Source organism: Emydura macquarii, unplaced genomic scaffold (assembly GCF_026122565.2).
Source record: "Emydura macquarii macquarii isolate MOO-44397 ecotype Brisbane River unplaced genomic scaffold, CSIRO-AGI_Emac_v2 contig_2890, whole genome shotgun sequence".
In the NCBI taxonomy this organism is placed as follows: Eukaryota; Metazoa; Chordata; order Testudines; family Chelidae; genus Emydura; species Emydura macquarii.
In genome coordinates, this window is record NW_027133027.1 from 1,837,346 (window position 1) to 1,906,270 (window position 68,925).

Consider the following 68,925-nt stretch of genomic DNA (forward strand, 5'->3'; position numbering starts at 1 on the left):
GATTCAGTGGAAGTACCTTCTCAACACATGTGGGCAAGATTTCCCCTTGAAAACCAACAAGGAAATAATTCAGTATCTGAAAAAATTTAAAGGGAAAAATATCACTCCTGGAGGTCTGCCTCCTGCCCATATTACAAGAAGGACCAAATATGTCCACAGGGAACAAGTATACAGTTTCTTTTCTTTCATGCTGTCGACTTTTAAACGAAAAGCACCACCTCCACACAATGTGACCATCTACTTTGGCTCTGCTTATATTGCTGTCACAAGGGAATTTACCAAGTTTGTTCTCAAAGACCAGCGTGCCATTGATTTACTTGCATGGTCCAAGGATACCTATAGTCCAGATGAACATTTCTGGGTGACACTCAATTCGATACCAGGTATGTATGATTTTTCTCCCAATAAGTGCTCTGTATTAACCGATATAATCCTTCTGCCTAACTGATCTGCTGTACTGCAAACGAAGTGAGTTGTTTTATTTTCTATTACTTAATTACAGATTGGGGGCAAGAACATTACTTTTAGGCAATCATAAATAGATGATTTATATAAAATTGTGTGTTAGGTCTAAAAAGACAGAAGTCGTGTTAACTGAGAGAGTTAGAGATGAAGCCAATATAAAACATATTTAATAAAGTACATATCCTAGTCACTTATCACACTAATCATAGCCGTTGCCCTCATCCTGCAGTTGTAGTAGTAGGCAGACCCCAATGGCTTTAATAGGGCCTCTATGCAGGCAATAAGGATCCTGCTATGCGTATCTGATAGCAAGTTAGTTGATTGTAACATCAGATTACCTAAACACAGCTTTGCAAAATGCTGCTCACTCTTTTTCTGGGGTAAGTAGGTGAAATGGGAGAAGCAGTTCTTTCTTCACTATCCTTCTCCTCAAGAATTATGAGATAACAGTAGACATCCTACAGCCTGAAGGATTATGGATCACCACTGTTGCATTCTGAATCAGAGAGTGAATGGAAAGGTTCTCATTGACTTCACTGCGCTTTGGATCAGGCCCTTAGGCAACAGTTCAATATCTTTTTGAAAGATGGATTATTTGGCTGGCCAGCTTCACTAAATCTTTTGACGATGTATATTATGTTAGATGACAATGGAAAGTTACAACTTTAATTTTCTCCTGCCTACAGACGGCTTGTCACCTAGAACAAACCTGCACAGGATCTAGCTAAAACAGCTGGGCCATGAAGTGAAAAGCAAACCCGTGAAACTGCAAGATTAAGAGACATTAGTTTTGTCCTTATATATGCTATTGATAGTGATAAGATCAAGAACAGCAGAGGTTGACACTTGAGCTGTGAGGACACCTGCAGAGACAAAGGGTGAAATCCTGGCCCCTCAGAAATCACTGGAAGTTTTGTTATTGACTTCAGTGGGCCCAGGATTTCCCCCAAAATGAGGATTGTACAGACTGAATCTAGGACAGAGCCAGACACCTGTAAACACAGGGCTGAGGTAATACAAAAGGTTATCCTACAGAATAAAGAGACTCCCCTGGGCACAGTTCTCATACATTGAAGACAATAACAGTGATACTAGAGTGGAACAACTCTAGCAAATAAGGTTAGCAGACTGACATAACAGGGTCTTTCACCAGAGCGACTCTAAACAGAAGCCCAGGAGACTGAGAGAGAGCCACAACCTATTCACCCTTCACTGAAGCCCAAATTAAAAATGGATTTAAGTAAGTGTTAATATTTTTCAGGTGACAAATAATTACTTTTTTAAAATTAAATTTCATATTTTTAAATAAAAAAAAAAGTTGATGCTAAAACTTTATACGTTTCCCTTTTCAGCAAGCTCACATTATATGCTGTAGGGGCCACCTACAACTATGTCATCACACTATATATGTTCAGCTTCCTGGGAAGAACAAATTCATGCTGATGTGAAATATTTCCCAGTTTATTCATATGTAAAGAATTCCTCTTATTTAACATGTTAATTGCCACATTAGATTGGACCATTTGTCCATCAAGTCTTGTATCCTATTAGGCCATGGCCTGATGATTCATAAACTTTCAATTGATTCTTATAGGCCCCAATCCTGCAAACTCTTACCCTGAGCCTGCATGTGCAGACACCTAACCATAGAGCCTGATTTGCTGACTTCAGTGGGCCATAGAAGCCCTTTTATTGATGTTAGTCAGGTTTAGGTCAACCCCATATAGTGCTTTTCACCTGTACAGCTCCAAGCATTTTTAAAAAGGAAATTAAGCATCATTACCCCCATTTTATTGTTGGAAATGGAAGCAAAAAGGAAACCCCACAACAATGCACCAGTTGTGTAATGCTGTGCATAGGGGGAGACATTATTTCCTGACTACTCTGTTATTCAGATGATACTAAAACGCAAAAGATTCCCTCTCAAAAAGACAAAACAAACAGATTTTTTGATGATGCAGTCAATGGCACTAGGTTCACCACTACTTGCTTTTCCCTCGAGTAGTCATTACCATTGTGAAAAGTGAATTCAAAATGTGTTGCTATTTAATCAGAATGGCAGTTTAACTCTCACTTTGCACAGGTGGAAGTGACTACACAAAATGCAAGGCAATGGAAAAATCAGATCTTAAAAAGTATCCATTGGATTTAATTTTTTTAAAAGGCTAAAGCAATTCAGCACAACGACACCATGTGGTTGTTTTATATTTTAATGTGAGTGACCTGTAGTGAAGGAATTTTGTGCATAAGTATTGGAGAATGGGAGCTAGGCCTTCTTGTAGTGAAATGAGTTGCTACATTAAAGAAACAGACCTGGCCAGATCTGGCTGTAAATTGCATTCAGCCTTTTTAGCTGCACAATCCTGTCCATTCCAAGCCGCAAACATTCCTCTTTGCTCAACTGCCCATATTACAGTTAGGCTCTTGGGAATGAGTCCATGGGAATTTCTTTTACCTGCTCCAGCCTAGTGGGATGGCTTTCCACAGCTGTATCAGTCAGCATAGGCAGCTGTAAGGGTAATCTTGTATGCCTCAAAAGAACATTATATTATGTCAACTGGATGGAACCCAGGATGGTCACCACCCATGTTCACAAATGCTTAGGGAGAGTGGAAAGCAGCGTGAAAGGAAATGGTCAGTAGCTTCAAATAGATGCATGTCAAAATATCATAGCTGGGCAATTTCATATGGAGAAGACTGTTCTGTTTGCTGAAACAGGGCTCTCATAAGCTCCTCTTCAAGGGCTATGGGGTACATTACTGCTTTGTTTCCCTCACTCTCTGCTACACTAAGGAACACTCATGAATAAGATGTGTAGAACCAGATTCTGGTCTCACACCAGTGTAAATAAGCAGTATCCCCTATGAGTTCAGTGGAATTCCTTTGGTTTAAAACTGGTAAGAGGTAATTAGACCTAGTCCAGAATTTTTTGACAATTTTTTTTGTCAGAAAATGTTCATTTGTCAAAACTGAAACTTTTCACAGTCGAATTTATGGATAGAGAGACAATTCCCACAATAACCAATAGGCTGGTGGTCAGGGGACTCACCTCATTGAGAACAGGGATATGAACCTGAGTTTCCCACATCCAAGGGGAGTGCCTTAACTAGAGAGCAATCTCTCTCAAAAATTTCAAAAGGTCTCATTCTGATGCAGAACAATAACGACAACAAAAATGAAACCTTAAAATTTTTCATGGAACAGAACTTTTTTTTCCAGCCAGCCCTAGAGATAATAATGACATCCACTTTCTTAATTTCCTCATATATAAAATACAATTAATGGCCAAAAGGTCAGATTCTCCACTGCTTCGTTCCTTGTGGAATCATTTACATCTGAACGATAACATTTTACATCCAGTTGGAATAGGTGCAAATGACTGCACGAGATGGAAAATAGTGCAACACCACGCCCTGCATTTTTAAACTTGGGCACCTAACTTTAGGGACTCACATTTTAAAAGTTTGGCCAGTAGTGCTTACCTGATTCATATGGTTGATGCAAAGTTAATTAGTTTGTTCATTTGCACATTTTAAGTGCCACGTAACATTAAATGAGATTTTGAAAAAGATCAGGCATACACAATGAATATCCTATTAGTTGAACTAGTTTAGTTTATTCTTTTTACCTGCCAAACAGCTCTTAAAAGTAAATATAATCTGTAATTTGTTTGCATAGAATAGAGATAGATTAGAAGGTTATCAATGCAGTTTGAAAAACTAAAAAAAAGTGAAAGCTGCTAATTCCAGGAGGGGGCACGTGCTACTTGATGGATGACATCCACTGTGTGGAACTCACAAATGCTTGAATATGTCTGATTTTATATCCAGAAGAGGGCAGTGTTACATAAAAACACAGAAGTCACCATATTCTTGGAGAACATACAGCATACTGTAAGAGCTGCTGTTCTAGTCGCTTCCTTTTGTTGCCATCTATGGATGCTTCTGTCAAGTCAACCCCTTGCTCTTCTACTGACTGGGCTGCTTTGAGACACCAGTTACATTAGACACCATTCACACAATCTTATTTTTCACTAGTTGCACCTTCTGGCCCATAATATTAATTGCTCTTGCCCAGAACTCATGCTCTGGTCCAACTTGAAACAGAGTTCTGCTAAACAGCAACCCTGAATGGACTTTTATAGATTCAAAACCACCTACAGATTCAATGCAGCAGGCTGTAGGGATATTATTGCATGATAATCTGGCTTCACCACAACTTTATTCTGAGCCACCCAAGGGAGCATTTCATTTGTCACTTTTTCAGCTCTAAGCCCCCTACTCCTGCAGGGCCAATACTTCCACCTACTCACATCCAGCAGGAGTAGAAATTGGTTCTATTAACCCTCCAAGGACTCTTGGGTGGCCCTCAGGTGAAATCCATCCCCAGTACAACAGCACTAGAAATTCTGGTCACCACAACAAAAATCCATGTAGTATGCAGAGGCCTCAATTTCAGAGGGATGTGGATTTCTCTTGTTGTCTGCAGTGAATGATGATTAATAGTCACCAACTGAACTGCTGCAGTACAGATTTTCTTCCCCTTCCACACTGGATATTCTCCATGGATCAGACTTTTCCAGCCACATTACCAGGTGTCTGGGCAACTCTTCACATGGGCCATTCTAATAGTTGCTGATGGTGAGCCTTCTGCATCAGCAACTTCTAGGTTCCCTTGTGTGGCTTCCTTCTGCTTGGACAATTCTGTCTCCAGCAGCCTTTGCATCTACATATGTCATCTGGCCTGGGACCCAGTCAAGAAACAATCTCGCTCATCTGACCTATGGGACACCTGAAAATAGCTTGGCCTGTACAATTTTTTAGCCGCTTCCCTAGCAATAATTTCTTGAAATGCCATACCTGATGTAAAAGAGTCACCCTGAGCCTGGGAATTAATACCTTTAAGGAAACCTTAATTTCTACTTTCACTTTTTAAACTCTGCCTAGTATATGTTCCATAGGTTTATCCAGTATGTTTTCCTCCTTCACCAGAAGGTTATGAAGTTCCTCTGTTCAACTATTTATAAACTGACTTTTCTACATGGGACTCTCTCATGGCTGCCCTGGACCGCTCTTTGCATGGTGAGTTCCAGATTTGACACAGCACATTCTGCTTCAGTCAAACCATCTCCTGACAGGGAAATAATCTCCTTAATGCACACAAGTAACTCTGTAGGGTTTCCCCTTTCTGCCACCTCCTGGCTTGCCATTCCTTCCAGTATTTCAAAAGGGCCAATCCTCTCCCCACCTCCCAGCCCCCCCAATAGTGGTCATATAAGTGTTTGCATAATTGCCTGCAATATCCACGATCCACGCTGGGAAGCTACTGGTAAAAGGCTTTGAAATTGCCATCTAAAAACATTGCTTTCTCAGCGGTCCATTCATTCGCAGACAGCCACAGCTCAAAGTATGTTACATACTCAGAGATTCCAGTCTCATCTGCATGACCTGTAAATTTCTTCTCAGGCAGAAGTGCTTTTGCCATCTTGAAGCCACAGCCACCAGTTGTAATACTTGCTTATAGAAATCAAAAAGTATATTGGGACACTGCAAGTAACAACTCCAGCACACACAGGCAGGACTAAACTTCCTTCTAGCCCCCCACAAACCAAGGGTATGTCTACACTGCAATTAGATAGTGGGACTGCAGCACATGTAGAAATACCTGAGTTAACTCTGATCTTGCTAGCTTGAGTAACAATAGCAGTGGAGCTATGACAGCATGGGCTGTCCCACCTGGGACCCTGGGTACATACTGAAGCAGCAAGTCCATGTATGTCATGAACAAGATGGCTATCCACAATCCTTCCAGATGCTCCTGAGCACACTCCATATTAGTCAGTATCTAAGTGCTGCCTAGACCCATCCTCAGGAAATGGACACAACACTTTTTCACATGCATCCTACGGCATTCTCAGAGAGACATGGACACCTTTGCAGAGATGCACAGTAATTAAATATTTTACAGATCACTTGTAATGGCCACATTCCACCAACCACCCTGACTGACATGTAGAGAGCATTAAAGTGACACCATTTGGCCGGTCACTATGCATCTTATGGTGGTTGTTTGTATTTATTTATAAGACATCATTGCCTTCTCTGCACATGAAAGCTGCCTCCATTTCCCACACAGGTATGTTAATTTAACCAAATCTCTGTCCCTGCCAGAGTCCAATAGAAATTCAAAAGAAATGAACTTCCAAAGTAATCTTCAGCCCATCTCCCGTAGGGCCGCCAGCTCAGCTGTCCAACATTTTTCCCCTTGCTGTTGGAAACAGAGACATTTCTCCCACCCTCTGCCAGAAGCCCTGTCCTTGAGCCCCCCCAAGAAAGGTATACAGACCACTGTTGGAAGACAGGCTATTAGGATAGATGGGCCATGGTGGCATGGCAATTCTTATGTTCTTAAGTGAGCAGCTTGATCTGGGTTGTCCAACCCATGGCCTGCGGGCCAGAGTCCAGCCTGCCAAAGGCTGCTATCTGGCCCACTGGGGTGGAGGAGCAGCTTCTCCCCTCCAATCCCATGCCGGCCAAGTGCCATAGCAGCCTCCCCACCCCCAAGCCAGCCGGAGCGGAGGAGCAGCCCCTTCCCTCCAGCCCACCAGCCTCCTGAGTGAAAAAATAATTTGCAATGTGGCCCCCCTCACACGAAAAGGTTGGACACCCCTGAGCTAGACCAATTCCCATCTATATCACCTTGCCCAAGGCCTCTCACCCACTTGCTTCTCCTTTCAGATTCTCTAATCAACAGTTCCACATAGTCCCTTCCCCAATATTCCTTTTCCCCCCACTGTCCACACAACTCCAACAGCCACAGTTAGCACACAGGGTCCTTCCATGCTCCTTACAAGGGGGACAGCTCATAACTCCAGTTCCTGCCATCATTTTCCACTGGAGACGCCATCAACAGCAGCTGTGCTCACCACAAAGCTGTCTATCTATGCCTCCTTTCCCAGTATACCTTGTTGTACCCGTAGGGTTGCCACGTCTGAGATGCAGAAAAACTAGCCGCTACCTCCCTGCCAGGGACCCCCACTAGCCTCTTCCTCTCTCAGGTGCCCTCTCAAGAAGCCTAACCTCACTCAGCCCCCTTCATGGCAGTGCAGGTGGTGGTTGGGGGCAATTCAAGGCCCTTTTCCCCCCTCTTACCATTCAATGACCCCTATACCTCCACCAGGAGCCTCAGCCCTCAAGAGAACCCCACTACTATTCTCTCTCAGGAGCCCCTGCCTCTCACGTCCCAGTCCCCGCTCCTTTCCCCCTTCTCACTGGTGAGCCTCAGGTCTGTTCTCCTTCTTAGCCCCCAGCGCCAAAAGGAGCCAGCACAGCTTCAGCAGTCTGAGGGCCTAGCCCACAGAGCAGAATCCAGGTGCCACGCTGGCCAGGCTTCTCTCCGAACCATGCATGCACCGGACGTTACACACTGCACGATTGCCACCGCATGGGCACACTGCAGTTCACAGGGGTAACATGGGTGTCATGAGGGGAAAAAAAGGCACATTTTCACCAGCAACCAGCAAGGCACTACAAAAAGGGCCAGGCTGGTTGAAAACGGGCCAGAGGCCAACTCTATTTGGGAACTACAACCCCCTTAGTTCTCAGCTGAAACAATAATAGGACAGTGGTATGTACAGCTTGTCCCCAAGAGGCCAGTTGTTACAAACACCACTTCCATACACGGTGGCTGCAATACCTCGAAACAGGCTGAGGAGCCCCCACGACACCAGCCAAGGAGAAGTGGGAATGGTGGGGGGAGCAGAGGGTTCTCAGCCAAGCCAGCAGGAGGAGGGGGACCTGCTATTTGAACCCCCGGCCACACAGCACAGATATCTTCCAAGTACAGTTTAATGTATTTATTGTCTTTCATCTTTTAATCCTCCCAACTCCGCTGTGAAGTAGGGAAGTCCTATTATCCAGCTATTACAAATGGGCACTGGAAGCACAGAGAGACTAAATGACTCGCCCACAGGTCACACAGGAAGTCCGACAGAGCAAGGGATTTGAATCCAAGTCTCCTAAGTTGAATGTGCTGAACCACCCAGTTTCCTTTCCACTCCGCCATGCCAAGCTGGGTGCCCACCATCATCTTAAGAATTCTAAATATGCTTGTGTATCACGTCTACATGGAGTGTGTAGTATTGGACTCACCCCTAATTTTCTCCAGTCCTCAGCTCATTGTGAAATCAGTGTAAACTTGCATCACGCCAACAGCTGAGGATTTGACCCAGTGCCTCTAGGAACAGGAAGGATCCAAAATATGGTAGCCACCATATAGTGTTAAACTACCAGAAAATGCTAGAGTATATATGACCATCCCATTTTGATGGCAATGGTCTGGCCGTAGGGCTGAATGGTGAAACAACAATCAGAGAAACAGCATGAATGCTGGATGTCTCAACCAAGAGAGGACAGATGAAAGCTTATGCTGTGGTCCAAAATGAATTTCCTCACCCAATAGGCAGAAATTCTCTCTATCAGCACTCCACTACAGTTTCCTTCCCTCCACATGACAGCATCACATCCAACTCATAGCCATGCTGCTATTGGCTCTGCAGTCATATCTTCTTCAGGATGTCTAAATTAGAACTGGAGATGTAATTCCCAGTTTGGGTAGACACACCTGTGCTAAATGGCGCAAGCAGTGGGATGGGCTGGCCACCTGAATACAATCCTATCTGAAACCCTAGTAACTAGCCCATGCTGCTCCCCACGATGCTCTGGCTACACTTCTGTTTTCATCACATGTGCTGAATCAGCGCTAGTGCAGGTCTGTCTGCATGACCTGCAAATTACACTTCCAGCTCCAGTGTAGACATACCCTCAGGTCGTGGGTCACAAGATACAGAGGAATATTGAGCAATTCTGAGGTGAATTAGCTAGTTACATGATATATTTTTACATGGATATTATCCCTGGAAGAGGAATATGATGTGGACATCAATTTTTTCTCAGAGCCTCCCCTACTCCAGTGGTCCCCACATGTAGCTACCCTGCATCATTTTTCATGCTTATATTCCCCCTCCATTATTGCAGAGAGAGGAAGCATAGAAGCTTTGGCAAAAAAGCCATGATGCAGCAAAGGATTTAAGCAAGTGCACAACTTTAAACACATGAATATCCCATTTACTTTAATGACATTACTGATGTACTCAAAATTACTCAAATAGTTAAGTACTTTGCTGAATTGAGGCCATATCTTTTATTATGTACCTGTCTCAAACCCCTTTCTACCTCATTTCACACAGCCATGTTTTTTTTTTTTTTTTTTTAATCACAACAGGAAAACCATATGCCAATAATTGCCAAATACTGCCATTTTTTGATGTTTCCTATTAATCCAGGTTTGGAGCTGTTTGTAATAATTATCTTGACCAGGTTATTGTGATGTTTACTTTATGCATATACTGAGTTAATTCAATAGCAGGATTGTAAAAAAAAGGAGCCCAGGAAAGGGAACGTAAATCCAGACATAAATTTTGCCACAAACACTTGAGAGAAAATGCATTTTGGAGCCCTGGCTCAGCCCTTTCATGGGCCTGTGACCCGTTCGTGCCTAGGGCAGATCACCTGAAAATGCCAAGGTCAGGGCAGACTGCAAAAGGAGAGCAGATTCTCCCAGCACTGGTGGATGACACTGACATCAGACTTCCCAACCAGCCACAAACAGTTCTTCTGATTCTTCACACTGGTTATCAAGAAGTTAAAACAAAAATATACACAGTCCCCTTTACTGCATTTCAGTCTCTGGCTCCCAATCAGCCACTAGGTCCAGTAAAGAGATAAGTTATTTAAAACTCTATGCTCTTTACCAAAAAGATTCTCCTGACCTCAAAGAGTCAGCCACATTACCAGATCAATATAAGTTTGGATCTTACCCAAAATACCATGCTGCTAGCCAGTCATTTAGTAGCTAAAACTAAAGGTTTATTATAAAAGGAAAGAAACAAACTATAAGAGAAGTGTTAAATGATTAAAGCAATCACATTCCAGTTATTTGTATGTAAGTCCATATATAACAGGTTTCCAGTAGAATTGGGGAGTTTGCAGGCTTGTATAATCCCTCTGGTGTACATCCAGTACCTGGATGGGTCTCAGTCCAGATCTTTGATTCACAGCTTAGTTGTAGATGAATTGATCCAGAGGAATGAAGACTAAATAATCCATGTGCAGAGTTTGTTCAAATTCTCCCATGAGAATTAGCAGGGGATTCCAGGCTGGTGCTGGGATTTCAATCTTGTGATCCAAACTTTCCCTGCCAAGTTTGGACAGATTTGAGATAAAAGGAATCAGTCCACTAGGGTCTTTTATAAATCCATGCTGGCTGACTGATATTTTCTTGAGGGCAGGTATCTTCTTGAACAATTAATAGATGATTACTGGGGACTCTGAAGTACCATCTTCTATGTCCTAAGCACACCGGTAACTAGCTACATTAGCACAAGGTAATTGGCCATTTACAACCATTCACAGGTGTTTACTAGTTAAACTTCAAAGAGAAATACAAACAATAGTATTGTTACATTCCAAGTTCCATCTAAATCTTCATATGTTCCTTTTGAACTCTTAAGCAATAGAACAGGGACAGACAGGAAAGCAGTTTATCTACCTTGCTAACCTCTAACAAGAGATACGTAAATAACTACCAACCATACACTTGCTTATCAAAGCTCTAATCTACTTATAAGGAATGACCCTCACTACCATTCTATTTTCCTATAATATATCTTGAAAGGTCAGAGTTGGGCCATGCAACTTGCAAAGTTGCTTGGCTTTTTGGGGCATAGCAGCACCGGCCTGCCAGACAGGTTTTCCCTGCTTGGTCCCTTGTAAAAGTATGTGCACACACATGTGCATGGTGGGGGATGGGGGAAAAAATCAAATGACTTGGCACCCCAACATCAAATGTAGTAGGGACATTTTTAGAGAACCTACCGGTATAATGGGCAAGAACCTCAGGTGATATAAATTCATGTGGTTCCATTGGTGTCATTTGACTGCCACCAATTTATACTAGATGTGGATGTGGCTATCATTTTAATCTCAACATTATTTCTTCTATTGCTTGACTTCAGTACTCGCTGAGAAATTGCCTTTCTGGCCTGTGTGGATTGAATCCAACCCTAAAAGCAAAAGTAACGTCCTTTCTGAAATGGAGCTGCTACCATAAAACCTGACCTAGGGCCCAATTCATTGCAATATGGCAAGTGTTTGGGCCAGATGTGTCCCTGAGTTGTAGTCACATTTATATAGCTGCGCAATTCTGCCCATTCCAAAGTGCAAGGATTCCCTTTTGCCCAGTTGCCTACATTGTAGTTGGGCTCTTGGGAATGAGCTCCTGCCTAGTGGGATGACTTTTTTGCTGCCAAGTCAGTATATGCAGCAGTTTGGGTCATCTTTTGTAACCCAGGAGAACATGAGTATTACATCAACTTGACAGAGTCCATGGTGGGCACCACTCATGTTCACAATTGGTAACGCTTGCAGAGAAAGGAAGCAGCGTTGAAGGAAATGGTCGATAACTTCAGACGGATGCATGTCAAAGTATTACAGCTAGGCAATTTCATACAGTGACAACTGTGATCTTCTGATAGCAGAAACAGGGCTCTCTTCAAGAGGGATAGGGGGACATTTTCACTTTATTTCCTTCATCGTTTGCGGCACTAAGAATCGCACAAGAATAAGTTATGTAGGGCCAGATTCTGATCTCACTTGCACCAGTGTAAGTAAGCACCATCCCCAATGAGTTCAACAGAGTTCATCTGGGGTTTAAAATTGGTGAGAGAATTAGAGCTGGTCAGGAATTTTTCAAGAAAACTTTATTTTGTCAGAAAATGACAATTAGTCAAAACTGAAACTTTTCTCAGAAATATACTGGTTTTGCTGAAAAGGTTTCTCATGTTTAGGAGGGAATCTCTAGTCAAAACTAGAGAGAGAGACTTCCTCGCCCAAGAACTTGGTGGTTAGGTCACATTCCTGGGGGACACAGATTCAAGTCCCTGCTCTGTCTGATTCAGAGGAGGGACTTGCTCCTGATGCTGCTCTAACCCAGGGAAGCTCCCCAACCACTAGACTGTCAAATCAGTTTCTATTTCTGCCCCTAATGTTGATACAAAGTGGCTCAGTTCCAAACAGAAGAGCTTAGGAGACTGACTCTATAGCCTCCTGATTAGGGTAGCGCTGGTTTCAGAGCAGGGATTTGAACCTGGGTCTCCTAAATGCCCAGCTGAAAGCCCTAGCAATGGGACAATTGGCCCCAGTCCCTGTGAGCGGTGGTAGCTATGTTGGCGGGAGAAGCTTTCCCATTGACATGGCACTGTGCACACCAGCACTTAGGTCAGTGTAACTTAAGTCATTCAGAGGGATGATTTAGGCCTTGTCTACACTACAGAGTTTTGTCAACACAAGTTATGCCGATGTACAGCCACCGCTGTAATTAAACCGCTGTTGCATGCCCTCCTGTGGCAATGGAGTGCATTCACACTACCAGCTCCTACATCGAGACAGGAAGCAGTGCACTGTGGGTAGCTACAGTGTGCTTTGGGAAGGGTTTGCAATGCAGGCATAGCATCACATGATGAAGGTTTCTGAATCCCCCTGTTCCCTGGGCATCCTACTAGAGCGACAGCTACTTTTAAACTGCCCTGTCAGCCAAGCTGACATTGCTGAACACAAACATTAAAAGCCCATAGAAGTGTGTGTATGTGTGGGGAGAGTGTGTGTGACAGGGAGTGCATGTGTATGTGTGTGTGAGAGAGGAAGAAGAGAGTGTGTGTGTGAGTGTTGGGGGACAGTGAGTGTGTCTGCACGCTGTCTCTAAGTTCAGCCAGCAGCTGGAAGCAATCAATCCTGAGGCAGAAGCTGGTACACAGGCAGTGGGTGTCCCCGTGTTCCCACCCTAGCTCAGTGGAGACCTGTACACCAGCGGGTGGGTGGGGGACACCCCGACATCAGCCCCCACCTACCTCCCTGGCTGTGCACAGCACATCAGGAGACTCTCCCCTCTCTTCCCCCAGCAGCAGTCCACGCTGCCTGCATGCCTGCCCTAGGAGTTCTCCCACAGCCTGGTCTCCCCATAGATCCAGGAGAACGATCCATCCCCCTCCCCCGCAGTCCAGGCAGGAGCCCATTTGCTGCCAGGAGCTGGCATGCTGAGCTGGGCAGTAGCTGTGTGAGCTCTCCACCTGCCTGAGCAATTTCAAAACTTCCTGGCGCTTTGAACGGGGAGGGGCACATGCCTGTGTAGATGGACTGCAGGGCAGAACAGCAGAGTTCAAAACAGGAAGCAGAGCGGTCAGGGTGGCCATTGTGGGATGTCTCCTAGAGCCCAGTTACAGCACACAGCACCTACACGGACACATTGTCGCTCTAGCTTTGCCGCAAAAAGCTCTACACCTCTCGTCGAGGTGGTTTTATTTTGTCACCAGAGCAGGGGAGTTTTGTCGGCGAGGGGAGCATTGTAGCGCGTAGATGACTTTTGTCGACAAAACTCTATAGTGTAGACCAGCCCTTATTCACATGCTGGAGCAGCATAAGTTATTCTGACATAAACTGTCGGGTAAACATTGCCTATCTCACAGAGCTGATGCAAGGTGAGTGAGAACATTCAAGGTACTGTACAAGGTACATTAACTAAATGCCAAATAAATATTAAGGGAAATTTTTAAAGGCTCAGGAGTATACTGTGAATTGCCTATTAGTGGAACTAGTTTATTTTATTCTATTTAAAACAAAATCTGTAATTTGTTTGTATAGAATAGGAACAGATTAAGAGGTTATCACTGCAGTTTGTGAGAGACATAAAAAAAATGTGAATACATAGGCAGATGTGCTATTTGCCATAACACACTTCCTGTGCAGAATTTATAAACAAACAGTTCTGATTTATATCCAGCAGAGGGCAATGTTTCATATCTATATGTATTCACACAACAGTTTATTACACTAAGATGAATGTGCAGGCATAGAGAGACAAATCCTGAAGTTGAAGACGGTATGTACATTTACACCAGCTGGAACTTTAGTTTAGAGGCTTCATATCCATCATCTACCTCTGAGTCATTTGTTTCACATGCTGAAAGAATGTACACACGTGGCACATTATGCAAGAATCGGGGGGATTTCAATCTGCAGGATTACCAGAAAACCAAAATCCCCCGCCCTCCCCGCCACCAGCGATAACATGACTGCACTCTGTGAAGCATAATCTACAGAGGTTGTACATCATGGGATGCTCTGCCTTGAATGATCTTTTTAACAGTTGTTTTAGCAATCCCTGATTGGCTCCTTGATCCTACATAAGACCCTAGGGAGTACCAGGAAGTGTCCAGGGTAATCATATGGATTCCTAACTAGCTGCCATGATTGCCCTGCTTCTGAACACTTGGTATTGACTGTGGCTTTGACTCTTCATTGATCCCCAGAACCCCATCATGGACCCTGGTATTGGCCCTTGGCCTGATTTCTGACTCTGTCTCTGATCCTCAGCTTGACTCTCAGCTGATCCTACCCGACCCCAGCTTCAGTTCAGTTCCTGGCTCCTGTGCGCCTGCTCTTAGACCTACCTGCCTTGGCCCAGGATCCTGACATGCTAACACCAGGACTGATAAGTACATGATCCTGCCTCTCCACCTCCCTGCCACGCTCCAGACTGGCAGAGAGAAAGTATGCTGCACCCTTTCAGAGGGTGCCGCAGTAGGTGTGCTCTCAGGCATCCCTCCAGGTTCTCAACAGCCATGCCCCTGGCTGATGAGTCATCAATGCCTACGCAAATTAAACAAGGCACTTAGATATCCATAGTTGAGGCACTGAAAGAACTGGCTTCAATTTCAGAGGGGCTAGACACTCACCGCACATGCCTTGCCACGCATTGATGTCAGTTGAAATACACATTTTAAAGCCATTATGCAGGGAAGAGTCCCATTTGAGGTATTATCCCATTTTGGGGGGAAGCCTTGTCTATTTACAGGCTGCAGGTTTAGCCGTCTGTGCTAAAGATTTTACCATCAGGAAATTCTCTTATGATATTAATCCTGATAAAACTAATGATTTATTGCCATTACAGATGGATTGTTTTTCTTTCAAGACTATGTTACTTGTCCTCACACTACTGAGCATGCTAGAAGGAAGTCAGCAAAGAGTATATCCTCAAAGCCAAAACAAATATTTTAATTAGAACAATTTATAGTTCTAAAGACCAAGTGCCACATCTGTGCCTAAGGTGTGGTTTTGCTTTGAGACATTACCTTATAAAAAAGGCATCTTTTAACTTAAATAGACATCCTATTCCATTTGTAGGCCACAGGTGAAAACCTGGCCCCACTGAAGGCAAGAGGAGTTTTACCATTTACTTCATGGGTTCAGGATTTCACATCTGGTGTCATGTCTGGTTATTTTGGTGACAAAAATAAGCTTTTTTCGTGTTGACACAACAGAGCCAACACAACTATGTGAGAGTGAGATGGATTCAATTCTGAAACCCACATTGGCCACAGAATTGATAACTAAATTCTAATTGCAGAATTTTTATTATTAGTGATAAGTGAGCCAGAAAAGGATGGAGCTTGACTTTCTGAATGCACCTTTTTACTTGTCCCTTGACTAAATCTGATCTGTAATCATTGAGACAATTATGGAGTGGGTCCATGATGATATTTTTTAAGAAGTCACTTTTCAGAGTAGAACCACACTTTAAATATTTGTAAATACTGGACACTGGAGACATCAAATCCAGACAGGTTAGCAAGTGTAAACTGTTGTATTCCATTGATATAAGGGCTTGTCTACATTAGAAAGTTGTGCCGCTTTAGCTATACTAGTATAGTTAGAGCAGTACAGACATCCTCCTCCCAAGTGCAGATGCAATTATAATGGTGCTTTATACCAGCATAGCTGCTCCCATGGAAGAAGGAGAATAAGCTGTACTCTATAAGGCGCCTTTATGCCCATATAACTGCATCCACGCTACAGGTTATGCTGGTATAACTATCAGTTAAAGTAAATCAGATACCTAAATGACATACAACTTTCACATGTAGACCAGTATAAAGTGTCAGTACTGCTATTTTATTGTTGCCTGGTGTATGTGAACTAACTTTGAAGAAACAGAATAAATTTGAAAGGCAAATTAGGGAATCTTTCTTCAGGTACATGATAGAAAACAAAGCTAAAGTTTTACAAATGAGTAACAGTACTGAAAAGCAGAAGACAGTTTTCAAGATGGGAAGGGTCCTTGTTTTGTATTTTGATCAGTGCTGATTAGAGTAATCCTAAATAACAAAGAGTGGAAAAAATGGAGCATTCCTCTTCCTGGGGAAACTAAAGTGACAGAAAGGCCTAAACTAGGAAAATCAAATAAAGTTCACACTGCCTTTTCCAGATTGCAGTGAAATGAAATTTTTGCCAGCTGCAGATGACATACCAATAGGCCAAACCTTAAAAAAACAAAAACCAACATTCTTCCTCCCACCTCAAGATAACATGTGCCTAATAAGCACAGCTGACATGAGTACGCTGTTTGTTCACATTGTTTCCAGGGGCTTTGATGCGTAGTCCCCAAAAGACAGTGTCTAGGTGCTGCCTATCCTCACCTCCCCTTAGGAAATGGGCACACAACACTCTTTCACATGCATCCTAAGATGTTTTCGGAGCAATATGGACACAGTTTTAAAAACCCTTTGCAGAAATGGCACAATAATTAAATATTTTACAGATCACTAGTAAAGGCCACATTCTACCAACCACCCTGATTTACATGTAGAGGGCATTAAAATGACAGCATTTGGCCTGTTACCATACGGTCTTACTGTAGTTGTTGATAGTACTATTGCTTTGTAAAGACATCGTTGCAGTGGCTTACCTTGTCTGTACATGAAAGCTGCCTCAGTTTCCCTCACTGATATGTTAATTTAATCCTCTGACTAAACCAAACATCTCCCCACCCCCATCCCTTCCAGGGTGCTGTAGAAAAGCATAACAAACAAACATCCAAAATAATCTTCATCCTATCTCTCTCAGGGCCACTAACTCATATATCCCTCAACCCTTCTCCCCTAGCCACAGGAAAGCAGAGAGAACTTCCTCCCCCCTCTGCTAGAAACTCCAGCTTTGAGGCTCCCACACCCCAACAAAGGAAGTGGGCATCAAGTCAAATTCCCATCTATACCACCAAGGCCTTGACCCTTTTTCTCAAAAGATCTCCTTCCACCCCCCTCCCACACACACCTTTAAGATTCCCTAATCAACAATTCCACACTGTCCCTTCCCAGATATTCTTTTTTTCCACATATCCACACAACTCCAATAGTCACAGTCACCACACTGGCTTCTTACCAGGGAGCTAGCTCATCATTCCTGCATCTGCATTAGGTTTCCACTGGAGATGTTATCTGGGGTTTCTCAGAACCCAAGGCAGTGGTAACTTAACTGTTTCTCTCCAGGAAGTGTCAGGAATAAATCAATGGAGGCACAGTTCATCCATCTGATAAATAATTAATACAAGCATGTGCTGTAATCTAACACTACTTTTTTATTAGCTCTCAAGAACACACACACACACACACACACACGCTGTCGCAGTAGGGTGAGAACATTCCAAAACACTTATTATTTACCTAAAAAATCAATAAATGGTTTTGAGGGATCAGCAGCCAGACTCCTGGCAGTGCCTGCGTTCCCATTAGCTGCTGCAGAACTTAGCCACGAGATCCTTGCCCAGAGAAAGCTTCCTCATACTGCTTCAAAGCAAATTCTTTCACCTGATCTTTTATAGCTAATTTCAAACAAAGCACAGGACCCACTAGGAGTCACTATAGGTTACCATAATAACCCCTACTGGATCACCAATTCTACTTTCAGCAAAACTAGTCATTATCTCTTATCAAAACATTTTTAGTCATAACAACAATGAAACTTACACGTTAATAATGTCAGAGGTGCTCAAGACTAAGGTTGGCCATCCAAACATTCCTACTATTCTCACAATATATTCACTTCTTATTCCATCCTCCCATTCTGATAAGCAAGCTGCAAGTATGCACCTGTCTGATCTCGCCTTAAAAGTCCTAAGATTATTCCTCTCTATGGGGTGTTTGGTTTTCAACTGGCCGTGATTGAACATACAAAATGACTGACTGCAGTATTGTCAAATTCATTCAGGAATGTCAAATTCTGGGGTAAGAGAGACACCACTCCCTTCCTCCACAAACAGCCCCGTTCAACCCAGACCTTTCCCTCCACTACCACCACTTCCTCCTGTTACAAGGAAAAAGAGTGAATTTATATTTCTGACTCCTTTCCCAGCATAGCCTTCTGTATCCTCAAATTCCCATTATCCCTATGGGAATTATAACCCCCAGAATACCTTGGTTCTGGACAGAAATAATAACAAGACAGTGCTGGAAGTGCAGCTTGTCCTTAAGAGGGCAACATTGTCACAAACACCAACACTACATATTGGTTACCATAGATTGAAACAGGATTCAGAGCTCTCACCACACCACCCAAAGAGAAGTGAGAACTGTGGGAGAGCACTTCTTACTCAGTCAGACCAGAAATAGAAGTAAGTCATGCTATTTTAACCCCCTCGCCACACTGTATAAATATGTCCTAAGCACAGTTTTGGAGATCCCAGATGCCAGGGTATGGTAACTAACTCTGGTACTCTTTTGGCCCCCATTACTGTAGTAGCTGAGTAATTTTAGTCTTTAACATATTTATCTTTCCTAACTCACAGAAGCGTTGTGAAGAACTATATCCCCATTTTACAGATGGTGACCTGAAGCATAAGTGAAAGTCATACAGGAAGTCTGTGGCACACCAAGGGCTTGAAACCAGGACTCCCAATAACCATTATTTGATCAGACTGCAGTTGGTGAAAACATGGCAAGGAAGGGGAGATAGGAGTTGCAAAACTTTTCACTAAAGTTTATTTCCACTTCTCCCGCATCAGCTTTTTCCAGCCAGATCTAGCAGCCACTTTATGTGTTTTTAAAAAAAGACGCAATCCCTCCTCCTAATGCTTCTGTCCTGACCTAGAAGTGAAAGGCTCTGTATCCCAACAGCAATGTGCTGAACCACCCAGTTACCTTTCCACCCTGCCAAACCAAGCTGTGTGCCCACCATCAGCTTAAAAATTCTATATATGATTGTGCATCATGTTTACAAAGATTTATCTTTGCATTTCCCAGGTCATCCGCCCATTGTGAAATCAATTATGGCAATTTACAGCAGTGGAGGGAGGATCTGGCCCAGTCTCTTTAGGAACAGGAAGGATCCAAATTAGCATTCACAGTGTTAAACCATCAAGAAACGCTAGTGGGTAGGCTAAATCCACTCACTTTAGGTGGGTGAATCCAATATGTATCTCCTTAAAACCCCTACCCAGCTGCCCTCTAACTCTGTAGGTGCCTAAATTTCTGCTGGTAAGGTCCTCCAGGTATGTAAAAATGAAAATGTATATAGCCACATCTGATTAGGTGCCCAAGCAGTTAGCTCACACCTCAGCCCAAGTGGGATCCTCAAACTAGGTGTTCCCCTACCTATCTCACTTGTGACTGATCTGGTAGGTGTTTTCAGAAGCCTCCTACTGGATTGGGTCTCATACAAAAGAACACCAAAGAAAGAGGAGGTGGGGTGATGATGGTGCATCCTCTTAAGTCTAACCTCCCCTCCTGCACACTGTGGTGCCTGGTTCTACAAGGGCTCCCTATGCACCAATGTGCTGTGAGGATTTGGAGATGGGTGGTGCAGGATGGGCAGGTCTGATTCTTTGCATACACATAGGTTGTATCCCTCCTGCCTACCCAAGCCCCCAGTGCCCTCCATTAGAAAGGCCAGATCCTCAGCTGGTGTAAGTCAGCAGAGATCCATTGACTTTCATCGGACTCCCATTTACACTAGTGGAGGGTCTGCCTAGTCAATGAGAGCACCAGGGCCACAGCAGTTACTGAAGTTGGAGCATGGTTCCATTATTACTCCACTTCCTTCCTCCTCCCCACTAGTTCCACAGAGCTTCTCAGCATCCATCCCAAATGTTCCAGCTAAGAGCTGAGCAGAGGGTTTGCCCCTGACTGGTGAAAACAGAGAATACAGCTAGGTCCAGTTTGTCAATGGAAGTTTTGCAATTGACTTCAGTGGATGCAGGATCCAACCATTCATAACTTAGAATGATGACAATCAGAACGGGTCAGAAGGTACGACCTTTTTCATGGAAAAAAATCAAACATGATTCTGCTGAGAACCTTAATATTTCAGTTCAAATGTGCTGATGGGATGCCTCAAGTGAGCGGTAGTTTTGGTGCTTCATGTTCCCATTGTCTGTAGAGGACAGGCTTCCTGGTCATACTACATCTCCCATAATGCAAAAGTGCTTCCCTGCAGGGTGAAAGGGGGTGGTTGCACCATGGAAAGTGAAGTTGGACTGGAAAACCCAGTCCATAGTGGAGATGTGTGTAGTAGGGCTTTTACATCGGCAGGAGAAAGGCTGTAGTGTAGACACTGGCATGATTAGGTCGACATAAGCTGCCTCATGTCAACCTTTCGGTGTAGTGTAAGCCAGCCCTTAGTAGCAGCCCCAAGGTCTCCAGCCGAGATGAAAAGAGAATATGCTTGTTCATCCAGAAAGGTCATGAGCCTGCAACCTTTACTCCCATGAAATGTTCTTGCTCACATGAGCAGTCCTACTGAAGTCCCTGGGACTCAAAGCAAGGACTATTTGTGTGAGTAAGACTGCAGGATCTGGGCCAAACTGTATGTTTTCCTGGAACATTTGAAACTAGGAAGCCTGCCTTTAGCGAGTTCTACTCTCAGAGATTGCTTTCCAATGTATTTTTCTCCCTCCTAGTTTTGGAAAGTCCACTCCTGAATAATGGGGTTGTCGTTTGTTTTCTGAGGTATGTGATTAAAGTGAAGGGGCAATTAGCCAAGTGAAGGGGCAACTGTAATGGGTGAAACACAGACAGAATGTAGAAAATTGGTGCGGAGACTGTCAGGCTTCCATCGTAAAAAAGGGCTTTTCTAAGGCAGGAGACATCCCTGTGGTAGCAGTGCACGGATGGAGCACTTATGAAATGTATAGCTGTTGCTGTGTTTGATCCTGTGTCTGAAATGGAGTCCAGCTGGCTAGCAGCCAATAACCTTTTGGTAACCCCCCCCCCTCCCACACACACACACACACACACACACACACACACACACACACACACACACACACACACACACACACACACACACACACACACACACACACACACACACACACACACACACACACCTCTGTCAGTACGAAGGGTCTAGTGAACCAATTCTTTACTAGCTTTGGGTTTCTTGGTGAGTTACACACTGAACAAAAGAAATGCTGTGGTAGACTCCTAAGATCTTAGCAACCTGCTTAAAAACTTTGAATCCAAACTCACACCGCAGCAGTACCCCTCACCATACGATGAAGTGGTAGAACAGCTCACCCGGCTATCTTCACACAACAACGAAAGGATTGGAACCAGTGTATTCCATTCCTTTGCAGGGTATTTAGGACAACAGTTTATGAGGGCACACAGTATACCCCAGTATTCCTAGTGTCTGGACAAACATGAGCTAAGGACTCCAACATGCAGTTTGTATGGAGTTCTGCAGGAGGAACAAAGGAATTTGGACTATTTTGGAGTATGTAGGAACTCTTTAATCCCAAATGGAAAAAGTTCACATATTTGCCACCTCTGATAAAGTGAGGCAGCTTCACAAAGAGGAAACTTAAAAGAAAAGGACCAAGTTTTGTTCTGTAAATATATGAGGAAGGAAGGGTTCGAGCTCTTAACTGGCTAACCCACACTTGATGGGAACCCCATCCTGAAAGAAATCTTTCTTGAACTCCCACTTCTGGCTTTCAAACAACCCCTCAAGCTCATCATCAAAAGCAAGCTTGCCAAAGATCAGGACACAGCAACTCAAAGCTGCACCAGATCCTGTGACAACAGGTACAAAACCTGCAGACAGTCAACGTCAACACCCCCACCCCCACCCCCTACACACCTTTCACAGTATTGCCAACCACAAATGTTCAGAAATCATGAGTCAGGCTTACCAAAAATTATGAGTTATGTAAAAGAATAGATGTGGTGTTCTTTTTATTTGCCTTCTGCTTTTTGAGCCTTTAGGGTGCACTGGAGCATTTTTTAAGCTTTCTCCACGGTCACGAGGGCTGGAAACTTACTTTTACTTTAAGAATGAAGGCTGAAATAATCACATATCTACTTGACTCCAGGAGCTGGGGCTTTTAAGGAAAGCAATTACCATGAGACTCATGCCAACTCTCATGATTTTTGTTAACACTGAAAGTTTTTCAAGATCCATGTATCCTACTGTGACAGAACAGACGGTAAAAACCCCCTCAACTGCCTCTGTTGGCCCTGGCCCAGGAAGCTATGATAGTACAGATAACAGCTGCAGAGTCAGGGCCCTGGCCTAACCAGAGAAAAAAGGAAACAGCTGGTGACCTGGCCCCCAGAGATAAATAGGCCAGTGCCGGAAACCACTAGGGAGGGTAGCGAAGCAGAGCAGAGGAAGACTGTGAGGCAGGCTGCCTGCTGGCTAGGACGACTGCAAAATCCCGAGCCCCTAGAGAGGGAAGTGGGAATGAGCTGTAAATAAAGAAGCAAGGTGACTGACTGCAAACAAGCAAGGTGTGGTGAATTCTTTGTGCTAGGGGAGTGAAGCCTGTGGAGGTGAACAGGAAGGAACTACCTGGTTTGCTACACCTACACATGCCTATCAACGTGGTGTACCACATTCAGTGCACTAAATGCCCCCATACCAACTATGCGGGTGAAACTAGGCAATTGCTACGCTCCTAATGAACTCAGACAGGAAAGTGATAAAAGACAGAAACGCCCTATCACTGGAGGGTGAACACTTTTCACAAAGCGATCACTTTATATCTGACCTATCAGTCCTCATCCACAAAGGAAACCTGCACAACAGTTTCAAAAGAGAAGACTGGGAGCTTAAATTCATTACTGTGCTAGACACTAAAAATTATGGACTGAACAGAGACACTGGATTTACGGTTTATTACAGCAATCTGTAACCCACTAACCCTGTTTTTTTGTCCTATGACTGCAGAGGTGTTAATGGGCCACTCCACCTTGAATTGTCCCTGACAATATGTGCTAACTACTTATGCTAAATAATCTGCTCCACCTTGCATTTTGCTGTGACCCTGAATGTACCTTTCCCAGCTGTGAAGAAGAGCTCTGAGTGGCTCAAAAGCTTGTCTCTCACCACAGATGTTGGTCCAATAAGAGATATTACTTCACCCACCTTATCTCTCCTGTACAGTAGTGACACAAATAAATGAAGTGGTGTATGGCATCCCATTACACCCCAGGACCAAGCCCAGAGTTGTGCATAAAGACGATCTGAGGAGGCACTAAGGAAACAGAGGGCCAGATCCTCAGGCAGCACACAATGGTTAGAAAGCTGCCCTAAAAAGTCACTCAGGATTTCTTCTGGTGTAGGAGAATCTGGTAAGTGTCCTAAAGCCAACAGAGCTGTCTAGGGAAGCATGCTGGGGTTGCAGGAGGAAGAGGCATTTTGAGGCCAGGGCTGGATCACATCATGCCCTTTCAGAACTTCAGCCAGGAGAGTGGCCTCCAGGTGGCCTGAGTATCGAAGCAGTAGGAAGGTGGCTGCCCCTCTTTCTCTCCCTCCCATTAAGCGCTGTCAACTGTGAGCTCAGCACAACTGAAGATTTGGCCCTGCATCTCAACTTGGCAACCACTCCAACCACAGAACACAACTGCAGAAGGTGAGGCTGTCAGAGTTGTGAAAGGAATGCATTAGCAGGATGGGCATGGTACAGGGTCACTCACTGGTGTAACAGCTGAGTCCTCGCAGGACTCAGCTGAAAGCAGCCCTTCCCAGTCCCAACCTGCCGAAGAAAACATTCAAGCAGGAAAAATGCTGCAAACAGATTGGGATGGGAATAAAATAGATTTGTGGGAATTGTACCATGGGAAATCCTGAGAAGAAATCTATGAGCCAGATTCTGCAGCCTTACAGTGGGACCTTGCTCACAGAGTAGTCCCATGTAAACAGGACTGTATGCAATCAGTGCTTGCTTCTGGATTTTGTTTCTTTGCTCTTTTCTGATTGGCACCTGACCTGTTCTAGATGTCAGGATGCAAGTTTCTGATCTTGCCATAAGCACTACACAGAAAAAAGAGAAGAACCATAATAGCCTTTTCTACCCTTTGATAACTCTATGATAACTCTGGACAAAGAGCTAAGCCCTTTTGAACCCTGCAAAATATTTGGTCTCAGCAGTTTCTTGCAGCAATGAGCTCCACCCGCTAATGGTACACTGGATGAAAAAGGCTTTTCTTTTGTCAGTTTTTTTTTTAAGTGCTAATGAAACGCACATCATGAATTGCTGGTAGCTACATAAGTATTTTATCTGGAACTCTTTATAGCCAGAGGGGTAAACAGCGGGGGACCTCGTCCAAGAAACTGTAAAAAAAGCCAGTTACATCCAGCAAACCTGAGGGTTTTGTAAGCGAAATGGCCTGAGGGCAGGTTTGAACATCCCGATTCGGGAGAAACAAGATGTGTGTCGATTTTGTAAATAAATGATCTGCACTAGATGATACCCTGAGTCTAGCTCCCCGGTGGGAAAGTGACTCCCTGCAAATCCGCTCCATCTGCTGCGACTCAGCAAACTTTGGTGGCAACAACAGTAAATTAGGCGTCCTGTGTAGTTGAGCAGGTGCAGCTTTCCGTCCCTAAGGCGAGGTTGAGGCTGTCACAGGGGGCTGGGGCTCCCGGGGCGCACGCACAGTGATCCAGCCCGCCAGGCGAGCAGCTCTTTCATATGCGAGGAGGTGACCAGCAGAGGGCTGGGCGAAACCACCTGCTCTTAACAGGGCTCCAGGCAAAGGCGGCTCGATGGCGCTGGAAGGGGAATAGCGATTAAAGTCCGGGGGAGTAAGAGCCAGAGGTGAAGCGGCTCCAATCAGACAGGCCTTTCGTGCTAGGACCAGAACTGAGATGCTTTCATATGCAAATAGCGAGCTAGCAGAGGGCTGAGCCGAACCATTGCCAGCCGCTTGCTGGGAGGGCTTCAGCTGCAGAAGGCAGGGCAGGGAGAGGGAAGCCGAGCCAAGCGCGTGTGTCTGATCGCTCCCGGGACTGGAAAAGAAACCCACTCGCTAGGCAACGGAGTGCACAGAGCACGGCCACCCTGCCCTCCGGGGGGCTGCCGAGTCCCAGAGCACGGCGCGCGCGATCTTCCGGAGAAGCCGCTGCCGGGCAGAATCGCTTGATGAGCGGCGGGGGAGGCTTTGGGGCGCCTTCGGCAGCCGCGCCGGAAGAAAGGCGTTCCGCGCCCTGAACCATGCGCCCCCCGCAGCTGCGGTATCTTTTGGCCCTGCCTCTGCTGAGCGCGGCGCTTTTCGTGGTGCTGCGCAAAGGGGAGTTGCCCCGATCCAAAACGGGTCCCGGGCCCGCCACCGCCGCCTCCCCCCAAAGCGACTTGCTCCGGCGAGCCTGTGACGCGTTCCTCAAGGCGAAGAAAGCCTTTGTTTGGGGAAACCTCCTCCAGCCCTCTTCGGGGAGCCTGGCCTGCAGTGACTACGGGATGCACAACCACTATGTCACCAGCCCGCTCTCTGCAGAGGAAGCTGCCTTCCCTTTAGCTTACATCATCACTCTCCATAAAGAATTCGATACGTTCGAGAGGCTCTTCAGGGCTATTTATATGCCCCAAAACGTTTACTGTGTCCACGTGGATGAGAAGGCCCCGGCGGAGTTTAAGCAAAAGGTGGAGACGCTTTTGAACTGTTTCCCCAATGCTTTCGTTGCCTCCAAAAACGAGCCCGTCATTTACGCCGGAATATCCAGGCTTCAAGCCGATTTGAACTGCATGAAAGACCTGCTGGAGTCAGGGGTGCGGTGGAAGTACCTGCTCAACGCGTGCGGGCAAGATTTCCCCTTGAAAACCAACAAGGAACTAGTTCAGCATCTGAAAGGTTATAAGGGGAAAAATATCACTCCCGGAGTGCTGCCTCCTGCCCATGTGATTTCAAGAACCAAATACGTCTACAAGGAGCACATAGGGGCGGACTTCTCTTATATGAAAAAGACCGATGTGTTGAAACGGCCCCCACCCCACAATCTGACCATCTACTTTGGCTCGGCTTATATTGCGGTCACAAAGCAATTCGTGGAGTTCCTTCTCAATGATCAGCGTGCCGTTGATTTATATGAGTGGTCCAAGGACACCTACAGTCCCGATGAACACTTCTGGGTGACACTCAATAGGATACCAGGTATGTAGCATGAGTCCCATTCGTCATTCGCCTGTATAGGACAAACTGACTTGTGCCCTACTGAGCTAGGGAAGAGGAAATCGAACAGAACTGGCCTTTTGTCCTTTCTATTTGCATTTGGTCAAGATTCAGTTTGGTCTTGTTTCTGTGTCAACCGATATTCTATTTATCCCTGCAACAGTGAGAAAAAGGAAAGCCATAAATGTATGGCAGTGCCCGAGAATAATCACATGGTGCTGACCAGTTAGGTCTTATTTAATTCAGTCATTTGATACCAAGCTCTAATAGAACGCTTTTCAGATGTAGATTTTAGAGCACTTAACAAGAGTTAAATATCATTATCTTTATTTTATAGATTAGGGAAAGGGAGGCATAGAGAAGTGAAGTGAGTGCTGAGTCACCCACAGATCAATGGCAGAACTGAGAATACAGTCATTGCCTCTTTACTCATATTTACACACAGCAAAGTCTTATAGATTTAAAGTCCCCTCTGTCACGCAAGGTGACTTCCACCGACTAACATGAATTCTTGTTAAAAAACACAACTCCTGGCCTCCCTCCCTGCAGGACAGAAGGAACGGTAACGCTCCAGGACTGTGCTGTGCGCTGTTTGGTGGTCTTTATATTTAACAAGGATCACTGTGATACAGAGGATTGTTTAGACTTGACCTTGATGTTGGGCACCCCACTGCAAAGGTCATTGTAGCAGGGACATTTTTCAGGGTACCTAGGGTTATAATGGGCCAGAACCTCAGCTAGTGTACATTGGGGTGGTTCTATTGCCTTTGAGTACACCAGTTTTCCCACATCCTCAGCTGATGTATCATTTTCATCTCAACATTATTCCTTGTGGCACTTGACTTTAGTTCTCCTGGGGGATTGCCTTTCTGGCTTGTGAGGATTAAATCTGAATCAAAGGTAAAATCCTTTCTGAAATGGATTTGTGGTTGCAACATCCCAAATGGAGCCAAATCCAGCCAATCTCCACAACTGTACATTACAGAAAGAATCCCTGCCCAGGCAGCAGAGCCACTATTTTAGCCGTCTGCAGCTCTAATACACCTTGCTGGGTGAAAGAGAAGTAGCTGTCTCATCCGCACAGTGGAAAATCCTCTGGTTCAGCCCCTTCTTTCTGCAGTGTCATCGTGGTCCCACATCTACATGACTCCTGCACGCTGCCATGCTGGAAGCTACCCAAGAGGTTTTGTGCACCCTAAATCCATCTCGAGCAGCAGTATTACTCCTATTCTTCTGACAGCGATACTGTTACTGGGAGTTGGGGGGATCTAGATTGGTTTCACTCTGCTCAGAACCATCCAAAGGTGATTTTACACATTGAAGGGTCTGCTCCCAAAGCTTGCAATCCTTACTCAGACCAAAAGCTCCCATTGATGTCATTGGGTCTAAAACGTAAGGATTAGGCTCCTGTCTAGGAATGACATGTACAATAGTTCTGGCAATGAGATTTATTCCAACTCATTCTTCCACTTCATCCAGTAAAGGAGAAAAGACTGATCAACTTAGTTGCACAGCATTTACTGTATGCTCACTTTTAAATTGAGTATAAACATTAAAATGCAAATATTCTCTATATGCAAAAAAAGTGATCTTATCAGATGTTAAATACACCTATCAATCTGCAAACACTAGTAAAGAGAGCTGCAGAAGACTGCTTAGTTACCTGTTTGTTTTTACAGCATGAGGACTTTTGATCTTAGAATATATATGCTGATTTGAAATTCAGAGCACATCAGCCTCCGACGGGCGGCAACGTCTCTGGGAGCTGAAGAAAGAGACATCTGAATACAGCTATGCAGGCTCATGCCAGATACATCTCATGTCCAATCAGCCTCCATTTTTGTATTCACATGTGCCAAACTGCCATGGCTGGCTTGACAGCTCCTGGGGTCCTACAAGGATGTGAAAGAACAACATCAGTCCTGATTAGCATTGCAAGACTTGAATTTTTATCATCCAAATTTCAGTGAAAACGAAACCAAAGAGATCAGCCTGGCTGATACGAGATAGTACAACACACTATCAGGTGGGTGGGATCCCAAGTTTCTTTCCCTGAGCCCAGTCCATCCCTTCAGGACTATTAGGGGTTCAAAACAATACACAGGCAGGCTACTTATTGCCTAGGGGAAAGGAGTGCCTCAGACCTCTCTTAAGAGCACCCTGTGGCCAACACAGGAGGGGCACTGATGGGATATGGAGAGAACCACAACAACCTGACTGGAAAGACAGGTCACTTAGCCCAAAGGCCTTTATTCATTCCTTCAGTGTATATTTCAACTCCTTGTCCATGGCTCTGGGCAGGGCACTTTCAGGATCAGTAAAAACAGACTATATCACAGTTAAAAGCAACTCCAATAATATAATGGATTATATACATTTACATGCCACAAAGACCTTCATAGTCATGCCAATCCACCCCCTTCAATACACCTACTCCCCACCAGCACATGCATGGGAATAAAAGGGAAGAAAGTGGGACCCCAGAGATCTCCTCCACCTTACAGTGAGGGGGAAACAAAGTCAAATGCTCTTGTCACTGTTTTAGTTTAGGAGGCAAGAATCATGTTATTGACTGAGAGCCTGTTTATGCTTTCATTTATTTCAATGGCAAACCTCCCTTTCACCTCTGTAGTGCAGGATCAAACCCTAAACAGATGTAAAGTGATACAAAGCTCCTTTGAAATGTTTTGGGATGTAAGGATGAAAAGAGCTAGGTATTAATTATTAGAGCAGGTCACTCCTCCTGTCCTTCACTCTTAGTTGTAGATTTTAAATAAAATATAGGTGTGGGAACTGTCCTTAGGAACACTTCCTACAGCTGAAATAATTAAATAGTGAATTTGTGCAATAAAGTATGCAGTTGGGTGGTGATGGGGAAATCTGGGTGCTACTTAAAATCAAATAAATCAGTTCTTTTTGACAGGATGTTGTTTGGACTTCCTTTGACTTCAGATTTTCTTCACTGTTGAGTGAGATTTTGCCACTTCAGGAATAAGTTAGAAAGAGAACTATTTGCTCTTTATTTTTTGTGAAGATGACTAATTCAGAAGAAATTCCCCTCCTTGGCAGGTTGGCAGGGGTTCCTGAGGTCACTGTGCATGGGCAATGTTCATTGGATAAAATATATTTAATTTCATGCAACAAAATGAATTTCAGAGGTTTGAGATTAAAACTAATAAACCAAATGTAGACAATAATGAAAGTGCATTTCAGGCATAAGTGATCTGTGAAAGTCTCTTTTAAGAGTGAGACTCAAAAAGAACCATAAGCTACAGAACCTTGAACCAACAGAAAGACTCCCATTGACTTCACTGTGTTTATGCTCAGACCCTCCCTCAGCCTGTATATAAATGAAAACCATACATCACAATTATCTATGAAGTCTTCAGGAAACATCTCAGGAAATTGTTAGGGGAGGGTGGTTTACAGAAGCGAGAATTAGTGACAGCCTTGTTTGTGCTCTGGGGAGAGGGAAAGTTCATGTCTCCCTTTGAAAATGTTTGAAATTTGATAAACTGTTTGCCAATTTCTGGCGCAGGGTGGGAATACCATTTAGAACACTTTATTTTAATATTTTTCTTGATTCACTGGATTCTCCACCACTGTTAGGTGACTGAAGGGGTTTCTGGTAATGACGACAGGATGTGTAGCACAGCATGTGTGACCAGCCTCAGAGGTGTCAGCCATAGGGGCTTCCATGATTCCTGGATTTGGATTAAACTTGCATTCACAAGAGTGAGAATTATTTGTGGCTGGTACAGTCTATATCATCTCTCCTCCTCTTGCTTACATTGGTATATCTCCATTTCCTTCAATGGCATTACTCCCGCTTTACATCAGTATATGCAAGGGGAAAATCTACTTCTAAATTGGTTGGTTCCAGTAATCGTTGCGTTGTCCATTCCATTAACAAAGCTAACATTGTGAAACTGAGTCTGTTTTAGGCCACATTTCTACTGTTTAAAAAATAATCCCCCAAAATGTATTTTAGTTACCCTCAGATTAGAACAGCACATTAGCCTTCAGTAACTAGTAGGCACTGAGGGCTTGATCTGATTCCTGAGAGCAACTTGTACAAGCAAATCCTAGTGACTTCAACGCTTTGCCCAGGCCATAAATTCATCTTGTAGTTATCTCTGGATTGTAGCTCTGTGAATTGGGGAAGAAAGCCCCTTGATTGTCATGGGAAATCCATCTCATTGTGAGGGGATGAATATCACTGCATCTTGCAGAAAGGTTTCCTTGAATGCCATGAATGGGAAAGATTTGAGTGTTCTTCAGCAGAACTATATAAAGGGCCACATTTTCTTCTGGCATAAATTGGTATAGTGCCACTGAAATCAACTGAAGCTTTACAGCGGTAGAAAATTTGGCCCTAAATGTTCAAATATTTTCCTGATCTGACACCTTCCTCTTTTCCACAGGATGTTTGCACCCCCATCCAACATTTTTGTTGTTGTTTAAACAATGTTAACACCAAGTACGAATCACTAGGCTCTCTGCAATAACCACTGAGTCTGCAATTGCCCCTCTTTTTATCTTATCTATTAATTTCATTCCTCCTCTTCTATCAGTAGCTATCTACTACCCATTGAGCTTTGTTGTTTGCATGTTCCATGCTATTTTCCCACATCACACTCATCACTGTCTCTGTCATTAACATTTTAAAGTATCTAGAGTTATAAATAGATCAAAAGATGCACACACACTTTTTGTAGACAGCACAGCATAAATGGGCTTTAAGGAGGGATCTGAAAGAACACAATGCAGAGTTTTTTCATATTTCATTAAGCGAACTCTCCCATTCATAAGGAATGTGGGGGAGAATCTGAAAGAAGTCATAGGGAAATCTGACAAACAGGAAAAAGATGGTATTGTCAGTGAAGTGTAAGTGGGGATTGATGGCTTGATAGCATCTAAGACATGATAGGTAGGAGGGGTATAAGCTATAAAGAACCTTAAAAGAAAAGGCAAGTAGTTTGTGTTGATGCAGGGAAAAAAAGGAGGGATACACAATGGGAGGAAATTTTATTGACACTGGGCCAATATCTCATCTAGTGTAATCAGTGTAGTCCATTGGAGTCAATGGAGCCAGGCTGATTTACACTAGCTGAAGATTTGGCCTTGTAGTTGTAAAATTACCATTCCTGGTAGCAGAGCATGTATAATTCCAGCTAGTGCAGCAATAAATCCTCACTAACCTGTAAGAGCAGGTAAGCCAGTTTGGTATGATAAGAACAGCCATGAATTTCTTATCTCTCAAGCTAAATTTGAACCTCTAAGCTAACTTCTCTTTCTTACGTCTGAATCTTTTGCATACTTCATGTCCTATTTTCAGTCAAAATGCCTCAGAAAAGAGTATTTTCTCTATTTTCACTGTATTTCTAACTGATGGAATGCAGAATTGCTGGAAACATAATGGAGAACTTGTTCTTCTGAGATTTCCTGTCAAGTTTATTGCTTTTCAGAGCTCATATATGAGAGTCTGTGAACCTTATCAGGAAGAATCAAGTTATTCCTGTCTGTTTAGATAGCTAATGCTTTTGTAACATGATTGTTATCAGCACAGACTTCCTTTGTCCGTGTGTCCAGTAAAGACAGACACAGATATAGAAAGAGATATGCATAAACACCCTTCCCTTCTTCTACTACAATTTATATACAGCAATATTTGAAGTGGCCCTACAGCAGTACTTTAGGACAGAAAGTGAAGAATATCATGATGGCAGGCTGACACTGTACCATTAGCATCAGGGATCTCCAGTGACGACCACAAATGGTCAGAATCTAGGTTTTTATCTTTGGTTGTGTCCGACGAAGTGGGTTTCTGTCCATGAAAGCTTATGCCCAAATAAATTCGTTAGTCTTTAAGGTGCCCCAGAACTCTTGCTGTTTTGGTTTTATATGTTATCCAAAACTGCAACCTGCAACCACACAGAGCTCCCTAGCACTCTGCTATTTGCGAGAGACGAATGCAAGCTACTAAAATACCATTATCATTTTCTATAGCTACCACTGTTTTCTTGGAAGTCTCCACCCAAGTCCTGACCTGACCCAATACTATGATTGTCCAACATTACAGTCCAAAGCGTGCAGGCCATTTATATATACACATTCTGAATATTTTGGTCTATTAGGTCACCATCGCCCCAGATATGGAGAAAATAACTTGCCTTAAAAAAATGGAAAAATACCAAACACCATTGGACTGAATAGATTCCTTTTGGGGAAATCTTGGATTAGACAATGCTTGACCCAACAAGCCTAAACTAACAAACCAAGCTGTTTTGGTATGCTTCCCTTCCTCCCACCCCCCATGTGATTATGATTTCTTGCTAGCTAAGAAATTGCTAATTTATTTTTTGTCCAAGAAGTGTCCATATTGGTTAGATTTTTTATTTTGGTCCAGATTTTGCCCTTGAGTCACTGACTGCATTAGAGGGGGAGAGATCGGGCTGCTCAGCATCAGGAATCCAGTCTGACTCAGCCAGAATATTTCCTAAGGGATCTCAGGGAACGCATGCTCGAGTGTAAGCTCACTCAGCCTTTTACAGCGTGCAGTGTGTCCTTCATCTCCACACAGTGGGCAGCTCCATCAGCCCATGGAAAAGGGTTGCAAAGTTAGGCCCCTCCCTTCCTCCCTCACACACACACACAGGCACCAGCCACCCGCTTCTTCATCTCCTGCTGCAATTCCTGTTCTCCCTCTCTGAGTTATGGCTGGCCCTTTCACAGAGCAGGTGGCTTTTTCTGTGCTCTCCCTAATCTTTATGAACAAGAACAGCACCAGCATTCTTTCCATTTTATTTTACCTGCTGCAGGGTCAGCAAACAAGGTGGTGTATTTCATAAATTCGAGGTGAGCTCGGACTATTCTGCATGCCAGGTCATAGGTCTATATTTCTGCTTATATCAGAGTGCCAGTGATTTTGCCACTGTACCATTCCACCTGTTCTGTGAAATTCAGAGTCATTACTGAATACTCTCCAATCTCCTGTATTTAGAAGGAAACATCTATACTTACAAAAACAAAAAAGCCCAACAGTTTTAGCCATCGCATCCCTCCAAATATACCAATGTATTCCGATGGAATTTAAAGGCTGTCCATTATTTCTTCACCTAAAATGCTCCTCATCACAGCTTACAAATGTTGACAGCTATAGTTACCATCAGCTTATAGTAATGACAAGGAAATCTGTTTCCATCCAGGGAAGGAAGGGGAACAAAGGATTCAACAGGAAAACTGCACTTCCTGATTCCCACTTGTCTCCACTTGTGGGGTTGCCATAGAAACATGTGTGCAGGCTAGAGTGACATAAACCACTACTTTTAGTCATGCCAGCTGGCCAGACCAATTGACCACTGCGTAAAACCAATGGCAATTTTGACATCTAAATATCATGAGCTTTCAACTGGCGAATCAGACATCCAACACATAAAATTTATGAAGTAAGGGTTATTTAATAGCCAAATTAAATGTACAAATGTATTCTTAAACAGGGTTTCAAATATGCTTTGGATTTGTCACTTGACATTAATAAGTTAGCATAAATCATCCTCGAGTTTTTTGTCTTGTTTCTATCTTAAGATCCTTTAACTCCAAACTAATGCTACTGTGCTTTTTATACATATTCAAACACTGGGCCTGGTTCTGGCCTTGCTTGTAAATGACAAGTATCTGCACTGAGGTCAAGGGAGTTGAAGTGTAAAATGCAGGATCAGAAACAGTCCCACGGTGTACATTTATTTTACAATATACGGAGCCACTACAGCTGGTCAAAAAGTTTACACTTAAGTTATCTGAGCTCTTCCCCTCAAAAACGGAATTTTTCCAAGATTTTTCCACAATCTTTTCCACATTTTTCAAATAACTACAGAGCTGTTTGAATGCTAACTTTTTTGAGTTTTGATTTAAAAAAAGGGACGGGGGGACTAATTATAATTTTTGGACCAACTCTAAAAGTTAGCATTCATTTGAATTATTGTAGATTTCTTCCTATTGTGTGTGCTAATCTAGAACAGAGATTGGCCTGAGTCATGAAGGTTGGATCAAGAGCTGGAGCTCTAGACTCATTTGAGGAAATGAGACAGGATTTCGTTGTAATTAATCATAGAAGATTAGGGTTGGAAGGGACCTCAGGAGGTCATCTAGTCCAACCTCCTGCTCAAAGCAGGACTAACCTCAGCTAAATCATCCCAGCCAGGGCTTTGTCAAGCCGCAGCTTACAAACCTCTAAAGATAGAGATTCCATCACCTCCCTAGGTAACCCATTCCAGTGCTTCACCACCCTCCTAGTGCAAAACCTTTTCCTAATATCCAACCTAGACCTACCTAACTGCAACTTGAGACCATTGCTCCTTATTCTGTCATCTACTACCATTGAGAACAGCCTAGCCCCATTCTCCCTGGAACCCCCTTTCAGGTAGTTAAAGGCTGCTATCAAATCCCACCTCAGTCTTCTGTTTTCGTTCCCTCAGCCTCTCCTCCTAAGTCTTGTGCTCCAGCCTTCTAATCATATTTGCTGCCCTCCGCTGGACTCTCTCCAGTTAGTCCATATTGTAAAGCACGAAAGGATTCTTTCCCCAAGAATCAAGCTGCACAGACAACACTGAAGAGAGAGATTTATTCACGATACCGGGAAGTCTGCTAAACCAGCTTCAGCTTCCTGATGTTACAGTGATAAATTATATACTCTTTCTTATCGATTACCTAATACATTTTAAATTCATCTATTCATTTACAAATACAGACATTGTCCCATCTACATAGGACAACTGTGATAATGGTCGTTAAATACATACTGAGACACTTTTAATCACTCCACTTACATCCAGACTGCTAAGGTTACACTCGGGGGTAGGGTGGAGGTAGAAGGGGGGTGGAGGGAGCGGGGGGGGGGGGAACCTTTACAGATAGGTGGCAGACAGACAGAAACACAAAAGCAAAGGTGGTGTTCTTATCGAAATTAGAATTACAAGAGGACATCTGGCTTCCTGGGTCATCGGATGTTTGCATGGGCCATTGTCCTTGAAGATTAGCCATTTACATAAGTTTTGATGTACAACTTGTTAGCTGAAAAGTTTCAAGCCTTACAATATCCTTTTTGTAGTGGGGAGCCCAAAACTGGACACAATACTCCAAATGCAGCCTGACCAATGCCGAATAGAGGGGAATAATCACTTCCCTCGATCTGCTGGCAATGCTTCTACTAATGCAGCCCAATATGTTATTAGCCTTCTTGGCAACCAGGGCACACTGCTGACTCACATTCAGCTTCCTATCCACTGTAACCTCCAGGCTACATACATACATACATAGAGAGAGAGAAGAGAGCAAGCACCCTTCACTGAGGCCACTGAACGCTTTGGGCTGTCTGCATGCAAGCTCCCTAACTAACCACAGCCTTTGCTGCCTAGTGTTACCGCACTGGCGGTCTACAAGGACTATCCTGGTCTAATAATGGGTTACGGAAAGGACTGCTAACCAAACTGCTAGAATAGAATCCAAACTTTCCCCAAGTTCAAAGAGATTCAAAATCAGTGTTACAGTCTGGCCCATTTCTAGCCTTGTAAACAATGTGTTAAATCAAGCTTGTTGTATAAGAAGATTTAAGCAACTAAGAAGTTTAGCCACAAAGAAAGCCGGAGTGATTGAGCAGTTAGAGTAAAATATTGAGAGCCTGTGGGCCAGATATCCAGCTAATGTAAATCATTTAGACTAGTTGAGAATCTGGTCCCTTGCTTCAATTCCTGACTTGTCTGTAAGACCTGGAGGAAATCACTTACTTTGCTTATGCCTCACTTTCCCCATCTGTAAAAGAAGGGATAAAAATAAAAAATGCTCTCAAAAATCATAAAGCCAAATGAATGTGCTATTTGGTCGTGTCTTTTTATCCTTGCTGTCACCTTCACTCTAAGGTGAGATCAATTTGTCCCCTAACGTGCCTCTCAGCAGACATGTTGGGCTTCCACAAATAAATGACGAGTGTTGTCTAATGGTTAGAACAGGAGACTGAATCAGGGCCCAAGCATTTTTATTCCTGGTTCTTCCATTGAGTCACTTGTGACCTTAGACACATCAGTTATACATTTATAGAATGTGTGTAAGCCTGCCATAAAACTCAGTTGCAGAGCACTTAGACGTCCTTGAATTAAAGGCGCTGCCTAAGAGTAAGTCTACCCAGCAGAGGTAACCCAGGCTCCTCCCCTACCATCCACACAAAAAAACCCTCCAGGTTTGGAGATGCTTTAAGCCTGGGCTAGCTGACCCAGTTGAGGATGTGGGTTAGAGGCCAGGCTCTGCTTTAACTCTGCCTGGAACCCATCCAATTTGCAGTGAGAATACAGGCTCAGTCGCTCAAGTGCTGATAGTCCTCCAATGTCTTCCCCCCCACCACCCCAAAGAAAACAAGGTTACTTACCAGTAACTGATGTTCTTCAAGGTGTGCACTCACTTATAGTGGAATGGACATGAGCAAGCACTCGAAGAAGAACAGACAAATTCTCTGGCAGTTGACTAGGAAAGAATCCTAGAGCCATCTCAGAACAGAAAGCCATGGGATATGGCCATAGCCACCCACATGTATACACATACACACCGGTGAGTGCAGAAACAGTATGACTTTGCACCTAGGCTAACTGTGCAGAGCAGACAAACAATAATACAAATGTTTCACATTTAGGCTAAGATGTTCTTGAGCACATTTGGTGCCTGCAAGGGGTTCCACTCAGTGCTCTATCTCCTGTATCCCACTGACCGCTTCCTTCGGCCCTGCGATGGTGTATCTCTGGCTACGTCTTCCATAGCCCAGCCCAGCCTTCCAGCCACATCACCTCTTTCCAGTTTCATCACCTTTCAGGGTAACTTAAGTCCAACTAAAGAATCCACGCCGACATTCAAAGAGAAGATCCTTCTGCCCCTCTTGAGCTACCTTGAAGTTCCCTGCTCTTCACCCCTTATTCCCAAGTAATGCAAAGCTCCTTCTTTTCTCATTTGGCTGAGCGCTCCCGCCTAGGTCTTTCCCTTTTTCCAAGCAGGTTTACCCACTACTTCCTCTTCCCAGGAACTATGGCAACTTCTCCAGGGACCTCCCTGCTTCTTACAAGACCTAACTCAGGGCCTCCCACAGGAACTTGACCTGTCCCACGTGGTTCTCTCCAGCCTGCCTTCCCAGAGAGAGGGAGGAAGGGAACTGTGCTTGTACCTCACTGAGTTCTCTCCCATTTCTGTGTTGTCACCTCTGGCCCTTTCACAGCCGGGATCACTAATTGTAATTGAGTCACCAGCACAGGATCAGTGGATATTAACTGCTACATCATAGCCAAGGCTGAGCCCAACTCTCCTTAAAAAACCAGCCAGGGTATGACAGTGCTGTGTGACCCGTCCGTGCCTAGAGTAGCCACCTGAAAATGCCAAGGTCAGGGCAGGCTGCAAAAGGAGAGCAGATTCTCCCAGCACTGGTGGGTGACATTGAAGTCAGACTTCCCAACTAGCCACAACAATGCTTCTGATTCCCCTCACTGGTTATCAAGAAGCCAAAATAAAATATACACAGCCCCATTTACTGCATTTCAGTCTCTGGCTCCCAATCAGCTACTAGATCCAGTAAAGAGACCAGTTATTTAAAACTCTATGCCGGGGTGTCAAACATCCGGCCCGCAGGCCGAATATGGCCCACCAACATTTTTGGTCTGGCACTGGTGACAGCACGCGCTGCCATGACATCTCGCAACATTGTACTCTCTGGCCGTGTTGCGCGCTGCCGCCAGAGGGTACAACGCCGTGAGATGTCGCGGGAGCACGCGCTGCCGCCAGAAAGTACAACGCGAGATATTGTGGTGTCGCGCACTGCCACGAGATCTGTGTACTCTGGCGGCAGCACGTGGAGCGCTGTGTGCACGAGACAGTGCGGTCTTGGGGCATCGCGCAGTGCTATAATTCTTAATCATTGATCGATTCTTTTAATCGTAAAATAGTAGTAGTTGTGAAAGTGAATTTACTGCAGTTTTTATATCGCTGATATCTAGCAAATAAAATCTAATACTACATAAAAATGGTTGTGCCTAGTATTGATTTATGGTATGTATGGCCCACTTGAAGTACATTTAATTCAAATCTGGCCTGCCATAGCAAATGAGTTTGACACCCCTGCTCTATGCTCTTTACTAAAAAGGTTTCTCCTGACTCCAAAGGGTCAGCCACAGTACCAGATCAATATAAGTTTGGATCTTACCCAAAATACCATGCTGCCAACCAATCCTTTAGTAACTAAAACGAAAGGTTTATTATAAAAGGAAAGAAACCAACTATAAGAGAAGTGTTAAATGATTAAAGCAATCACATATATACAAATAACTGGAAAGTCCATATATATCATCAGGTTTCTAGTACAGTTGTGGAGTTTGCAGGCTTGTATAGTCCCTCTGGTATACATCCAGTACTTGGATAGGTCTCAGTCCTTTGTTTCACAGCTTCAGTTCAGTTCAGTTGTAGATGAGTTGATCCAAAGGTAGGCCGGAGACTGAAGGCAGAAGACTGAAGACAAAACGGATGTCATGCAGCTGCCTTTTATGTCCTTTGGCCTTTGCCATGCTGCTTGTGGAAATTTACAGGAATAAGATGGAGTTCAGAGTCACATGAGTAAGTCCTGGTGACTCATCAGGTATATCCCTCGCTTCTCTCCCTGGGTCCCCTGTACCTGTGAATTTCTTAATGGGCCATTAAGCAGCCTAGTGCTGCAGCCATCCTGTCTGGGGTGTTGCCCAGAAACACAGTACAATATGAAATACAGATAAAAACATATCTATAACTTCCATTACACACACAACACATGAACATAAACATTATCATCTTACTCAGCACATTATAGCCTTTCTAGCGGTACCTGACATGGCATATCTCACATGAATTATGATTGACGTATTGATGTTAAAAAAATATAATAAATGCCCTTCCCAATCCAGCCAACGTGACAAGTGGCACTTCATTTTTCTAGCTGAAGATTATACATCCAGTGACAGACAGACCATTGTGGATTAAGGGAAGTCAACAAAGTTGTTTGGGTAGCAGACAACAAATCAGGTCTCGTGTATTTGAAGAGACAAAATCTGGGGGTTGTCCACGGTCGTGTGGGAAGCTTGTATTTATGCCATTTATTTCTTGCTCTTTCTGCCACATTCTCAGAACAGACTATTTTAAGGGATGCTTTTTAAATAGTTTTGTTGAATCGGTTGGTTCAATATCAAATGGACCATCTAATTGGAATAAGTCTGAGGCACGGGAATGTTGATAAGAAACAACCTATATTTCCTGACCTCAGTCATGTGATCTAGGTCTCAATGTCAGAGGCAAAGGTCCCCTCACATGGCAGTGGTCAGCAGTGGTCACTGTTGCGTTTATTATTTTTATTGCTGACGCTAGAATTCATGTGTGTGGCAGCAGCAATTTCCATTCAGTCTTTTCATTTCTTTCAAATGAGCTGGCCGTCAGGAAAAAGGATAGGATGTGTACAATTTAGTAAATTGTTGAGCAGTGCATATGTTCATGTTTACCTGGCTATAATGGATCTTCATTGGTAACAGTCAGACAAGACGAAGGGACACTTTTGCACTTATCTGTAGCATAGACACATCACTTAGTCTTTCTGGGCCAAATTCAGATGCAGTGTAAGCAGATGCAATCCCCCCCATTCAAACTCAGTCTGAGTTGGTCCACTGTACCCCAGTGCCCCATCTGAGACGTGGGGATAAAACAGTTTCTCTCTACCTCACAGGGAGCGAATATCTGAACAACATTTTGAAGTATATAAAGTACTTGCAAGTGCCAAGTAATATGTTATTGCTGTGTGTTGTAGGTTATACTTCTCTAGCACCCTCTTGAGGGGAAGATGGGCACTGTTCTTGTCTTGAGGGCGTCTCCTTGTATTACAGCATTACTGTGGGAATTGTCCCAGAGTTTACAGCACAGATCGCCACTTTCGCGTCTTCCCCTTTACAGGTGCAGGGGGTGACGAAGAAGTCCAAACAAACAAGTGAGAGTCACAGCACCCAGAAGGCAGAGTCCATTGGCTTTGGAAAGCAAAGTATTAAAAAAATAAATAAAGAGAGAGAGAAAGAACCAAACCCTCTTCTTTCTGGGAAGGCCTGAGTGGCTGGGGCTTTCAAGTAGTTTTTCCCAGTCAGCATCCCGTTCTTCTTAGGCACCCTGCATTTCAGGCCTACTTCTTCCGAGTGCCGCCTCAAACTGACCTGAGATCTTCCCTTTTGAGGGCTCAGAGGTGTGCTGCGTTGGTGCTGACTGTGCCCAGATGACCCATTTAACCCTTTCATGATTCTCCTAGGGAGCTGCCCTATTACATTGTGGAAGGATTCCATTTCTCTTGGTGGGACCATTCAAGGGTGCTGGGTGGCACACGTCACCAAACAATACATTTATGTTGTCAAAGGGGCTGATAACCAGGAAATCTAGGAAAGTAGGTTTGGGGTTTGTTTTTGGGTTTTTTTTTAAAATGAGAGTTTTGTTTCAGAAGTATGAGGTAAAATCTCTGCAGCCCATGGATTTCAGCATAATTCTGTTGTCGGTGCTGAGAAATTATGCAAGTCAGTCAGAGCTCCCAGGAAGAGAGTGATGCTGTGCAGTGGGGTATTTTTTTAAAACGCTGAACTCAGTCCTAAAAAGACTAATTTTCCTCCATTGTCTCATCAAACTGTAGGTGTCCCTGGTTCCATGCCAAATGCATCATGGGAAGGTAACCTGAGAGCGATCAAGTGGAGTGATATGGCAAGCTATCATGGAGGTTGTCATGGTAATGTGTATATTCTTTACATTTCCTCTTCCTACCCTTGCATTGACATCTGAGAACTAGAGTTGGGTGGGAAATGGCTTTCTGTCCCACAAACATTTGAGATTTCAGAAGCTTTGCTGTTCCAGATCAGCATGGAGCTGAGACCTTTTGACATAAAAACAAAAAAAACAAAAAAAAAAAAGGGCAGCAAGAGAGAGACCACCACCCCAGCATATCCCAGTGGTTATAGCATTCACATGGGATGTGGGAAACCTCACTTCAGATGCTGCCCTGCCATCCTCCCATATCCCAGGTGAGTGCATGGACCAGCTGGATACTGGGTATTCTGCAGTGGGGTTTTCAGTTTTTTCCTGTTAGACCCTGTAAATAAAGATTCAGTGGAACAGGGACTTAACCCTGGGTCTCCCACTCCCAACTCCCATGGGAGTGCCCTAACCACGGAGATATTCTGCCATTGTGGGTGGTTTTTCTTTCTTTCTCATTTTGACTAGAAATTCTATCCTGGACCTGACAAACATTTCCCGGTGAAACTGGTATGTTCCCATGGAAAGTTTGGGATTTGACAGATCAATGTTTTCTGCCGAAATAAATTTCATCAGAAAATTCCCAGCCATCTCTGTTGGTAGCTGTGGAGCAGCTATACAGGTCTCCTTAGGAATCTTTTAGACTTTTCTTTAAATCTGTGCTATAATCCTTTCTCCTCCAAATTCTAATTTGTAATCAATCCCTACATAGTTTCACGGGTAGGTGAGATGTTCAAGGAGCTTCCCCCTTTTAGCTCTTGTGCAGTTGTGACCAGCCCTGCAGTCTGTGCATGAATCTGGGCTCTTGGTTAGCAGTAGTAGCCACCTCAAAATGGAGGAGAAGGAAGCAGAGACACATCCTTCTCCTCCTCCAGCAGAGACTCTTATAGGGTGTAGCAGGAACTCCATTTTCCCATACATCTGTAACTCTAGGAGGGATTATATCTTGTTGAGCTGTTGCTAGGGTGGCTCCAAACGACCTCCAAAATAGACCAGTGCCTAAGCACAATCAAGCACTAAAAAGGGATGGATGGTTAAACCACTGACTAGGCTTCATAAAATGTAGGCCCCAACACTTGATTCTGCCAGACTTCCTGTGTGAATTTGGGCAAGTCTCTTAATCTCTATGCTTCATGTTTCTTCCTTTGCAAAATGGGAATCATCATAACTAATTCATAGGCATAATGACACTAAACTCAAATATTTGCAAGCCACTTTGAACTCTAAAGTTGGAAGGTGCTATAGAAGTGCAAAATGTTAGTTATTATTATAGTATCCTGACAGACATATTCATTTGCAGCAATCCTGCATTGTACTTAAGACCAGCTGAGACAGGGATCGTGATTTATGGTAGAACAAGGAAACTGCAGAGTCCTAGGAGTCTAACCCTGGCTGAGTCACAAGGAAGAGCTACAATGAAGCTGGAAGGTTTAATTTGTATCTTGAGTAGATGTAGGACTGATCAAGGTAGTATGGTAAAAATAGAAGTGTAGGTAGTGGTGGTCGTATAAGCAGCAGGACAGGCTAGCTGCCTCAAGTACAGTCCCATCGAGACCATACGTACACACTCTGGCAGCTAGCCCCTCCCACCGGCTGTGCTGCTACCTCTACATTTCTGTTTTTAAACACATTAGCTTGATCAGATCGTACCTTCCAGCTCACACAGTAAATCTGTAGGTATGTCTGAGTGGTTCACTTGACTTCCATATGAATCAGTGCCACCTGTGGAAAAAAGAAATCAGTAAGAAGGATTTCATGTTTATGACAAATTCCGCTTCTGAGCTGAGCCTCTAAAGTAGATGGACTCAGGAACATATCAGAGCATCTACCACTGAGCAAATTAAGACAGTGGGCCTAATTAGCTCCATTGAAATCAAAGGAATTACATCATCTTAAAACCAGAGTAACTCAGTGGAAAACCTGGGTCCTAGAAGCATAGAAATTAGAGAGGAGGCAGGGCAGGGATGGGGGGAGGGAACACTACTGAATCATCTGGCCCTGCTCATTGGCTGGAGTGAAATTGCTCTTTTCTGTGTATTGGTAGTGGTTTGTTTGGGCTAGTTTTAAATGTCTCAGGTGATGGGGTTTTCATTCTAATAGATCTCATCATTTGGAAGTTTTGCTTGATGCCATCCTAATTAGCTATTTCTTAATCTCATGCCACCACTCACAGTTATTACTCCCCATTGTACCTCCCTATTCACCTCTGACCAAACCCCGATCTGGTGTAAGTGGGTTTCGTCCCCACTGAAATTAACAGATTTATCATAAGGATGAATTCGACCCGTCATCTCTTTCCCACAGAACGTCCTATGTACTTGACGTTGTTCTTGTCGACTTTTTCCTTTGCAGGCCATTACGTCAGAGACATTTGTGTATATGGAACAGGTGACTTAATGTGGCTATTTAACTCTTCAAGCATGTTTGCTAACAAGTTTGAACTCAAAACATACCCACTCACTGTGGAATGCTTGGAACTGAGGCTTCGAGAGAGAGCACTGAACCAGAGTGACACGCCGGTGAAACCAAGTTGGTACTTTTAAATTAACAACTCAGAATGGGAAAAAAAAAAAAAAAAACTCCAGCTGCTGTGGTTCTGGAAGAATAACCCCGAAAGACTTTTTCTTTAGGAAGGTCAGTACGGATAGTTTGTAACGTATGATCGGCACTCAGACCTTCCACTCAAGACACCACCACACAGACCAAAGAGAAGGCTGAAGAACTGGTTCCATTGACTTTGCTGTATTTGCACTTCTGGCATTTGTGGCTGAACTGCGTCAGGGCTGACTTGTGCCTGGCAATAATATCATCCCTAGCTTGTTCTGTACATTTATATGGAAAAATCGGGCACCCCTCAAATTTCATCTAGCAACATAAAATCCAGAGCATATTAATGAAGAAGAGTTATCCTTCTTTGAAGGAAACAGCCACCATCAACAAGATCTTAAAAGATAAATCCAGGTTCACAGTTTGAGGACTCCATACATATAGCAACCAGAGTCATGGATAACACAACACACACACACACTAGCATTTGGTACTTTCGACCTCCTAAATGGGCAGCAAGGGGCAAGTGGGAGGCAGGAGGAATGCTTCTAGATCTGCTGGGTCCTTTCCAAAGCATTCTTGGAAAGGGGGGGGGGGAAGGGAGACAATTGGGAGTTAATCATTTTCATACTGATACTCTCAAAGCTCAGTTAAATTCCATCATGGCAGCCTATACTTTGAAACATGCAAATAGTCTCCTTGAGTTTTATTTTCCTAGACTGTACATACGTAGCACAGAAAATCCCCATTAGCTGTGGTTATACTGTAGGTTTTTTTTCCCCCCTACATGCCAGCCACTAGAGGGTGACAGTCAGATATTTAAGCAGGTCTGACATTCCAGCTACAAGTGCAGGGCCTGATCCAAAGCCTCCTAAAGACAACTGAAAGTCTCAGTAGACCAGCCAGGACATTACCAGGTACGCAACAAACAACAATCCCATACCTAGAACTTTCAAAATATTTTAAGTCTCCCCAACATGATGGATGGTACCTATAACTTTCACTTTAATATTCCTCACTCTTAGGGGAACCACCTCTTTTTCTGGAGAAGTCAAAGCAAAACATGAAATAAAACCACAACTGTGGGCACCTCTCTCTTTAGCTGTGGCAAGCTGTATATAAGCCGGGCACATGGTACTAACAGAAGGGGTTTCAGACCTACCATCAGAAAGGCATTCAAATAGACTCTTTTCAGGGCAGACACTTGGACTGAACTCCTGGTCAAGTTCTCTAATGGAAGAATTTCCTGACAGCAAAGGTAGCACACAAGCAGACTGTAGAGGCGGCAGATAGAGTAAGAAGAGAGACGGGTGGTGCAGAAAACAGATTTTTCAAAAGTGACTAGTAATTTTGTGGTGGGGGGAGTCTCCACTTTTGACTGCCCAACTTGAGATTCTTTAAAGGAGCCTGACTTCGTAGAAGGCAAGAGCTCAGCTCTTTTGGGAAGTGAAGCCTCTTTAAGAAGTCTCAAACTGGGCACCCAGAAACAGAGACACACAAAGCTGAAAGTCACTTTTGAAAATTTAGGCCAAGATTTTAAGAAAGGGAAGGGATCTTGACCGCCCGATCAGAATAATGGAAGTACCACAATGTGTGAAGAGGGCAGGAGGTAGAAGTTGACTATCACAGACCGAGAACCAAAGGCAAATAAGGGACAATAAAATCAACAAGAACGGAAGCAGCAGGCCCAGAGATTTAACAGATCTAATGACAGGATATTTTGCACAGAATTATTTTAAAACTAGCAGGACCCAGTGGACCCAGTCTTGAAAGATCTCAATTTTCTCAGTTGAGTAAGGTGATACACTGCAGAATTCTGAATACCAAGCAACTTAGAAAGCAGAGCTGTCAATTGATAATTAATACTGCTGGCCTAGGTGCTGACACACTCCAACTCCTGTGAATGAATGTCTTGAATGATAGTCAAGGTTATATTTTCATGGAAGTAAATTATTTTGTTTTCATCATGTGACTATGCGTGAATTGGTTTTCTGTTGCGCCAGAAGGTAACTATTGTATTATTTTAAGGAAGATAACTAAATTTAAATACAACTTGCAGGTAAATGAGACACAACAAGAAAATCAAAGCGGGGAAGGAAGTAACATTGCATATGAATGCGAGATTCAGATTTGCATAGAGCACCTCTGGAAGTTATTTATCATCACTTTTATGCTCAGTTGATATCCAGTATCACAACTATCCTGTATCACAGTTATATCAGGTCAGTCTGCCACCCTGTTACATCTATCTGCTAATATATTTGAGAATGGGGTTAAAACCGTGGGTCAGAATCCCCCGTCTTTCTTCTCCTTTAGACATTTACACCTGCGCAGAGTGGGTTGAACACACAACTATTTTGATTTGGTAACATTTTGCACTCTCTACACTGGAAGAAGTGACTGTGCAAGATGCAAAGCAGAGGAGAATCTGGCCTGGGATCTCTGAGATTTGTGAATACAGAAGATACTGATTTCCATTTACCTGTACTGATTTCCATTTACCTCAGCTAAGGATCTGACCAGCCATTTAATCATCAAGGACTTGATCCAAAGTTCATTGAAGTCACTGAAAGAGCCATTCGCTTCACTGAGCTTTGGATCAGGCTCCGGTTGCCACAATGTGGCAGAATCACTAGTCATCACTAATCTGAGCTCAATATGTGGTGCCTAGCAGCACTACTACTGACTGAGCTCTTGCAACAAAGTGCAATCCCCAAGAGTCTAAACCTCTGCAGCTGCAGGTCTGCACCTGTGCAACATCTGTAGCCATAAATGGTCTATTTGAAGCCTGTATGTAGTCAGGGAGGAAAATGGCAAACTTTCATCTTAAATGCATTTAAGTAATTCCACCTCTAGAACAGAAAGAGGCTCCTTTCTACTCTGGGTATGTGTGTGATATCAGAAGCATACATAACGGAATTTAAAAAATTGACAAGCAGCTTACATTCAGTTTACAGTGTCACCTATGATTGTACAGGGCAGTTACCTGAGTGACCTTCAGTCATCCTCCATCACGTTTTATATCTTTACATTTTATTTTTTTTTTATTTCCAAGCCAAGCAATGTACACAGCTAACTACACTGGTACATTCCACATGCTGCCCTTAGCTCCAGTCACCTTGTACTATTACTTTAGTATTAAAGGATTAGTAATCCATACTTAACATATTTAAGGCCTGAATCTCCCTGAGCAGAGGTTACTGCCTCAGAGATTTTTGTTATGGGGGCTACCACAGTGCCCTGCTGTAGCTGCAAACTATAAACCTGTGACAGGATTGTGTGTGAAATCCTGGCCTCATTCAAGTCAATTTCACCCTTTGACTTTGTAACATGAATGTTATTCATGTTTTGAATGATATTTTATAGACACTATGAAGAGATACCTATGAAATCAGGTATGATCTGCTAGGTCAGCCAAGTAAAAATATATAGGGCCCCTCTCTTAAAACCAGTTGTAGAGTTAGCGTAGGAGAGGAGAGTGATACCCACGGTATACACTGTTCCACAATGAAGCTTTGATACATTATGACTAGTTCTCACCTGGCTGCATTGAGCATTAAGATAGCAGACCCAATCCTCCTATTCTCTCACTTCCATGGGTTTTACACCATCATAACTCCATTGATGTCTGTGGTATTACTCCTGGTTTATGTAAGTAGAAGAGCTAATTAATGCTCCCTTAAAAGAATGACTTCAGTGGGAGTGGCAGGTGCTCTGCACATCTTGGGATATGGTGCTTGATCCTGATCTTAAGCCAGTGTAAGTCTGAAATCAGTCCACAGAATGACACCAGTGGGGATGAGATCAGAATAAGGCCCTTGCCATTTCACTAGCATACAAACTGCAGAGCCTGTCATTGTCACATTACACAAACAAACAAACACTCCTACCTCAACTTTTTGGCAAAGCGGAAGGGATATTTTCTGCTGGCATTCCTTTGTTAAAGAAAAAGCTTTTTTGCTGTGAAAATGGTTCTTTGGAAAACAAGTTTTCTCCTTAGGCAAGTTCACAGTTGTGCCCCATACTAAAATTTAATCATTTCCCCCTTTGAAAAGCAGAACAGTAAAGGTTCTGTTCTGATGGCCGATTCCCCCTAACAGGTACAACCCAGGATGAGGCTCTTCCCTAGCACAGATCAACATAACCATGTCCTAGAGTACTCATTATACACATCTACCAACAGAGACCATAAAATGGCCTGTTTAGGGGCAATCGGGTCAGGTGTGCTAAGTCTTACTTTCAGAAATGGTTTTTACTGAACACCCAAAGATCACTGGCTGGCATTAGATTCCTTTGAGAAATTAACAGGAGGCAGTGTGTCTGGAAATGACAACCATACAAAGCAAAAATACAGCATCAACAGGTAAAGAATGAGCATCTCAATTCCTGCTGTCACGGTTTCAGGGTAACTATATTTTTTATTTCCCCCCACCCCTATGGTTTACTCCAGGGGTGCTATGTCAAGTCTCAGGTCTATAGCCATACCTGTCTCTGGACAAGGACGCTCATCCCACTCCCTTCTGATCAGGGGTTTTAAGGCTGGATATCTCCCTGACTTGCACAGAGATATTCCCAGAAAGCCAATCTTCCTAAAGCACTTGTCCGTTGCTTCTCTCCAAGGGCTAAGAACAGCGCATTGCCAGCAGAGACAACTTACCACACAGTTCTTTCTAAGCAAGCTCCTTTATTCTTAAGGTAAAAGCGTTACCAAGAAAACAGATTTAAACACACACTAAACATACCACGAGTTACCTATCAGTCTGATGGGGGCCCTGGTAGGCCAAAGTTTTTCCAGCCTTCCACAAGCGTTGGGGCATCCCTTGGACAGAAGGTCCTGCTTGTTTGCTGGATCAGAAAGAAGGCCTTGAATAAGTTTAAACCCAACCTTTTTCTTTCAAAAGCCCTGCCATGGTCTGCTGGGTCTCTGGAAAACCCAGTCTGAGCCAGTATATGCAAGCCTCCCTCCGAACACCTAAGTGATTCACTTTAATCACTTCCCACTGTTTTTGGTTCCTCAAAGAGGAATCCTGGACCTACAGTGATGCATACACCTAATACAATATAGCCCCAAAAGATATTGCATGCAGTTGCAATATGTTCCATCAAGCCTGGGGCTAGAGTTCCAGCAAGCCCAGGATGGTTCCCAGTTTCAAGAACAGTTTTCACCTACAAAGGAGTGATGGGCACAGATATGAGCAGTTGAATGACTAAATGCTGCATGCATCTTAACAAGTTGTATTGCAAGCCCAAGCTCCATTATTTGCACTTGTAATTTACCTGGGATGGGGTGGGGTGCAAAAGTATGGGTCAAAGCTGTGCCCACAAAAGAGAGGTCAGGCTCCTGAAAGCTCTATACTACAGGAGAAGACAGTGGGTACAACAAGGGAATGTGAGGAATGGAGGAGGCTGTGAGGGAGCAGAGGAGTTTGGAGGTTTCAGGAGAGGACTGCAAGGGCAAGCAGAGAAATTGAGGGAGCAGAGAAACAGAAACAAATCAGAAGAGGGGAAGACAATGCAGGGGGAAGAGGGAAAAATATAAAAAAGGTAAGTGCAGAGGGAGCATGGTGGGAGAATGTGAAGAGGAACAAGAGACTGAGGGGATAAATTAAACATGAGGAACGCTGTTTGGATTGTATTATTCATTCATTCATACTTATTTCTGAATTTGCCATAACCTGTTGCAGACTTTCTAGTTTGCCACAGAAGCCAGAGTACCTTGCCACAGAATTCAGGTCCAGTTTGCAGCAGAGTTCACAGAACTTTGATAGAAGCTCAAGATTCTAAGTGAATCATCTCTGGCTGGATTCACAAAGTTTAAGAACATAGTGTCCTCTTTCCATTTCATTAAGTAGCTAATATACTTGTCTTAGTCACCAAACTGGCCAAATAAAGTCTTCCTCTGTTGATTTAAAGCTTTTCCCAATAAAAAGGCTTAACAAGGCGGTTTGTTGGTTACATTGTTTTGGAGTACAATTAAACTATGGAAAGGTAACAGTGTTGAAGTGATCACAACACACACCCTAGTCATACTTTCCTTTCACACCTAGAGGACAAGAATCTCAAGTTTCCTTATAGCTAAATTTTTATTGTCTGTATTCTGTGCATGAAAAACTCCCTGATCCCACCTTCCCTCGCACCCAAATCTATCATTAACTTTAATGGATGTTCAGTGTGCACAGGGAATGCATGACCAGGGCCTCAGAGTATTATCCAAAACTTCTATTAAGCAGATGAATAGCCTCTTTTCTCATGAGAATACTGATCGCCCTGAATACAGGCAAAATCCTATATCAATCTGTAATTTTTCATGTTAAACAACTGAATACCTTACCCACCCCATAAGCTACAATACAAATCTGGTCTATCCTGTGCACATTTCTTAGAGATTCATTTACTGGATAAATGTGGATAAAAAGAGCACTTCTGCCACAGACAACTTACTTTGACAGATATTTACTGAGTCCAGGCTTCACCTGTGCCATTTTCTCCCTTTGCAAATACATCTGAGCCCTAGCATGGCTGCAGTCGGGGTGCAGCGGAAGACATCTTTTTATTTAAAGATCTCTGCTAACTGCAGACCTTGAAACTTCCCAGACTTGCACTTTCCACATAAGCTGGGTAGGTGCTACAAGCGAGTCAAAAAGTAAGTTTTCCTTATGTTGGAGAAACATTTTCCTTCTAAGGATCACTTTTAAAAGAGAGATTCTTTAAATATCTCACCTTTCAGCAACCAGAAGTACCCACTGCTTGATTCTCAACATATTTCATTCTGCAGATCACAAGAAAGGGCAGACCTGGTCCCTTAAGAAGAGGGACCAGAGACCAGTTAAGAAACAGGTGTACTACATGATCTAAGCAAAGTAAAGGGCACGGGAATGTTATTGGGAGGAGCACTTCATAAAACTACTGTGCTAATAATGCTACTGTGGGGGATAATGCCAGGCATCCATGTATAAATAAAAACTTCTTCCCCACACAGCCCAGCTTTTCTTGTGAGTCAGTGCCAGTAACACCATGTTACCCTCAACTACAATGTGTTTCATAATGCACCTCCCTGTGGGAAGAGGTGATTGTTGCAATTTAGGAGTGGGTGAAGGGGTGGATACAGAATCAGAGTGGATTTTACCAGGGCTCAGGATCAGGTTACAGATCAGTAGGGCTCCTTCATATGCTCCTATTGCTGGCCTAACGACTCTTCCTATACCCTGGTCCCACATACCCCCTCACCTTCTGTGATCCAACAGATCCCTCCCCAATACCCCCAAATCATTGCTTCTGTAGTTATCACTGGATCATCTTTAGGGCATTCTCTCACCTGACTGTTGCAACAGTGAAAGGGAATTCCTCCTGCCTGGGGCTCCAGAAAAAAAAATCAAGTCCTCTCTTGATCTTTTCTCCAAGATGCCTTCTTATGTCTCTTCCCAAGCAAAAGCATAGTTAGAGAGGTTTGATGCAGTCCTTGGATTTCTTCCCCCATTTATCAGTGACTGGCTCTCCAGCCACTACTGCTCTGGACACCATCCAATTGTCCTCTTAGGACAGACCAGTTTGCTTATACCTCAATCTCACTTCTTAGGTAGCAAAATCAAACGCACCAAAAGTCAGCAAACTAACAGCTCTCCTTGCAGGGGTTTCTTCTTCAACTCTTCATTCCCTTCCAACTCTCCTAATAGAAAGACTATCAACAGCTCTTCCAACTCCACATATTCTCTCTGCTATGGGGGTAGAGAACTGTTCATATACCCAGACTCTTTTTCCCAGCCTGCCTTGCCACAATAGCCTACAATTCTCAGCATTCTTCAGTGCTGGGTAGTGCTGGACTTGGAAACCGTCTTAAAGGGCTAGTATATCCTGCTACACTCCTATTTCCCTCTGTTACTCTCATATCTATTTATCAGTGGTTCTTCCACTAATCTTCCCACACACACACTTCTAATGATTTAATCAGTGAACATCCCTCTCTCAGCTGCATAGGCCTGGTAGTTGGTTTTATTATGGTTGCCATATCAGACAGCAGATTAACACCACACATATAAGATATCACATTGGAATTAACCCCACTCTGAGCTGAGTCCTTGTATACCGTATATTTGAATAATGCAGGCTCAGAATGTACATTACACACCCATAGTAAATTAGGAACCAATTGAGATGGCTCCAGTCTACCTCCCTACAATTCTATCAACAACCTAATTCTAACATCACCTAGCTCTTAGCACTTTAAATCAGTAGTAGATCTCAAAGGGCTTTACAGAGGAGGTCAGTATCAATTTGCCCTCTTTACAGATGGGAAAACTGAGGCACAGAGAGGTGAAATGACTTGCCCAAGTTGTCTCAACTGACCACTAGCATGGCTGGGAGTAGAATCCCTACCCCCACTTCCCCAAGTCCCAGTCCAGCACACTATCCGCTAAGCCACAGGAATATGCATGAAGACTGGTGCACCTCAATATAATCCATGTGGCTGTGTGTGGAAAAATTGGAATAATATGCATTAATGTCTGTGCAGGGAATTAAATTGCTATGCAAAATATGTTTGTGTGCAAAGCATACAGAGGCTATACATGCACTCTCTCTAATAACCTTATCCAAACTTTAAGCAAACATGTGTATGCCATAAACCTAGTTGTACAAATGCCTTGAGCACAGCATTCATGTGTTCCAGTCTGAGTCTGGGGTATGTCAGTGTTCATATTCTCTTCCTTTGATCACTATGCCTCCACAGATAAAGTAGCTGGGCCACTAATATAGCTCACCTCTATTATAGATGGCTGGCTTTCAGTCTAAACCATCAGAAAGTGTGTCGGAAAGGGAAGCTGCAGTAAATGTCTCTGGTATTTAAAATTATTCTCCTATGATGCACTTGACTTTTTGGAATGATCAGATATTGCACAAACCAAATGGATAGCTCTCGGAGGCATACTGCATCTTGCACAATAGGGAAAAGGATTTAAAAGCTTGAAGACTATAATCAGAAAGATATGCTGACTTGTTAGGAGAAAGTTTGTTCCACTTTATCTGTATGGCAGATACTGGCAGAGGCAACAGTGTGAATAATACATGACTAGGGTTCCCCAGCTTTCAGCTGACTGGGACAGATTTGTAACTGCTCTGTAATAATCTATGGGTACTGTATGTTGACTTAGTTATTGGAATGTTTACTGTATGAATTCAATGGGATACTTTAATAGGGGGCTGTTAGAAAAAACAAGCTGAACAAGAATTATAAGCCATTCCTCAGCAAACACTTGAGAATTCTTAAAAGACAATGCCAAGAGAGGTAAAGATCCAGGAACACAGGAAATCATGAGATTTCTTCTGGCAGGTCTAAAAAGGAACACAAACTCAAGAAAGGAAAGCAGCTGTTTGGGGGACTAAGCTTATCTACACAGGAAAGTCCACACGCAAAGGTGGTTTTTTGTTGTTGTTGTAATTATCTGGCATCTCTCATTCCACAGTAATCCACCTCCAAAGCAGATCAGTTCAGTTTTGGAATGAGCTATCCAGGAATAAGGTTCCCATGGTCACATCCCTATTTCAAATTAAGTACTCTGCTTCAGGCAGTTCTCCCCCTGCTATTGCTACCTTGCTCTGCATATGGGTTGGCCTGTGTCTGACTGGCTGTGTGCCCTCTATGGCAACCCTGACCAGATGTTACCTCCATATTTAAATGCTGGCAAGCAACCAGGTGCACCCCTTTGTGATTCCGGTTCATAACGAGTTCATACACTCAGTCAGATAGCGTGGGGCATGGCTGCTATAATGGGTTTACATGGGCCTGGGCAGAGAGTTCCTGGACTGCTTTGGCCCCTGGGGAGAAGATCATATCCAATCCCATCTGAATAGCTGTCACCAGAATGCCAAGACCCACAAGCACCTATCAGGCCTGGCAAAGAGAGGTGAGGATTTGGCCCAGTGCTACAACAAAGCGAAGGAGCGCCAGCAGAATTATAAAAGTTCCAGGGACAAAATCAAGCCTCTTAGCAATGGCCTCTGTACCTGCATCTAGTGGATGCAGAAGAAGCTGTACCAGATTTTTACCAGGGAGACCATCACTGGACCCCAGCTTGTTCTGAATAGTACCGATGCTACCCAAGTGATCAAAGACTCCAACCAGAGGCCTAAGCAGGAAGAGATTGCCTTGGATTTCTTCAGCATGCCGAATTCTGAGATAGACCCCGAGGCGCAGTGAGAGCTGGAGATGGCCTCTGAAACCTAGGCAGAGACTCAGCCTGACAGTGCTGTGGAGGGGACCTCTTTCAATAAGTATTATGTGCTATGTATATTACAATACAACCGTATAAGGGAATTTAAACAATTTGGTTTCAGGTATTATCAGGGTGCTACCATGAAGGGCAGATGTGAGCTAGAAGCCGCTCTAGGAAAGTGATCTTTGTCATCCTGCCCACTACTCAGTGCTAGTTGGCAGAGCCCAGAAGCAGCAGTCCGCCAGACAAAACCAGTCCAGGGAGAAGTGAGAGAACCGCAGGATTCCAACCTGGGATAGGTAACAGCATGAGACATAAGAGAGTGCACTCAGAGCAGAAAGGGGACAGAGGTGCAGCTTGCCCTGTAACCATGAAAGCTGGTTTGTTAATATTACTGATCTCTCTTTTGGATAATACTTATTTCTTTGCAGGACGGACATTTGCACAGACAACCTGTTCAAAAAGTATTCTTTGGTAAATACACTTGAAATGATAAATATCTGCAAAATAAGAAATGAAGCACAAATTACTAGTACATAAACAAAACCAAAAAATGCAAGACAATATCCATCTTGCCATTACAATGATCTCAGAATACTATAGTTCACAATTGTGACACTAGTGTTTTCCTAAGAAATACAGAAAAAGGGACTTTTCATCTCCCTTCCCCCCCCCCCCCCCCTTTTTTTTTTTTTTTTTTTTGCCATTTGTTGCTTAAAAAGTACTTCAGACAGTTGTACTAGGATTTATATGGCTCATCTTGGAATACTTACAAGTACCTTCCACAAAACTCTCCCTCAGTTTAGTTATTAAAACACTTCTATACATTCAATTGTTTTAGAGTGTTCTGTGTTAGCTCTGTCATAACCAGAAAGTCACCACCCCTTGAAGTGCGCAGCATTTTCCTACTTCTTTGAATAGGAGGCGGCATCAGGTCCTGCAGTGCTACTACACCTCTTTACTGGCCCCCCATTGCAGGTTTGAACAGCTGTTCTTCCTATGTCCCTTCATGTTATCTAATAGCACAAACTAGCCTACAACAGTAAAAAAATAAGAGTTTCCTGCAACATTGGCAGTCCTCTGGTTTGATAAATTCAAGATTTAGGCAGTTACCACTGGTGGTAAGTTTGATCCCCCCCTTAGCAGAACTGGTGGTATACAGCGGCGGCTCTGAAGAATGCTCTAAGTCACCCAATAACTCTGTAAATGAAGAGCTGAACTCCACTCAGCTCATGTGCCAGGGGATGAATATTTATTTGCATCTCAGAGGTTTGCTGGGTAAGGGCTCTATTGCAGAGCTCTATCAAACACTGGACTGTTTCCAATGGGCTTCTAGTCTGCAGCTGTGGAATTAGAGAAGACTCTGGTGCTTCATTGTCTGATTTTTTCCCCCCAGTCTTTCTCTGACTCTGAAAACACCTTTTGTATAGTCATCAGTGTGTTGAATGGACCCACTCAGTGGGTCCCCATGCTTCCAAATGAACGGGGTTTGGGTACACCCCAGTCACTTTGTCTAGCTCTGGGGCCGTAGGACGTACTCATGGGCTCAGACCTTGTCTGACACCCTTTCTTGAGTTGAAGGCACTGCTCCTCAGCTACCTTAGAACCCATAAACATCAGTGTCTGAGATTTCTTGAGTCCCTTATTTGCTTATACATTCCCCCAGAGCTACATTTTAACTCCTTTTGGGACAACATGGATCAGCTTAGCAAAAACTTTTTTTTAACCACAGTAAGTTTGTTTTGAGAGTACCAGAAAGTTACAGAAAACAACATGGGACAAACCCTGCCTTACACTCAGCTCATTTGTGCATTTCAGGACTCCAAATCAAACTCAGCTTTGGCTGAAGCAGGAGGAACTAGCACTCTGTGATTAAGTACAGGCCCACTGATAGCCATCACAATTGGCTGTTAATCATAATTTGGAATGCTTATCCTCCTACTAAATCAGCAAAACAAACACTTGAGATTGTTGCTGCCAGAATTTATTTTATGGGTGAGATATAAAAGTAAGGTTCTAACAACTTGAGAGCTAAAAGCTCTCAGAGCATTTTACATAGGCTGTTAAGCCTCCACTTGCCCACACGGGAATCAAACAGGCCATAAGGGTAAGAGCAGCTGCCCACATGGATATACAGAATTGAAACAGAAGCCTCGGACCAGGCCTAGGACCTGCACCTTCCAGGAGGAGAAGCAGCAGTTTAAATTAAGGCATCATAATGAGACAGGGAAGCAGAGCAGTGCCACAGGCAACACCTCCCCTCAGCTCAGGTGCTAAGGAATCTGTCAGCTCTCAGCCATCCTGTGAACCTGAACAAAATCTGCTCCTAGAATCTGCTAACCAGCTTCCATATGGTGGGGAAAGCACTTGTGCCTATTCAACACCTGGAACTTATAGAGGCAGTAGCATCTGTGCAGGTGCCAACAAACAGCTACAGAGCATCCTAGTGGAGATGCATCCCTAAGCAGCTAGGATACAGCACTGTAGCTGCCTATCAGAAGACGCTTTTATGCTTCATTTTCAGAAGTGGACAATTGTCCCTGACTTCAGCCATCATGCCCATGCTGCTTTATTATTCATAACTACTGCTGCTAACATATATTTAGTCACTGGCAACAGAGGCAAATTTACAAAATGGAAAAGGTAAAACATGGAGTAGTACTACAGCAGTAAGCAGATTTTCCTTCTGACAGGATGTAGCAATCCTGCCTCACCCAGTCTGGCTTCTGGCTAGGTATTGTCTTCACTTTCCCCAGTTACCTGCTATCATATGTAATGACCTGGCCTGACTTCCCAGCCCATTATCATGCCCAGAGCCTTCCAGGCCCTTCTTCCCAAACACTATTTTATTAATTCAAACAAAAAGCTCACAGAGCCACAGAAAACTCAATTTACACAAGCTGCTGGGATCCAAAGCACTTTCACACTACTCCAGGAATTTAAAACAAACTCCACCCACTTCCCTCACAATACCTCCCCCACCTTCAGCTGGGGGCCTCGCAGTCTTTTATGGGGAACACCTGACCCCGCCCCATCAGGGTCTGATAAACTACCAGGGCTGGCTGGCCCCAAGTCCCTTGGCTCTTAAAAGAGCTAGCCACCCTGTTACACAGGAATTAATGATAACATTCTGTAACAGAGAACCACCCATTTTAACATGACCAGAGGTGACATAAATATGAACAAACAAAAAAAATCCAATGATTATAAACAAGTGAGTCATATTAGCATCTGAGAGGGATTAGAAGTCAGAGTTATATAACTCTGTAGCAGGGCAATAGGGGGTATTGGTGATTATGTATAGCAATTAAATTGCATCCCAAATAATTTTTATGAAGCAAATGAATCTAAGAGGTGAGGCAGTGTTCTTTTACAGAATAGATATGTATTGTAGGGCCAGGCTGTTCCTTTTCAGATAGATGGACATGTAGCTGAATGAGTGCCCTAGTAGAGAGAAGTATGCAGTGGAAGTAGCAAACAAAGTGGCTATCTAAACTTCAGGCAACTTCTATCAGTGGCATCATCACAACAGAAAAGATGATTTCTTTAATTAGATTTATTACAATAAGCATAAAACAGGATGGCAGGATTGTAATTGTTTAACGTATTTTAGTTAGATGCACAGATGTGAATAAACTTTCTCTTCTCCTCTAAAGATTTTGTCCTTGCTGCTAATGGAGAATGCGAAAGTTGTAGGCATGCACTATTCTGAATCATAAAAGTGTCTTTGTGAATTAAAAGCTCATGAAACCTATTTTTACACAGTACTGAATGCTCCCTCTAGCCTGTTAGTGAGGATATACAGTGCATCTTGCTGAATGCAGTTTGCTTTTCTATTTAAAATGGAAAGTGACCTTGTCTGAATTTGATGTGTTGAATTGCACACAAACAAACTTGGGCATGCTCACTGCGAAAGTGCATCCATACATTTGTTTTCATGGCTCGTGAAGCTATCACCATACGGGTTTCATTTCAATATCACCCCAGTGCACACCTGGTTGTCTCTAGAGTAACCTGAGCTGGATGAACTGTGGGTGAAACCATACTGCCAACTCTTGAGCACCACTAGCTGCAAGTCAGAATGAAAATGTAGAAGAATTCTCTTTGTGCGTGATGTTAAATGAGAACCTCTTGTGCTGCATGTCATTTTAAACTGCTTTGTCAGGCTCTCCCACAAGAGCACCATTCAGGGATTTCTCTTAATTCTTCATGGTCCTAAAAGATGCCAGATTTATAGCTTTGGTGACTGAATTTTCTTCTATCTACAGCAGTGGTTCCCAACCTGTGGCATCTTTCAGAGTGACCCGTAGCTCCCTTCCCACTGGCTGCAGAAGGGAGCAGTTGCCTGAGGACCCAGGCGGAGCGCATTGCCAATGCAGGCTCTTTGCTACAGCCCAGGGGATGGAAGATCAGTGCTCCCCTGCCCCTGGCTATAGCAGGGAGCACGGCAAAGTGCTCTGCCTGGGTCCCTGCTGGAGACAAAAGGAGGGGAGCATTGATCTCCCGTCCCCCTGGCTGCAGAAAGGAACTGGCGATTGACATGGGCACCATGCAGGAGAGGATCACCACCACCCGCAAGGGCTCCATCACCTCCGTGCAGGCGATCTACGTGCCAGCTGACGATTTGACTGACCCTGCTCCTGCCACCACATTTGCACATTTGGATGCCACCACCGTGCTGTCTCGCGCCATTGCTGAGCTGGGCATCTACCCCGCCGTGGATCCTCTGGACTCCACCTCCCGTATCATGGACCCCAACATCGTGGGGCAGGAGCACTATGACGTGGCCCGGGGGGTGCAGAAGATCCTACAGGACTACAAATTCCTCCAGGACATCATTGCCATCCTGGGGATGGACGAGTTGTCGGAGGAGGACAAGCTGACGGTGGCCCGTGCCTGCAAGATCCAGCGATTCCTGTCCCAGCCCTTCCAGGTGGCCGAGGTCTTCACTGGCCACTTGGGCAAACTAGTCCCACTGAAGGAAACCATCAGGGGCTTCCAGCAAATCCTGGGAGGTGCCTATGACCACCTGACAGAACAGGCCTTCTACATGGTGGGCCCCATCGAGGAAACGGTGGCGAAGGCGGACAAGCTGGCGGAAGAGCACTCGTAAGCGTGACTGGCTCGGTCGTGCTTCCCCCCTGCCGGCTCGTGTCTCCCCGGGGGCCGAGCTGGACATGGTGTCATCTGTAGAGTATATTTAAAGTTTCCAATAAAACGTTGGAGCCGGGGAAAAAAAAAAAAAAAAAAACTCTGGTGGAGTGCATGGTTTTCCTGCTGCAGCCAGGGGGACGGGAGAGCCTTCCCACAGAACTCCTTCCCCCTGGCTGCAGTGGGAGGGAGAGGGACTGCTGGCAGAAACTGGTGGCCTTTCAGGGTTTTAAAAGTTATATTTATGGCCCTCATGCCAAAAAGATTGGGAACTACTGATCTATAGGATATTTACAGCAAAGGGAGCAGCAGTGCATAATTACTTATCTTGCCTCAGTCTATTCTTGATGGATCACCTTTTAGGGGCAAGAAAGTTTCAGTCTCCATGCTATTCAGTCATCAGTGTGTCTCCTGAGACTGCCAAAAGGGGTGTTTATTGTGAGGGTGGCTTCAGTGAGGTGGACACCTGTTCACTTACAGAATCAGATTAACTCTAATTTACCTAGATTTCAGCAAGGCATTTGATACTGTTCCACATGGGGAATTATTTGTTAAATTGGAAAAGATGGGGATTAATGTGAAAATTGAAAGGTGGATAGGAACTGGTTAAAGGGGAGACTACAATGGGTCAGAATGAAAGGTGAACTGTCAGGCCAGAGGGAGGTTACTGGTGGAGTTCCTCAGAGATTGGGCTGGGGACAATCTTATTTAACTTTTTTATTACTGACCTTGGCACAAAAAGTGGGAATGTGCTAATAAAGTTTACAGATGACACAAAGTTGGGAGGTATTGTCAATACAGAGAAGGATCGGGATGTCATACAGGAAGATCTGGATGACCTTGTAAACTGGAGCAATAGAAATAGGATGAAATTTAATGGTGGAAAGTGCCAATGTGATGGGGCCGTGAAAAAAGCTAATGTGGTCCTAGGATGCAGCAGACGATGTATTTCCAATAGAGATTAGGGAGGTGTTAGTACCATTATACCAGGTGCTGGTGAGACCTCATCTGGAATACGGTGTACAGTTCTGGTCCCCCATGTTTAAGAAAGATGAATTCAAACTGCAACAGGTGCAGGGAAGGGCTACTAGGATGATCTGCGGATTGGAAAACCTGCCTTATGAGAGGAGACTCAAAGATATTGGCTTGTTTAGCCTAACCAAAAGAAGGTTGAGGGGAGATATGATTGCTCTCTATAAATACATGAGAGGGATAAATACCAGGGAGGGAGAGGAATGGTTTAAATTCAGCACCAATGTGGACACAAGAACTAATGGATATAAACTGGCCATCAAGAAGTTTAGACTTGAAATTAGATGCTGGTTTCTAACCACCAGAGGAGTGAAGTTCTGGAATAGTCTTCCAAGGGAGCAGTGGGGGCAAAAAACCTAGCTGGCTTCAAAACTAAGGTTGATACATTTATGGAGAGGATGGTATGATGGGACAGCCTCGTTTGGCAATTGGGTGTCTGGCTGCTGAGTCTTGCCCAGATGCTCAGGGTTTAACTGATTGCCATGTTTGGGGTTGAGAAGGAATTTTCCCCCAGGGCAGATTGGCAAAGGCTCTGGGGGATTTTCACCTTCCCCTCTAGCGTGGGGCATGGCTCACTTGCAGGTGGATTCTCTGTACCTTGAAATCTTTAAGCCATGATTAGAGGACTTTAATAACTCAGTCATAGGTTAGAGGTTTATTACAGGAGTGGGTGGGCGAGGTTCTGTGGCCTGCATTGTGTAGGAGGTCAGACTAGATGATCATATTGGTTTGACCTTAGAGTCTATGAGAACTCATTTCACAGCAGCCATTGTCAGCTGGTCGTAACACTGGGTCAGTTCTGACCTGTGAGGCAACTGAAATGAAAGGTCTGAATATCCTCCAGTGATTTTTTTATTTCCTCTCTAGCCCACCTGCAGCCAGCAAATGTCGAGATGCCTTCCCATTTATCTGGCTAGGCAGCGTCTGTATCTATTCATCATCCTAGAAAGGCAGCAATATGCTCTTCCTAACATCCCATGCTAACTGGACAGTAAGAGATAGGCAAAAAGTTACAGATGCAACAATACAGATACATAGAGAGCCAGTGAATGTACCAAAAATGTTAACATGCTATTAACATAATGAATAGCTGTCCATGTAATTCTCAAAATGTTGAATTTACATAACACCTAATTGGACATATATTAAGTCTAGATCTATGTCAGTTAACTCACTTTTGAAATTTTGAATTCAAAGCTCTTCATCGACAGTAGATTTTGCAGTTTGTCTTTTGATTGAGTCTACATAATCATTAATTGATATACACATACCAGTACGTTTGTTTAAATAACCAATAAGGATGCATTTAAAACATTTGATCACTGTCAGTATTAAAGGAAACACAGATATCCCATGATCATTAATAAAATATATAGTAAGCTATCCTAATAAAAAAGCCTACAACATGTATTTGAGCAAAGGCACAGCTTATTGCTCCAAACTGGCACTTACTGATTACCCCGTATCTGAACTGTTTTTTTCAGGCCTAAAGCAGATATTTGCATTCAGCATCTGCTCTTTATGACTGCTGTTTCTGAAATTACTTGTATAATTTTTCCCCTCATGATATCTTACTGTTTTGGTCTATCTAGGACTGCTTCTGCTCTATCAATAACCCCTAGGCCTGTGTGTGTGTGTGTGTGTGTGTAATATTTCAAACCTTAAAGGTCAGCCCATCACATCACATGGCTTAGCCCACTAGGCACTACTATCCTTAAGAGGGCAGACTACCTTGTCACACTAAGATCTACAGTGACAATCCTAAAATATTCTCTGTGCTGTTTAAAAACAAAAACAAAAGAAACCTGTCATATGGCTACAATGGAATGGTTTTGCTGCAGCCTGTGAGAAGGTAATGCAATGCATCAAATAAAATGTTTACTTTCTGTCTAATATTTTCACATCTCTTTTAATTTTGAGAAGTCATGGCTTTCTATTCACTAACTTACTCCATTTTACAGAAGTGTGTTCTCTGTTTTTAACTAGTACTTGCTATTAGGTTGTATCAAATGTACTTCAACATGCTAATCCATAATTCTTTGTCCTTTTGTACAGTGGATGCAACCCCTTTTGACTGCTCCATCCCAATGCTTAGAGCTTCACTTTATGTTTTGAAGGCATCCCATCATTTTAAATATGAATGAATCAGAATACAGCAGTGGGCAATGTACACATTCTTTTGTTGCTGTGAATGTACGCTATAAAGATGAAAGCATGCATGAATGTAATGAGCTTTATTTCTCAAGAACCGTTTGACGCACAAATGTATTACAAGAACTTCAGCAACCTTTGTGAATAAATATTTGTTTTATTCAAAGGAATCTAATGTAAAGCCTCAAGGTGTTGGGTAAGCTTATTCTCATCTTTCTTTCCTTCACCTTCTTTCTTCCTCCAGCATGCAAAGAAAACTGAGGTTTAATGCTGTGAACCAAAGGACAGAAGAATCTTGTTACTTAAAGTTGCTTGTCACATTAGAAAAATACTCCTCCCTACCTCTTCCTCATACCTGAAATATAAAGACATCAGCTCAGATAGATAACAAAGAAGTTTTGTTAATTATTTTTCAAAAAAAATCAGTTCAAATTACATCCATTCAAGGACAATTTAAAACAAAATCCCTCCATTTAGAAGAGCTAAAAGGATCATTCAGTAGTTTTGCTATGAAACTTATTCAAGTGTTAGGAATGATGTTGTCTATCCATAAAGGAAAACTGCCATGAGCTGACAATGTTCGGTAGCCATGATTAGGCACTGTGACAAACATCTGATTAACTTGGATTAGACCAATATTAATGACATAATGAGAAAAGGATGGGAGAAACTCAGTGGTGTGGAAACGGAGAAAAAAACTCTGATACGTTCGGTTTGGGATTCACGGGGTTAGCGAGACAGTGATGATTCTGGGGGTTTGCTTAATCAATAAACCCTTTATTTTACAATAAACAATCCTATCCTTATAACAAAACAGTTCTATTTCTATAATAAAACAGTTTCACAGCAAGCAATTGCACAGCAAACAGTGATAGCAAAGGGCAGGAGAACTCCATGCACAAAAGGACAAAATGCACCACCCAAGACTTTAGCATTTTGTGATCACTCCTGGATCAACACATGGCTGCCAGCATGTGACACTAAGGTGCCCAGTTTTGGAGTTCCCCAAAGAAGTTACAAGACAAACACAACAGAAAACAGTTAATCCATACTCACAAACATTATATACAGGTATACCATGCTGGCCAAATTCAGTTGCCATTTGCTTTAGATACTGCAGATGGGAGAGAGCCACTGTGAGTGATCGGTTCACAGCAAAGCAGGCTGGGGAAGATACATCAGCCCGCCAAGCCAACACAACCAGGAGATATACAGAATGCCAGGTAGATTCAATTCCTCTCTGCCTTCAGCTACTTGGGTTTGAACTTTTATAGTTTCCCCTGGTCAGCAGAGGCTAAGCCCCATTGGTTGCTATTTGCTGCATGACCTTCTAAGGTTATGGCTTGGAGTTTAGCCAACCAGGTGCTCCTGATTTCCCGGGCAGGTGTGAACCAGCCAACCAGGTGATTACAATTATCCTGGGCAGTTGCTGACCACGCACCAGCAAGTGAGGTCACTTCATTTCCTTATAAGGAGACAGGTACATGCGGCTCGTGCTGCTGAGTCAACCCTCCCTAGGCTGCCTCTTTATCCACGGGGGGGGGGGCAGTGCACATGGCGCTGCAGACGCCACTATGCGATTTTGTCTCCACAAGTGGAAGAATGGAACCAAATGTACTTGTACTGTACATCTCCTGCCTGACACTAATGCTTATTAAAAAGCTCATTCTTTACAGAAGTGGTTTATGAGAGATGCGCTCTATGCCCTACTACCATTTATTTTAAGACATGTTTATTTTGGAATGGGAAGGTAATCTAAGCAATTGTTCACACACACTGTGTATTAAGTGTTATATGAAGCATTATTTTACATCCCTATGCCTACCAGGAACATCTGTTTTGTCTAGCAACCCACACAAATCTTTGCCATGAAAATATTAGTGAGAAAGACTTCCTGTAGCACTTTATTTCTGGTAATGTATTACATAATTACTATAATGGGAGCAGCCGTTCTGCTTCCCACAGTTGTGACTGTATTTGATGAGGGCCCCAGGACATTCTTTGTAACTTAGCTTTCACCTAATGTTAGATCTGGCTTCCCACAGCAATGAAAATGTCATCAAGAACATCTTAAAGGCATGGTATAGACTGAGCTACAGTGGTAAAATGTTTACTGGAGATGCCTGGGTCACATAGTTTGAATCTGGCTTTGGACTTTCCCCAAATTAGGGGCAGGCATTGTTCTGCATGGGCCCATCACTGTTTTTCACCTTCCTAATTATAGAGGAGTATATACACCATAATAAATCAATATTTTATGCTAACTATGGGTCCAGTGCCGGGGACTTGACTTAGATAAAATTTCTGTAATAAGCCAGCAGGTGGTGCCTGTGTGTGAGCAGCCAAGTCCTGGAAAATCAAGGGCCGAGAAGGGCAAGATGCCCAAGGACGCCATGACAGTTGAGAGGAGCTGGAGGGTAAGTGCCATCTTGGTGGTAGTCAGTGTGTGCTGGGGGAGGAGAGGGATCGGAGGAAGAAGAAAGGACTATGTTGCTCTGGGAAGCGGGTGCGTGTGAGCCCAGGGAATAGGATGTGTGATGGACACTGCTAAAGTGGGACGGGTGGTTAACACGTTGGACTTAAATGCGCGTGTATCCTGAGGGCAGGTGAAGGCCGTGTAGCTGAGAAACAGCCACCCCACCAGGCTGGGTGCCCAGACTGAGCAGCCACTGAGCAGCTCCCTCACCAGGCTAGCGCATCTCAGCTGTATGTGCACCAGTGGTGGGATTAGAGGCCTTAGGTGGGTGCTAAAGGTTTTCAGCCCCTCCGGGGGTGGGGGAAGGATTGTGCTATTGTTTCACTGTTGTTGCTGAATTCCCTCTACCCCTTTTTGGCCTGTGTCCTTTCCCTCGCCTAATATTTTTCTATATAATGGTTTGAACATCCCTCTGTATGTAACTGGGTTTCGTGGCAGGAGTTTCCAGACCACGTAAGCAAAGAGGGCAAATGCCTGATCTGGAGAAGAACAGGCTCTCTACTTTAGGCCGCCTATCAGCCCGTGTCTGGCACAGGAGGGTCAGGGTTGGCACATTGCTATTCAGTGGCAAAACCCTGATGTTAATGCAGAGTTAAGGCTACGTGGTGGTACGTTGTCCCTGGCTGATGCTGAGCAAAACGCAAATGCAAGTAACGCACCAGTGGGATCGCCCTGGCAACCTTAACTCTGCCACTTTCGGCAGTGCCCCAATAACCCTGGTAACGCAGACTTGAACTCCCCCAGCTCCACAGTTGCTGAAATATACAAGCTCTTCCCTCTCACCCACCGGAGTCCCCCTAGCACGACCAACGTGGGGCAAACCTGGGTTGTCATCCCCCGCACCATCACCACCCCAGGACTGCTCTGCTCGCTTGTCCATAAAACCTGGACAAGCAGTTGCAACATGTGAACCAGCTTAGAACTCTGGGTCCCCTAGCGTTCGGAGTGAGCATGCTACAGTGGCTCAGACAAGAGCAAGGTTAGCCTGGGGCCATGGTGCGACGTGCCTGTGAACTGGCTGCTTGGAACACTGGTTGGGTTGAGCCAGGAGTGGCGGCTGAGCCGAGCTGTGCAGGGCAGGGGACGTGGGTGAGCCAAATTGTGCAGTACTCTAGGGTGAGGTGTCTTCTCTGTGTTGCTGTTGGGAACCCCAGACTCTGGAGAAGGAGATGTTCTACTCTGGTCATGGCTGGTTCTCTCCTTGCCAGGGCAGGCCTGTTCTCTATTTGCTAGCGCCTTGCTTCCAATTTGCAAACTGCTTTCCAGTAGTCACGCCTCATCCCTGGGGGTGATCATCACAGCGGCCTGTCAATCTGTGTTAGGGAAACGAGCCTGAACCAGCCCGCAGCTCTGAGTTTCCACAGACTGTGGGGAGGTTTGGATCCAGACTTGTGGCTGGCCCCTGTGTGTTTACTGGGCTGAACACAAACCTAGATCCAGACACCTCTGAGCCTGGAGAAAGTTCAAATCCAGATCTGATCGTGGCAACATGACCCAGTCTCTGTCTTTTCAGGGAAGTTCTGGGCTAAAGTTGTTGCAGGACGATGAGGTTTTTTACCTCTTACATTGTCATTAAGGGAATTGCTTAGGATGCTTGATGGGGAAACATTACTGATGGCCTGTGTGGAGGAGCAGCTTCAGTGTAGCTGTCTCAAACCATCAGACACTGACAGACCTTCAGAGCACATTGGTCCCTTCTAGCACTTCTCTTGGGGCTTCAGATTCAATTTAAAATCTAGTTCAATCTGTGTACTTCTATGTTTGATACTTTCTTTCTCTGTGTTAGAGCAGGGCCATGCACTTCGCATAGACCCAGGCAAGCTGATAATATGCCATACACTTCCGTGCTGTCAGGATTTCAGGTTTGAAGTATTTATTTTCTGACTTTGGAGTATTTGTAGGCAAACTATCCCTATTTTTAGGGGCAGAAGTTATTCCTTCTTATCGAAACGTGGGTCCCTCTGGAGCAGCAGTTTGCAAACTTTTTGAGCTGAGTCCCCCCTCCCCTTTGAGTTACAATTTTTGGTTGTGCGTCTGTCCCCCACCCAGACAAAAATAGGCACATGCAGAAGTGTGCTCAATAGCCTACTCATAAACCTAACAGAGGCCTAAACAAAATTGTAATGAATTTACCTAGACCTGCACATTTCAAATACACAGATACTGACTTACCAACAGCACTGCCACAGCTTCCTCAACAGCTGGCTGCTGCTACCTTACAGCCAGGCTGCACTGATAGGGCAGGGCCAATACCTGCCCCTCCCCACTCAGGTTTTCAGGGTGGGGGAAGGTGCGTGCAATGGTCTCTGGGGGTGGAGCCAGTGCTGGGTGCGGAGGCTACTGGGAGCGAAAAACCAGTGCGACCATGGCGGATGTTGACACCGACTTACAGGCTGGGTGGCTGGTCACTGAGGGGAGTCAGGGGGTGGAGGTGGTGCTCCCACCCTGCCCTCTGTGGGGGTGGCCCAGGTCCTGCCTTGCAGGATTGGCACGAGTTGCCTGGTGTTGCTGTTTGCCCCCTCCCAAACGTTCCTCCACGCCCCCCTAGGTTGCACAGCCCACAGTTTGAAAATCTCTGCTTTAGATTATGGTTGAGGAGGCACCACCATGGAGCGGTGTGGGAAATCCTGCATTGCTAAGGCCATCGTGGTTTGTTCAGGGGTCAGCAGTGGGACTTTGGACTCTAGGACAGCCGAAGGTTCCTTTCATGAGCACCGAAGGCCCTTACATTTAAATAACAACTAAACGTTGGCTTTGTGGCTGGAATTAAAACAGCAGACATACTGTACCTTTATTTTATATGTTTCCAGAATGGATGTGGACTGGATTGGCTTTAGCCATGCAGCACTGGTTACTTCAGGTGGAATAGCTGGCTATACAAAAGCAGGTAGCGTATTGATAAATCCTCCAAATCTGTTTTGTGACTGGATTGACTGAAGGGGACTGGGATCATCCATGTAAATAGAAAAATGTTAAGGCTGTATCCAGTGTAATTGTTTAAATAGATACATTACATTTACACTTTCATGTTTAACTTTGAAGCATGCTGCTGGTTTCTTTAGTGGGTACAGAAGTTGACATGCTTTTTTGGTGACAAATTGATTATCTATTGTATACCAATAGCCTACTGTTGGTTTTGTATTGTTGAGGGGAACAATTGCTTCAGAGAGGTTTTGTTGCTGCAGTCTTGAATATTTGTTTTTCAAACAACGAGATGTTTGAGGCACACTGGCAGGTGCAGCTGTGAATATGACCTTGTGTGGTGGCTGCTGATTACAATGCTGAACTTTCCTTTGCCCACCTGAGCATTTCTCGCACTTTCTCCCTGCTTCTCTGTCCCCACCGTAAGACCGGAATTGAAAAAATGTTTGGGTTTTTGGTAAGTGCAAGAAACTCTGAACTTCTTGGGTAATGTACATACCACACACTGTGCCAGCAACCTATAGGTGATGTTAAGGTTTTTGTATGTTAGCCATTGCTCATTTATTAATGTGTGTATTGCAGAGCTAAGTACAATATAATTTGACCTGCAGCTATTCCAGGTCGCTAGTTATTTTAAAATAGTATTTTGTTAGGATCCACAGAGCAGCCATATTTGTGAAAACCAACCCACTATCTGTTTATAGAATAGATTTTACCTATTAAGGTTCTCGGTTTGATCTAATCTAACTTTTAACAGTGAATAAATGTGACTTTTTGTTGTTTGATTTTTATGGACCAAGTTTATGGCTCGT

At 43.9% G+C, this 68,925-nt stretch overlaps 2 protein-coding genes and 1 pseudogene across 2 annotated transcripts in view; all 3 read left to right on the plus strand.

The window, feature by feature from the left end:
* The window catches only part of LOC137166585 (N-acetyllactosaminide beta-1,6-N-acetylglucosaminyl-transferase-like), a 1,176-nt gene extending 728 nt beyond the window's left edge, over nt 1–448 (plus strand). The window contains exon 1 of the mRNA XM_067568356.1: nt 1–448. This exon is cut by the window's left edge and continues 728 nt beyond it. Coding sequence (XP_067424457.1) covers nt 1–448 — 448 coding nt within the window.
* Nucleotides 449–25,276: 24,828 nt separating this feature from the next.
* LOC137166563 (N-acetyllactosaminide beta-1,6-N-acetylglucosaminyl-transferase-like) lies at nt 25,277–44,169 on the plus strand. The gene is made up of 3 exons (XM_067568335.1): nt 25,277–26,782; nt 41,511–41,603; nt 43,979–44,169. The coding sequence occupies exons 1-3, from the start codon at nt 25,849–25,851 to the stop codon at nt 44,167–44,169; spliced, it is 1,218 nt and encodes a 405-aa protein (XP_067424436.1). The 5' UTR covers nt 25,277–25,848.
* Nucleotides 44,170–58,915: 14,746 nt separating this feature from the next.
* On the plus strand, nt 58,916–59,626 carry LOC137166576 (ATP synthase subunit beta, mitochondrial pseudogene; annotated as a pseudogene).
* The last annotated feature ends 9,299 nt before the right edge of the window (nt 59,627–68,925 follow it).

Bases quoted from the DNA above. Each gene is read 5' to 3' on its own strand.
- LOC137166563 (XM_067568335.1), top strand. From the start codon at position 25,849: ATGCGCCCCCCGCAGCTGCGGTATCTTTTGGCCCTGCCTCTGCTGAGC. The intron at 26,783-41,510 runs GTATGTAGCATG...ATCAAACTGTAG, and splicing joins GACACTCAATAGGATACCAG to GTGTCCCTGGTTCCATGCCA. The intron at 41,604-43,978 runs GTAATGTGTATA...TTTCCTTTGCAG, and splicing joins CTATCATGGAGGTTGTCATG to GCCATTACGTCAGAGACATT.